This window comes from Cyclopterus lumpus, chromosome 12, assembly GCF_009769545.1.
Source record: "Cyclopterus lumpus isolate fCycLum1 chromosome 12, fCycLum1.pri, whole genome shotgun sequence".
NCBI lineage: Eukaryota > Metazoa > Chordata > Actinopteri > Perciformes > Cyclopteridae > Cyclopterus > Cyclopterus lumpus.
In genome coordinates, this window is record NC_046977.1 from 12,712,692 (window position 1) to 12,784,780 (window position 72,089).

At 41.8% G+C, this 72,089-nt stretch overlaps 1 protein-coding gene across 1 annotated transcript; it reads right to left on the bottom strand.

The window, feature by feature from the left end:
- Positions 1–4,487: 4,487 nt before the first annotated feature.
- On the bottom strand, positions 4,488–56,090 carry LOC117740566 (matrix metalloproteinase-17-like). Its single transcript, XM_034547041.1, has 10 exons — positions 55,956–56,090; positions 35,736–35,868; positions 35,516–35,651; positions 25,131–25,417; positions 15,873–16,049; positions 14,786–14,888; positions 13,067–13,149; positions 12,221–12,373; positions 11,453–11,710; positions 4,488–5,176 (listed from the first exon to the last, which is right to left on the bottom strand). Exons 1-10 carry the CDS (start codon positions 56,088–56,090, stop codon positions 4,851–4,853), a joined length of 1,791 nt encoding a protein of 596 aa, XP_034402932.1. The 3' UTR covers positions 4,488–4,850.
- Positions 56,091–72,089: the final 15,999 nt, after the last annotated feature.

Genomic DNA, 72,089 nt, shown 5'->3' on the forward strand with positions numbered 1-72,089 from the left:
TTAAACAGTGCTGAGCCACAGGTTGCGTCCCAGAATCCTACCTCATGCTCTCCAACCATCGCATGACAAGATATTTTGCAGCAGATTGCTCTGGCGGCGAGTATTTCAGCTTCACTGTGGTTCATCGCAGATTAATTGATTGATTGTCTCTGCCCGGCCTGTGCTATTGATAATGGGTGCAAAAGTCCTTCAGGGGTCATTTCCGGTTCAAGGAAAGGGATCCATGCCTGGCAAAGTATCTCATATATTTAAATACATCTACATATTTGGACCATGACTGAACCCCCTTGTGTCTGAGATAAGTCATTGATGCTGCAGAGGGTGAAATGGTGAGGTTCATAACTCATGAGTATTCCATGTGAACTTATGCGTGTGATCTTTAAAAGTAAAACAATATTTTACCATTCTCTACAACTTACTGTAGGTTTTCGTGTGCTCGTAAAGCAACTCCTCCCTGCAGCATCCTCCACAGCTCCAACACGGTTCCTTGTCAGGTCTTTAAAGGTCCGTGTTGTGTATTCGGCACCTGTGCCCACTTCAGGGGTCCTGCTCGGTGCTCTTTGATGTGTGCGTAAGGACAGGCAGAATGAAAAATGGACAACCACAACAACAGCTGCTCCTTTCCCCAATGACCAGCACCTCCTGGTCCATGGAGGGAGGATTGTCCTGCAAGCCGAAAGCCTACACACACACACACACACACACACACACACACACACACACCTGCACTTCTGTCATCGTGAGGACACAGATTCAGGTAATGCATTGCCAAGCCCCTTACTCTAACCATCACAACTGAATGCCTAACTCCAACCCATAACCCGTACGACTAATTCAACCCTGAACCTTGAACGCAGATCTGAATTCTCAAACAGGCCTTTGAAGAAGTGAGGACTCGCCAACTTGTGCTCACTCTCCAAAACATGTCCTCACTTTAAAAGGTGTAAAACCCCTATGGTCCGCACACACACACACAAAGAGAGAGAGAGAGAGAGATTAAATAATCATATGCATGTGGCTGTGTGGGGTGAGCCGAGCTACCAGCAGTACAAAGAGAGTAGAGAGTGGGAGTGTTGCTGATCGAGAGCATGGCTCAGAATTCAGAAATCCCTGCAGAGCACTAACCTCTCTTGTCTGAGGCAGTCTCTCTCTCTCTCTCCCTCTCTCTCTCTCTCTCTCTCTCTCTCTCGCTCTCTCCCTCTCTACAGAGTTGATTGATTTTACTACTTTACTACTCACTGGTAGTAGCATCTTCTCATTGGTCCGACAACTGGCACCTGTCTGAGCGGGGATCTTTGACTTTTGACTCTTACTCTCTGCCCGGCTTTTATTTTATCTATTTAAAAGCAGAATTCTGTTTATTACAGCTTGGGTCTTGATTTCATAAAAAGAAAAAGAAATCACATCAGTAACACATCATGCATGTTTGTTGAGATCTTGTGAACGCGACAGTGTCCCTTGATACAAATATAACAGGGCAAGAGACGTGGGATTTGGAAGAGAAAACAAATGTAAATACATAAATGTAGTAAACAGCCATCAGAGTTTACAGACCAACCTCCTGTTTCAATTTGTTTTTTCTGACTTGCCATATTTGTCCACGCACGAATGAATTTTGGATGCTGCAGGTTTTCACCTTCAAATGTGATGGTTTTGTTAATCTGGTTAAACAGCATTTTTTAATGTCATCATCTCCTCAGACCTTAATGTAGCTCAGTCAGAGCAGTTATTTTGGGGAGTATGTTGTTATCATAACTGATAGAAATGATGGTCCAAACTATTAAGAAAAGGCCCACGTCGTAATAAACAGAATTGTCCTTTAACAGACCGTATTAGCAACAACTGTGAGGAAACCGTTTCCTATCTCCTCCGTGGATTACGTACTTACGCTAAATTGCTTCTTTATCTTTGCTACTGTCTCTCTGGAGACAACGTTGTATTTCTATTTCTATCTGTTTGTCTTTTTCAGTGTTTGTACTCTGGCTGCCAGTTCCTCTGTTATCAGTGTGCCCGTGTCTGTATATTAATGTGGCACTTCCTGTACATTTGTTCATCCTCTCACGCGACACCACCCCACTCAACTCTTGAATATTTGAGTTACGCAGTGATTGATTGGTTCTGCCTGGCCCATCTGGAGACTCAGTGAGCAGCGAGAGGGCCGAGGGGGAACTGGAGAAGCAGCTCTGTGGATGATGACACTCTTTTTGAAGATTCAGTGAAACAGTAGTTTTGAAATGAAAAGTTTTTATTGACAATAACATACCATATTACTAAGTCAACCACATCCAATTGTTTCATTAATGGTGTCTTGCCAGACAGGAAGTACCACTAGAAAGTGGCCCATCCCTTCTACATTTGCCTGTGGGTGCAGGTGCTCTCCTGGTGGCTGCTGAGACACACCGGTTAATTAATACCACTCAAGTGTGTCAAGAGCACGGAAGGAAAACTGCTGCCGTTGGCAGGAATGATGGCTGAGTCACCCTTTAACCTTTTAAACTTCATTTTACCTGAAAACAGAATCGAGTTGTTGGGTCGAATGAACATCCACACAACAAAACTGCATGGACATGCACATACTGGATTTGTTCCTTTGCAAAACTGGAACTAAAAGGTGTCCATTCGTGGTGTTCATTGTGTGTTTGTGTGTTTGTGTGTGTGCGTCTTAGGGTACGGTTTCCGTTATATTTGTTAAACCTTTCTAAACAATATTTGTGTTACTTTTTAGATGGAGCAATCGACATGAAAGTCAAGAAGAGCCTAACAAGCAGCGGTGGCCGGGTGGCAGTATGAAACGCCCCCGGCTTCACCTTTAAGGCATACAAGCTGCCGGCTGTCTCTCGGAGAGGCAGAGGTTGTGCCTGCAGACGGAGAAGGCACTAACTACTCAGTGGAGACAAATACTGCAACCTCCTCTGCACGTTTTCAGGTTATAAACAACAACAGTAATACAATCTGTCTTTTTTTTCTTTTTTTTTACATTCAACATTCTCCTCGTTATGTTCTGCAATAGAATTGAACATCATTCGTAAATGAAATGTCAGATATTGCAGAAAAGTGTTTTTGCCGAAGATGCACATAGAATAGTTTGCACATTATTCAAGAGGCTGACGTCCTCTTAACTTCTATGATCTGTGAATTGGCAGTATCTGAGCGGCTGAATATTTTTGGGATGAGGTGACATTACTTCCCTGATTCTCTTTCCTTCAGAAACACCGAGGTACACTGTGTATCTCTCTCTCTGCCAGCGAATCTATTCATAAAGCCACTCAGAGTATGAATGTGCGGTGTGATTGACATGTTGTGTTTTGCATCCCAGATGAGCAGCAGTGGTCATTACGAGAGGAAACATGGCGAACATCAGAGAGATGGAGAGCAGCTCCCAGTTGGTGTCTGCAAGCTGCCGTGTTTCCTTCATCCGTCTTCAAGGCCGTCCTCCTTTTCAGTGACGCTAATTACGCACTCACACAGACACCACACCGAGAACTCAAAACGATCTGCCTTCGGAGAAATGCATGTGACCGGCCAATAAAGTCATTCAGATGTTTTTTAATCTTTTTTTTCTAAAAAAATATTTTACATTATAAAACACAGCTTAAAATATACAGTCCACTCGGTTATGCAGTAAGTGCAGAACCCTTCAACTCAAATATATCGGTCTGTAGGTAAATATATCTTTACAGCAAGAATAAATCCAGGGACCACGTTGTGACTTATTCAGAAGGAGCTCGGGGTGATAAATCGTCCAGAAAAAGTCTCTATAAACTATGGCCTGATCAAAGCAATGTTAAATAAACAGGAATATTATTTCATCTGAATTTGATACATAAGATACAACTAAACCAAGAGCGGGGAATGCTTCTGAACCAGAGGTGGAAATGATGAAACCATGGGAATACGTACACAAGCAGCAGCTCCTCACTTCAGAGTATACTTGAGCAAACCGAGTCCATCCACCTACACATCAGTCCCTCCTGGAGGCTCTCGCAGTAAACAGTTTGCAGATTGAATGTTCGTGGTGCACACAGCAAAGTAAATCAACATTACTTTCATAACTTCCAATTCAAGTCTCCCCGTTACTCTCTAACTTAGTTTTGGACTATCTCGGGTTGCAACTAGTTTTAAAAGGAGGAATTAAACGTAATGAGTTCTAACGCTGACTTTTTCCAAATCTAATTTTACAGTGTTGAACTGCACAAATAAACTCCTTTCACCTCCACTGTATTAAGGTGTCGGCAGAAACTATTACATAATAATCAAACCACCTACATGGGTGTATGGAAATAGGTTTTGAGGTAATTAAAAAAATTCAAGATCATATCATTCATACTATTTACAGGGCAAGTGCACAGCAGAATGAAATAATAGCTAACAATAGTTTGACAGTTTTTAAACTAGTTTTGAACTAATTTTGGGGAACCGAACCTTGTAATAAAGCATCTGCTGTAATACAAAAAAAATAGACAACGGTGTGTATGTGTGTGTGTTGGTACGCTGTTCACCTTTGCGCCTGCTTAAATTGAAGGATACCTTTATCTTACCTGTTTATGAGGCATTTCAGCTGTACATCTGCTGCACATGAAGACCAATAATTACACTGAGTGCATTTGGAATACATTTCTATAACTTTTTCCTTCCACATATGAGGCAGTCTAACCATTCAGGAAAACACTTTGTAAAGCATGTGTGGGTTGATGTCTATACGCATGACTACTTAAGCTGGCAGTGTCCACCAAACGACCTGTAAAATAAATAACAAAAGGATACCAAAGATATTGTAAGAAGATGCTTCCACTGAGCTGGCTACTGGCCCTTCACCAATCAGCTCAGGAACTTTGTCCCGTGCTTTGGCATCATAGCAGTTCTGAGCGGAGGGCCAGCGAGAGCGTCCAGAGAGGCGGCAGCAGCCACAGGGGAGACGGGGAGGGCCGCGCTCCCAAAGGCGAGGCGGTGTCAGAGGTGCAGGAGCACACCTCGTACCCGTTCTCCGCGTGGTCCGGCTGATGGCGCACGTTGACTCTCGTCTCCGTGCTTTTGGGTTCTGAGTCCGGAGAGTCCGACTGCATCTCGGTGCACAGCAGCCAGTCTTTAGCGATGAGGCGCGGGTATCCGGCCTCCGCCTCCATGTCGCTGGTCGGCACTCGCCAGTACTCCTTCCCCTTGAAGAAATAGGATGAGCCTTCAGAGAGAGAGAGAGAGAGAGAGAGAGAAAGAGAGATGGTTTGAGAACGGAATACAAGACTCTGTGCTTATTAGCAAGTATGAAAACTAAATCCTTGATATCAATACAAGTATTACTATCAATATGTTTATTAACATAAATTAACAATAAAGGGGACCAATAACCAAACTGTAGAAGTCTCAAAATTGGTGTTCACTCAAAAATGTCAATAGTCAAAGTACTACTACACATTTATAGCCTTGGTGACATCATGGCCGTGTTACAGGGACGTCCTGTGGGCTCATCCAATGAGGCACCAGTGTTTGGTTTGACCCAAATCTCACACAGAGGTGAGACTTTGACGCAAAACATCAAAGGCCTTAAGATCATGAATCAGTGATCCAGAATGCACAACAGTATGCTCAACACCTTCACACTGTTGTTAACATGGTACACCTGCTCAAGACAGAGTGGGATTTCAAACAGGATGGGATTACAAACGATGAAAAAAGAAAAACGTTACATCACCCAACAAAGAGACATGCTATTCATACTCACATAAAATAAGATAAATAAAATAGAGCTCTTAGGGTATTGACACAAGACTAGTGTTCAAAACTAAAACCAACAACCTGACAAGCAGTTGCCGTGCTTGCTGTGCAGATGGTACTGTAGGCCCTATTATCCCCATATGACAACAATGGCTAAGCTGCCACACATCATTGCGACCACTCACCATGTGTTGTCACAAGCTCTTTTTATTTGGTTGCAGTTAGGTATTGTGGAACGGTGGCTATCCAACGAGGGAGTGAACCAAATTGAATTAAGGTGGCAGATGCATCCTGTAAATACTCGGATGCTTTAAGCAAGAACTTTGCTGGTGAGATAGCTGCAAGCTATCCATGCCAGGAGAAACTGGATAATGGAACACCAGCAAGAGCACGCATAAACAATCCTTAAATTAGTAGTGAGAAGGTGTATTTTGTTCAGCTGTTTAGTAGAATTGGTTATCGGAAGAATTAGAATGGATTCCGCCTGTTTATTGCTTTATGATACTTTTAATGTGCATTTTTACAAATGTCCAATTTAAAGACAGAATCATTGAAACTGGTCCGACGTACAGACATAAAAGGGTTAGTGTCATTTTGTCTTTGTTGCAGCGCAGAAAACAGCAACCCTGGGTGGACATTCTTGACACCATAATTGCACCGTGCAAGTTGATCGTTATTGACACGCCCCCTTACTGTGCTCGTCCTTCCACTTAAAATAATTATACCAAAATACCAAATGGACATTGGCAGAACAAAAGACAAAAAACAACAACTAAACACTGTGTGCTTCCTTTGAAAATACTATAGGAGAAGCCTCCAAAATGTGTTATGAAAAACAGGTTTTGAAAATAGATGGCAATTGTTTTCTCCACACATTCCTTGTGCTATGGGCACCATGTCAAATATAATATCTGATTTAAGTATAAAAATATGACTGTATGGATTATTTGTACGTTTGCATATATGGGCTCAAAATAATGAATGAATTTGGTTCACCAACTCAAATTCAGTTACCTGAACTACAAACAATTTGTTATCAAGAATGCCATCACCTCCAACAGCTGTTGACAAAGACAAACAAGAGGAGAGAAGTAAACAGGTGGTAGTATCACGGCTTATCCAATTTCTCAACTGGTGATTAAAATGAATATGAGGTCAGGGATAAACAAACGAAGGAGCTTGAGCAACGTGAACAATGTTCCCTAGTCGTTGATGACCTTGGGAGCTCACCTTTCACAGTGGAGTACATGTTCTTTAGATTAAAATGCTTGTCTAATAACATCTATTTAAAAGGGGAATCTGTAATATCACTCAGCCATGACCCTTTCATTCACTGTGGTGGAGCAAGTAAGAGAATGAGATGAAAGAAAATAGTCATAAAAGACAGCAAAAGATTAAAGCATTCAGTTTACTTCTGATTGTTTCCTGCACCCCGAGTGGAATATTTACCAAATTCTATTTTCAAGCATTATGTTAGAGCATAACCTTCGTTTTAAGAATAATGAATAATGCACATTTGATCATGCAGCAATATTTACATAGAAGATGGAGATCCATGCTTTGCTCTTGATGCCAAACAAGGTGGCAGAAAGAATCTCTGATCTTCCAAATAAAGACTAAAGATGTTTTCTTCTGGATAATTCTGCCTCTGAGGATGTACTCTGACCTTCATGTTGAAGAATACCCAGGAGCTGAACCCTGACAAACACTAATGGGTATGACTAAAACAAAAAATACATAAAATGTACAAGGTAAGGTAAACAAGAGGTGTGCTGGCTTCCTGTAAAGAGTGTTCAAGTAGGTGAAGGCTCAAAGAACCCAGTAGAGTCCATTTGCTGTGCAGAGATATATTTAACTTGGGCCAACAGCCTGTTGGAATAAAAATAAGGTATGCTCTACATTGCACAAACACGCTCATCATACCTCTAACCTTCTGAGGATCATTTCTCTCAGTCCCACCTTAACCATAAAACAAGTTACAAAATATCTCTGAGGCCCTTTGCAATGAGGATTTATCATAGCCTCACTTTCCAAAAATGTCCTAATCCACCAAGTCTAGAGCTGAACTTTATCCTCCTTAAGACATGAGCACAAGAATAATCGCACTCACAAAGTCACTCTCCTGATCCATCTATCACTATTATTGGAAGTCCAATCCCGTAGGGCTGACTGAACACATCTGAAAGCTCACCCACCACTGGATGATAACACCTGAATCAGCTTCAGAATACAGTTTTACTTCAGAGGAAAATCAATGGCTGAACAAACAGGGGGCTCTTCCTTTTACTTTTTTGATCATTGTACAAAAAGGACAGCTCTATTCATTCAATACTGACACATTAATTAAAAGAATAAGGCAGGTGTTGCTGTATATCTTTCTTGTCAAGAAATCGCATGAAAAGATCACGCACCAAACTCATTCACAGAAGATTCAAATCACTAATTTGGATCACAAATACAAAGGTTCACTTCTAACAAAGGACGAGTAGCTTTCCTAAACAGCGGGACACTGTAGTTTCTCAACAGGAGTAAATAAGTGCATTTATTGGGCATTTCATCTGTGCATTAATACACAACACCTATTATTTGGTAGCATTTGTGGTATTTACTCAAAGTAAACGACAGGGCCCAAGATAATGAAGGAACCGGTGTCATCCATTGTTGTATTTCTGATAGTTTTTTGGACAACAATGGACACTAACGCTGTGTAGCAAAGTTATTTATTCCTTGAATTTGCCATTCTCACTATAATATATTTGTATATAATAATTTTAAATATTATCATTTAAATATTATGTTATTTAATATCTTGTTTAAAAGAAATACTGATAATATTGTATTTTTAGTTTCCAACTGGGAATAGTGTGGTGTGTGCAACAAGTAGCATTTGACCACAAAGGTGCCCACGATTAAAATGTTTGATTTCAAAATCATTACAGGAAAAACATCCTGACATAATGGGAACAGAGGTTGTAACTTTGACTTTACTAATGACACGCTACTAAAATTATGGATGCTGACTGATATATTTGAACTTCCTCTACATATTAAAGATAATATTCCTGCTCTCACCATGACTAAATGGCAACACTATTCCTGGTTCCCATACTGGTGCCAGCAGCTGTGGTCGTTATGCCCATTACTATTTTCGTAACGAGGTGTCACCTATCTCCTCTCTCCTTCTTGCTGCCACATCACACTTTTCTTCCCTGTCTTTGCTCTCTATGCATCCTGAGCTGGTGAAACCAACAGACAGCAGTCTTTGATGTGGCTCCAGTTTCCGTGCCCCATGGACTGTCTACGTGCGTGTGTGCGTGTAAGTTTCCAAGTTTACCCTTTCCAGGCTCTGTGGTGATAATGGCCGGGGGTGGAGCGTCAGGGGGTGAAGAGTCGGGACTGTGCGATTGGCACATTAAAGAGCTTGGAGTGAGACCGAAGACAGAACACAGACCACTAAACACCTGACAGCGAAGCAGCTTCCTTGTACTAACATACCGCAGGGGGGGATTAGGGACATCCCCAGCTCACGCACAGAGTGGCCTCAAAGGACTCGGCGGCTGCTTATTGGGGGTATTTTGTTTAATAAAAAAATGCCCTTGAAACATTCAGAGCCTAATACACACACAAGCCGAACAGAAAAACAAAAATGTGTCCGAAAGGTTTCTCGCAAATAGTGTACATGTGATCAGATGACTGTGGCGTTATAACCTTGACCCTCAGCTGCGACAGTGGAGCTGAGCAGTGTGATTACACTGGGCAGGCTCCAAGGGTTGAACATGTTCCACTCTGTGAATGTGAAGCTCAGTGTCGGCTAAAACCGAACCATGTGTGCTCAGTCAAAATAACACACAATACCAATGAGGGATAGAATTTGATTTAAACTAATAAATACATAACATTTAAATTCAAACCACTTTCAAGATGCAGTAGGAATATTCTTTATTCAAATGAGTACAAGGTTTTGTATTCCACACAAACATCAATATAATGCAATGTAAAGACAATGACACCATTGCTATGCCAAGCCAGGGGCGTAGCAATGGTGCATGCGGCTTTGAGCTAAATGCCAACATGCTAACATGCTCACAATAATACGAGCAAGCTAATCTTTAGAAGGTAGAATTATAACCATCTTTGTTCAACAGTTAGCATGCTAACATGAGCTAATTAGAATTACATTTATGAGTTTAGCAAGGAATCAAAGTATCACCAAAGTAAAGTATTACAATTCTTGAATGTGTGTATCACACAAAATCACACATTTCAACCTCGTAGGGGTGCGAGAGGAAGTTTAGAAATCACCAAGTCAGTAGGATTCACCCTCAGGAGACCAAGAACGTTCTTTCACACTATTAGCAAGGCTGAAAAGACACATTCAAGTGATTGCAACTATTTCAGAGTTTTACTGCTCCTGGAAAGTTGTCTCCGAATTGCAATCAGATTGTAAAACTTCATCCAAGACTTCAGGCTGCATGTTTGCTAACTTACGTAATTGTTCAAGCCTCGTCTCATATATCTCTTGTAATTCATTCGTCTTTGAGGATTTCACCAAAGAAGGATATTGCACAGTCTTGCCTTTGGCACCAGCAGATACCAGAGCTACCAGTGGTCTGACGCTCTGGTGGAGTGTTACAACTCTACTTCTCTCTGAGAAATGTAATCAGTTATTGCTGGAAGAAACAGACAGTGATGATTCATCATGTATACGTTAAATGTAATCAATCAGTATACCTTTATAATCTTAATAAAGACAGAAGAGGTCAACATTTGTCACTGGTTGCATTTTACACACCTTTTCACTGTGTGATAGATCACTTTTGGGGATATGGTTTTGATAGTTTATTTGTGGAATATTGAAGTAGCAACACAGCTTTATAGTCACACGTACATTTATTTGAAGTTCTTCAGGAAAACTTCTATTTGTTATTCGTTATTGAAACAGAAAGACAAATAAAGACTAGATCTACTTTTGTGGTATTTTACGATGTTATGATTAAGTATCATAGCTATCTGTCTGGATGGCATTTGATTGTAAAGCACTTTCTGACTTTTGCTCCAGAAAGGTGTCATATGAATCTATTTTTTGTTTACTCGCTTTACTTTCAGCACAGGAGAGAGCACCGTAGGCGGCACTTCTTATGTCGTAGTAAAAGAGGTTGAGATATTGACCACACTTTAGTTTATGTGACATCCAACCACGCCTAAAGGAGAGCCACTGTTATCCGCTGTTGTAATGGGGTGGTTCAGACACTGTTAGACAATCTGATAAGCACCTCACTTGTTGCCTTAAGCCCCAAAGGCAAATCTTCCCTCAATTCACACCTTTCGTTTCTTAAACTTTGGTTTGTGGCAAAAAATGAGATTATGGATCTTGTGCACAAAGGGTCAAATTACATTTCTTTGGAGCGTGACTTGACTTTTACTTTAAATATACTTTTTACTCAATGTGACAAGTTGAAGTGCACAAAGGACCTAAAAATCAACGACTGTCTTTCTTCAATTCCTGTGCACGACCCGTTATGGGAAAGCAGAACCTGAGGTACTAAATCTTCAAAATGACGGGAATTACCTGGACATTCCCTAAAAGGAATAAAGGAATGTTCTTGGCAAACTAAAAACAGTGCAGATAGAAAATGTAATTTAAAAAAAACAAGCATAAATGGATGATGATAAAATGTCATCTGTGTGTATTTTGTTCAGTCTTTGAAACTGACGTAAGAAGAAAGTCTTTAAGGTCACTCACCATCAGACCACCTCATGGCGTCATCCAGCTGTGTTGGCAGCCCCTTCCAGAGCGTGCTGTCTTTGGGGTAGCCCAGGTCCATACGCCTCAGGTGGTCATCGTAGCGCCAGTAGTGGCTGTCCTTGAAGAAGTAGGTTTTGTCGTTGTGTAACCACACAAAGGCTGCATCCACTCCTTCCAAGGGCAGGCCAAAGTCACTGATTGGACGAGGGTAGCCCTCCTCCACGTTATTGTCTTTAAATACCCAGTACTTTAGACCTGAAGAGGGGGGGACACAGAAAATCACTTGAGATGATACATTTGAAAAGATGAGAGACCTGAACGATATCTTAAGTACACTGAATAAAGAAAGATTCACACGTACGTTTTGCTACGACGCCAAGGGAAAGAGTTCTCTGCCAGGAAGGCTGTCATATCAAAAGTGAAACATGCCCTTGTTTCTGCTCCCACTTTTATTGAATTATTTTTATACAGAAAATGTACATCTCTTCTTTCTCTCTCTCACATGGTTAGATAACAAGTCATAATTTCATTCAACGTTTCTGTGACAAAGGTGTCTCTTTTAATCAGGACTCATTATAGTGCGGTTGAATCACTTTTTAAAAAGTCTGCAAAGTAAGAATTCAGTACTTTTGACTTTGACAAAGAGAAGGAAGAAGACAATTACATCCTTTGCTTACAGATGCTCATTGACACTATTGAACCAGACCAACTTGAAGTACAATTCGATACTTATTCCAAGATCTGCTCTTGTTTTTGGTTCTGTACCTTTGAAGAAGACTATCTTGTGATCCCCAGGCCGCTCATAAACAGCATCCACACTGTCCAGATTGGTTGGGAGGCCCCTCCAGAAGCGGTGGATCTGAGCCGGACGCAGAGACACCAGGTCCTTCTCTCTTGTTAGTCGCCAAAAGTACTTCCCTGTGGGAAACAAAACAGTTAATATTTGTTTTTTGTTATTTGACTGAAGAAATTAATTAGTTTATTATCAGTCTTAATCACTATGGATTAGTTCTTTCCTTTCCTCTGAAGTTTGTATATTGCAGTTTACCCATGTAGTGACATTTCAGAACAGCTCCAACATTTTCTTTCAAAAAACACAATACTGTGCTTCAGACAATAACCAAAATATATTATATAGCATTTGCAGAACTGCACGCAAAATCTACGCCTTGATCAATTCAGACGTCTGAAAAAATAACATTCAAAAGGCAAAATGATTGTAACGACTAATCCAAAAAAACGTGTAATGTCATCTCTTGAAAAAATCTAATCAAAAAGGTTAAAACAGTTTGAAAACTGTCAGTTAAAGTGCGGCACACTTTGCTAACGATTCTTCTGCTGAAGGTATGCGAGTCGGTTTCTTGTTTCCGTTGGCCGTGAGAGGCTTGGGGTCATTCCTCCAGAGGGCAAGCATGAAAGACTGATGCCATTTTTGGACTGCAGTCTCTCAGCGGGGCTCAGTCGGCTGTCTGCTTCTACCCCACTCTCTCATCCTCTTCTATTCTCTCCTTTTTAAGTTTGCTTTTATTTCAGCTCAATTAGCTAATTTAGTATTTTTCCCAAGCAGCTCTGTAGCTTTGCGTCTGTCTTTCTCCCTTTGTGACTCGGTACCTTTGAAAAAGAAGGCCTCCCCTCGTATCTGGGCCACTGCATCAAAGTGACTGGTGCATCTGTCTGGGGCATCTCGAGCCAGCCTGAGAGAGATGTGAAGAAAGTAGAAATGAAGAATGCGAAAGGGGAGCGAGGGGGGAACCACTTTTGTAAAGCCCGGACACATTCAATCATTGAACACCACAGTCAATAACGTGTATGTGCTCTGATGAATGTGTATATATTTTGTAAGATCTTTTTATGCATCGACACTTTATTCACTTTGCATCAGGGTGCCTACCCATGAGCCAGTGAAACTAGGCTAAACAAGAGAGGAGATGGCTGACACGTTGAGATCACGCACTGCAGTGATACTACGTTTTTTAAGTGATTTAAAGCACTGACGTGACTGGCCTTCCAATGATGAAGCCAGTAGCACCACAGGGCGGGGTGTGGGAGCCCGCCAGGCCTTATATTGCCAACAAAGGTCTCTATTCAAAGCTCTATTAATGCGACACCACTGCCTCGTGGTCAGCATTGGAGCCCTTGTCAGGCCTATTCCATCTTTTTTACGCCTCATGACCTGATGGAGTCAGTAGAACATGATTAATGAAAGCAGTGGCAGTCTGAAAGTGGGAAGTTTAAATATTGATCCACTGCCTGTTTAGCTTAGCATTTTTTTCTTTTGCTGTTTACTGCATGTTTTTTTAAACTAATGTGAATTGCACCGGCCTTCTGAATTAAGACATTTTTTGTGTTTTGGCTTCCTCTCGGGGGCTACTTTAAGGTTAGTGCTTGCTGGTTCGGGTGTGTGAGTGAAAATACATAAATGGACAAAATTAAGCCAAATTATCCTTGATAATCTGAAAAACGACATGCTGATAGCGGTCCAACTTGCTTTAGGGAATTACTTAATTAGACGGGCAGGCTCCCAAGCTCACTCTCGGCCTCTTTCCTAATTTGCTTTGTTGGCACCTCCTGACTTCCTATGAAGCACCAACAATCTCTCTGTTACAATAAAGGTTGAGTATTCCTGCATGGATTCATTACAATATTTCTTAGTGGAAGTGGAGAAAGAGCATGCACATTAGAAAACGATCAGACTATAATTACGCCGATGTACAAGGAACTCTATAATGACGAGCAATACAGTTACACTGCAATAAATACCACCTGCATTTGGCCTATTAGGAGCATAATATTCATATGGAAGTAGCTGTACTTCTATTATTGCCCTAATCTTAATAGACACTTTTATGGCCATATAAACATGCCTAAGGAATTGATATCACATTGAAACAGAATAACGTAGTGAAAAGAAAAAAAGAAATGCAAATGAAGAATTTTATGAGCATTTCCAACTTTGGCAACTGAGGCCAGAAGACATATCGAAGAGCAGCACTTCTAGTTTTTAACGAGATGTGTCACTTTTGGTGCCAAAATTGTACTGCGCCATCCCGGTTGTTATCCTCTCTGCTGCACTCTGGCCACTGCAGCACAGGCCGTGTCATGTTGCATGGGATCAACAGAATGAGTGAAGGCTGGAAAGCATAAAACAACACTGTAACTATTGTGAAGCAAGAGCACTGCATTTGAACTCGGCACAGCAGTAAGATCCTATGAGATAAGATGCCCACGGACTATTGAAGAGGCCGGATTGGATCTTTTAGTGCAGTAAAGTACCAAGTTGTTTTGTGCTGCATGTGAAATATTCCAAGACACTGTACATCTTCTACTCACAGGAGGGTGGATCTGTTTTCAGGAAGGTCCAGCAGGACAGGAGGTTCAGCCGTCTGGGAGGGGTTGCCTGGTCGGTTTGTATGGGACACCGAGTCTCTGACACCTAGGAAGGTGTCAAATGTCAGCTCCAAATGAATATAAAGCAACATTCTTGTGATTCTTGGTTATTTTATCTACCCCTGTTTGTTTGCAATGCTACCTATGCTCATATGTTGTACCATATTATAACAGTGCACACAATGTGTGTAATGTCCCCCTCTTTTGTGTTTGCTTTATTTATTTATTCACTGCACTTCATGTTCACCCTTCTCTTTCCTCACACTGCCATTTGCTTTATATCCCAGAGCGATTGGTGTCTCATGCCATCATGAGGTACAATTAAACCATCCATGTTTACATTAAATCAATAACCTTCCTCAACAGAGCTCATCAATTGCTGCTTCCTGCATGAGGAGGCCTCTGTCTCTTTAGTCTGCGGAGCTGTCACCAGCAAATGGCTGTTTCCAGCACTACTCCGGGAAAAGTACATAATTACAGCAGAGGCTCTTAAGATATGGTTAGTGCAGAAGAGGAAGATTCTTTGAAAACAATGGTGTATGTGTCCACACTGTTCTTGTTTCACACACTTATGCACTTATGAGACATCTAGAGGAGGCAGAAACATCTTTCAAGACTCAAATGAACAGCTAATTCAGACAGTATGTGGTGTAACAGAGATATCATGTTCATAATAATTTTTCCATTGTTGTTTACATCGTTGTTTCCAACGTATTTCCAAATACTTTGGAAATACTTTTAAAGGCTGACTGTAAAATGAATTGAACATGGACTTCCCACAAATGTCATACATGTCATTTATCATTTGTCATTTGCAGTTATACGGTGTCCTTCTGTTATATGGCCATTTTGTTATATTTTCAACAGCATCTTCCTGAGTCCCAAGAAATTACTTTTTTTCCTGTGTGTGCACTGTTTTTTTAGTGAAAGGCAGAATTGTTAATAGAAATGCAACAAATGTAATCGCCCCCGTTTTATCTCTTTCACACATAACACACATATAGTAAGTTGTCTACATGATCCTGCGTACCGTAGAGCTGCCAGACGCGGACCTTGTCTTCATAGGGTAGGTCGTATTTCAGAGGGTCTCCTACAGGACCCTGGTAGTACGGTCTCATGATGGACTCTATGGCTGAGGTGTGGACCAGGCCGATGGCGTGACCAAACTCATGGACCGCAACCGCAAACAGATCCATCCCATGAGATTCTGACGGAGACAGAGAGAGAGAGAGAGAGAGAGATCATTACATAAAAGAATAAATCATAGTCACAGTTGTTTAATCTGACTTTTCTTTTAAAATACTAAATACTTACAGGGTCAAAATGGGTGGTAAATGCTCAATCTGACTTCCTAACAATTCTCCATGGAACAGTATATAGGCCTATCAATCTGTACCTGTGTGAGGGGATGAACAGAAACTACTATTGTAACTGGTTACCGTTGGGTTATTACTAATTTAGAGACATAAGATGGTTACTTGTTAAGTGTTTTCTTCATGTGATAACCATGAGAATCTTATGGCGTTCAGCTATGTGTACAGGACTGGTTCATACACATTGCTGTGGAACGTCTTTTTTCCTGTGACCAATATGATGGTTCAAATGGTCAAACATATTGAATACATTGTTCATAAATCTTTGAGTTTGATGTTTGAACAGGGCATGAAAGATTTTTGGGAGATGGCTTTGGAAACTCACCAATGTGACCAATTTACTGTGTGTCCTAAATTGAACGAATCAAAGCACTGTTCAGGTATTTTATACGTTTTCAGCTCATCTGCTTATGATGCAAATTAAGAGGCATGACAGACAGCTCAGGAGGCTTTAAGTGCTGTAAGGCATGTGGTGTAGTGAGATAACTATGGTAAAACTGCCCGAGTTCCTCGGCTGGCAATCAAAAAGGGTGGAGAGACACCTGAAGAGGCTTCGGGCTATTAAAGCATCCTTCCCTCTATGTTCTGCAAGAAACAGAAAAGAAAAAGCCTCCCAAACTCTTTGTCTGACTTTGTCAAGCAAGACAAAACCTGGGCTTGGAGATTTAGATTTGCAAAAATATGGAGAGCTAGCGTGTCAAGCCAAGCTAGCTTAGAGTTCCTTGGTGGCTAAGCTGAGGTCTGCATTCAGTTAACCTAAGGTTGGCCTCAGCAGGGGACGTGCACTCATGCCTACAGTACCCCGTTGGGGTATTCAGGAGGCAAATGCCAAGTCTAATCTACAGGAGCACATGGTGCAGAGAGAAAAGGTGGACAAAAGAAAGGAGAGAGAGAGAGAGAGAGAGAGAGAGAGAGAGAGACAGAATAGGGGCTCAGAACAGAGTATGTACCATGTCATCATATTCACAGTCCATGGGAGGCTGACAGAATGAACGTAATGCCTGTGGACAAAGTAGGAGCAGGGAGAATTGGATGGATGAACCAGATTCATTTAGGGAGGCAGAGAGAGATAGAAAGACAGAGAGTACTTTTGTGTAACTCCACAGACTATTTAATTCTTTTATATTAGGGGTTCAATCTTTGTTCCGCTGGATTAACCAGTGAGCCATTACGGAGGTTTTTTATCAATCTTAGTGCTCTCATTGCATGATGCTGATGATGGGAATTAATTTACTAGACTTCTAAACTCTTTCTGTCTTCCATTCCTACAGTCCTCAAAAAACTAGGATCTCAGGATACAGTGGCTTTGATCGTAGAGGGCCTTAACGACGGCAACCTCAAAAAACAAAAATAACATCACACAGCCTTCAGTGGATTCCCTGAAGGTTGCCTGCAGGGCCAGCATGTTTGTGGAAGACTGGCTCAGTCAACATGAGTCTGAAGAAACTTTGATAGTCATCATGTTTGAACCCCCGATCCCTTGGCTTGCGCCAGCTATTTGCAAAATCCCTCCATTAATTCTTAGTAACTAAGTTGGTTTCAAACAAGTGATTCATCTAAAATCACGTTGCACCATTACAACTTCATAAATGTCTACTTAGGACGTTAGTAATATATACATCGTCTCGGAAACATCTGTAGCCCCGTCCAATCAAAAGCCATTGGAAACAAGAAGCCATTGTAGCGACACAAGCTGTGGGATAACTTCAAAGAATTACAGTTTTGGTGCGCACACAACATATTAAACTTAACTGAAATATTCAATGATACTATCCGGGTCATATATTAGCAAGCTAACGTTAGCTTTGCCAGTTGGTTCTGTTAGCTGAACAACACGTAGCATTTACAAGGTCTTCATATGTAGTAACACCTAATCTCTCCTTTAGAACTAAATTGTGTGGTGCAACACATTATATATTAGTGATGTGTAAATTGAACAACAACTCTGGGACAATACATAATCTAAAGGCTTCAACTTCCTAGAAAGTACAATCTTTCTTTAGGACTACTATTCACCAGGAAGGCTTATCATATGGGTTGATGGTTCCTGAGGACATACAGCTGGTCAATGATAGTGGTGTGGCCCACAGCCAAACATTCAGTCCACCACTACGCAAAACATTTCTCTCACGGGATGAGACCAGACCACACAAACAATTGAGTAACCAGAGATCATTGCCAACAACGTCCTCATTGCCCAAACCCTCCCTTCCAGGAAGCAACTCAGGTTAATGTGAGCCAAAACAGCCTCTTCCCCGTAGCAGTGCTCCTCATCGATACATCTGATATGCCACAAAATGGTAAACAGAAAAGACAGCCATCATTGTGGCAAAACAACATTGTCCTTTATCAATGAGTTTGCAAATATTTAGTTGCGTTTCACGCTCACGCTATACAATACATTTTTAACTTGATTTGTGCAAGGGATCTTCAATTGTTTTTAAATAAATATTGTTTTCGTGGGAGTTTTCCTCTTATTTCGTCCAATCAATATTTTTCCAACTGCATTACAATGTATTTAGAATTATTTCTAGAGGAGTATTCGTTCAAGTTGTATTTCTGTTTATTGTTATCATAACTATGCAAAATGGGTATTTGAGACTAGTCAAGGCTTTCAGTGGCAAAATGGTTTGCAGCAAATATATCTCGCCACTCAGTCCTCAGTCCAATTCCTTAATAAGTATACAAGATAGTTGTAAAAACTGCATTGTGAAAACTAAATAATGAGCCTGGAGCAACCTTGTGTAACACAGAATTAATCAGTTTGTGTTGTGGTTGCCTCGCTCTTCTTCAGCTTTATCAAAATTGAGTTGACGGTGATATACTGAGCTACATTTCAACATGTATGGGGATTCTTTCCCCCTCTGTTACTAGTTTCAATATCTTCCTTCCAGGTTCTCAAACATTGATGGTAAATGAAGGGAAAGCTTTTTACATGTTGATGATATTTCACAACAGAATGATGGTTTAAGCAGCGCCTCCGGGGCTCCGGTCCAAGTAAGGATCATTTGTTGTGCCATGAATACAGAGCAGTCAAGTGCTCCATTTACTGCGATGTGGTATAATGTAAAGACTCTCCGGCCACCACTGTGCTCAACTTTAACAAGGACGAGAACGATCTAGCTCATGTTGCTTGTATTTATTTATCTTAATTGTAAAGATGCATATTGGTTTTGCAATTAAAATGTTCTCATTTTTTTCCTTTCTTTTTTTCCCATGATAATTTATAATTAGTGCACCGGAAACTCGGAGAGACAATGGTTAGAAATGACCTCTTACCTATCTGAAATAATAGTAATGGCATACACAATTCAGCAAGTGTTTAAGCACACATTTTCCACAGGCCACAATAGTATAATCCCTTCCTGATATCTCCTGCATGCTCAGTTAGCCCTAGCAGAGCTCTATGTTTACATGTTTATCCACTGGAGGTACATGAACACAGCTCAGTCTTATTGTGTAAACTCACCAATACTGCAAGTCCACTGGCACTGCTTACATTTAACAACGGTGACAACAAGCAACCTAATAGCTGTGTTGCCTCGATGACTCAGGAGACCAAAACACTCAAGCTTGAAAAAAGATATACTGTATTATGTACCTTTAATAAATAATGGCAGAACTAGATCGATCAGTTCATGTTACTTCTTTTTGGAGGAAAGATAAACCAGAAATAAGTAAATACTTAAGTCCATACAGTTTAGTGGATAAAGGCTCCAGTAACTCTGCCCTCCTCTCGTACGTACCTACTTTAACTTTGTGGTTTGTTTATGGTCTCTGGATTCTGATCCTGTTATAGTTTTCTATTGTGTATTGCACTACAACACTTTGTTATCAACTGCTCTGTGATGTGATGTGATATAAAAGGTATTATCTGATAGGAAGTTTAAAGGAATGATAATATAGTAGCATTACACTGTCCAATCTGCCTACTATGGTCTTATTTTTGGGTCATTATTTTTTGCAGAATACATGAGCTACATACAAGGATGCATAATCACACTATAGCACACAAAGAAAAATGTCTCGAAAAATGTACCTGCTTAAAGACACTTAAATTGGGGTAATCAGTTTGCAGAAGCAGATTGCTGGTAGTCTGCTAATTAATAGAAGCTATCTGCTGCGGATCAAAGCAAAAACAACACATCCCGACCTCCACTTATTTGTCTCACCGAGACTCCGCCCTCTCACAAATCCTAATGGGGGGCGGAGCCATCAATCACACTTCAGGGGTGAACTGGTCCGCTAAATGTGGTGCTTAATATTCCACCATTCAGCATCATCACACACATTAGGAGATGGCCTTGGCAGACTTAAATGTAGGGTCCCGCAGAGAACAATGCACCAGGAGATGGGGGTAGGGAATTAGCAAAGGCAATTACTCCGCTACGGATTTGTCTGATAAGGTTCATTTTTCTAAAGACGATTACATAGCTCTGCAATCTGCTGCAGCACCGACATTCACGTTTTACCCACTGGGCTGACCTAACAAGTTTACATCTACTCAAGGGATTAGCGTGCTTTTGAAAAAGTTGCTAAGAACAACAATTTACGAATCTGATAGCTTTGTGGGAGCAGAGCTGAGCCAGACCAGACGAAACGTCTTCCGCCTTAAAGGCCTCTAGAGCCACACGTAGAAGCAGTGATACAGTTGATGATGCTGGGGGAGCATGTTGTGAGATAGCAGCAAGGTGAGGCTGGCAGAGTGTGACTTGAAGAAATTAAGAGTTGTTTAATTAACTTTTTTTCCCCCTACGCCTCAGTGCGTCAGTCTGGCAGCCTCACAGAGAGAGAGAGAAGGCAATCTCAAGGGTTTAGCAAAGCACCCTAATCCAGAGGTGAGCCGAACACACGGAAGAACCACAGAAGACGAGAGAAGGTCTGCGGCTCTCTTTTGGGGGGCTGATTAAAAGACGTTTGAGGGGATTCATCACGTTGGAAAAAATAAGCATCCATAAACATAGCAATGTCCAACCAGGTATGACGGTTCCCACATCGAAGGCCACTTTACTCAACAAACACAATGGGCAGCATCATCCTTCAGTCTCCCTCTATGAATTATGGTTGGCAAAATCAACATGACGTTTAAAAATGAGCACATGAAAAGCACCATGATTGAGGCAGAGAAATAAATCACCAGACGAGGGCCCACCTTTGACCGCTCCCTCCCTCACTGCCCTGTTCCATTAACCAAACCTACATCTGTGCAGCTGTTCCTCCAACCACACACACGTCTGCACTGCAGCATCATCTGCTTGTCCGGCCACGCTGCGGCCCGGTGGGAGGTCTAATTGGAGCAGATTGAGCTGCTGTCCTGCAACATATGGTTCACAGCCAAAACAAAGGAGGGAGACCCAAGCAGGTCCTGGCCCCATCAAAGACTCACCAGCTGGGATGGATGGATGGACACACACACACACACAAACACAAACACACCCCCCCTCCACACACACACACACACACTTCCGTTGGGGCCCTTTCTTACGGACAATAAAAAAACTGAATAAAAAGCATGTTAAATTGGAATTTGGTTACTATATTAAAACACATTGTTAAACCAATTTCCGAGTCCAAATCTTTGCGATAAAGATTTGAAATTCACACAATGTTTGTCGTTGTTACTAATTGAAAAAAGTCATTCCATGAACATGTAGCTTGTCTGATCCCAAGTGCCCTTGTTAAATACACAATTCCTTTTGGCTTAGCTGTGTTAGAGGGAAGTGACTAAGTGATATTAAACGGAGACTAAGAAACCAGGCATGCATTCATTTCAACACTTTGAATTCAGTTAGGAAAAACATAATGTTATTTTAAATTCATCCTTCAGATCCATGGTATTCAACAAGCGATTGAACCTCTGGTCTCACACAATATCCGCTCATTGTTTGCAACAGAGTTGAACTTCCTGCTTATTGTGCGTGACAAGCGACTAACTGTGTGCGAGTGAAGTGGTGATCAGAGCTCTTGATGCAACAAAGCATCACATTGGACCAAAAAACACAACTTACAACTAACTAATTAACACATATTTTATCAACATCAAAATACTGCAATTACAAGACTGTTCCAAAGGTCCACAGATTTTTTCCCAGAATGCAGCCATAAAGTATTGGTGCATGAACTTGTTACTGAGCTCTGTTTCTCCCAGTGCGTTGCACAGGATAATGTACACATTACACAAAGTCATCCAGTGAGTGTATAGGCATATTGCCATTGCATCCGTGTGGAAAGAAATCTCTCATACTGTAAGTACAGCTGCTTCAGGAGCTTGCTCGTTACTACTTGCTTACAGAAGGCGCTTCGGGTTCAGCCTCGGAAGAGGTATTCATGTCAGGTTTTGTCATGTATTCATCTCTCATCCAGGAATTACTCTCTTTGGGATGTGCGAGGGTGCGGTGAGAAAAAAGATGTGTATTTAGAAATAGATATAAGCTGCCAAGTTGCCCAATTCTACTTTTCTACTGGAAGGATGAAACGGCTTCACTTGGAAACAGAGGAGGAGTAACGGTGGCGAACGCATCACAAACTTTTGTCAGCCTTTCATTTCTTGGCTGCCGGGACTTTCCAGCAGATGATGATATATATAGCATGGCGGTAACAATGACTCTTCCCCTGCTTAGGCACTGTTTGCTATTCTATGGAAACAAAGGCAAAATACCACCATCAACTACCCGCAAACTGTGTGTACCGAGTGCAGCACTGTCGTATGTCTTTGAGGAGAGACTGTGCATCATGTTCCCCATTACTCACTGAACCCCACGGTGCCTCCTTTTAACTGCAGCTGGTCCCCTATAAGTGACAGGTGATGATAAAACATCTTCTGTGGGGCTTCCCAGTGACATAATTAATCACCTAAAATTCTAACAACCCTTTTGCTCATTTGTTTAGTGTATCAGCCGATGTGTGTCACTTTAAAATTACATAAACCGTATGCCGATATCTATTATAGCTTGGTGCTGATGTGCGTCACTTTAAAATTACATAAACCGTATGCCGATATCTATTATAGCTTGGTGCTAAATTACCTCAGTCAGAATTGCACCCTCAGGACACTCGTCTATCACATATGCTGCATGGCATTTCTTTTTTTGTGTCCTGGTATTGATGGTAAGTTAGAGTGCCGTGGCTTCTGCTCACAGCACAATCTCTTTTTGAGATAACACAAAGAAAACGTATTGGTACGTGTTCCTGCTTACACACTTGTGTTTCGTCTATAATCTTCTTGACAGTGTCCTAACAGTATTTTTAAAGGCCTTTGTCGCATTCGAATTGAAAGGAGTTGGTAAAGTACCAGAGCGTCTTCCAACGACAACTTCACTTCGACTTCATTCTTGGACTTGTGAAACTCGTGAGGGACTTTTCTTTTTCCTAAATGTTTTCTCACATCATCTCGACCTCTCTTCCCGTCATGTTTGTCTCTCTCCTCTGCTGTCCATCCATCTTTCAAAAAGAAGGGATGGATGAAGGTACTGAGCAGAGGAGAGAGGAAGGACATTTCAAATCCAGTCATCCAGATGAAATGGGAGACTAAAGAAAGCAAGTCGGAGAAAAGTAGAGTTAATGATTCATGTTGTCATTCGTGTGACCGCACTGAGACAGCCTCTGCCTGACGATGCATTCAGCGCGACTACATCACTCCATGCGCTCATTTCATCCGGATGAGTGGACTTATAGTGCTCCCCTGCCCTTCCAACTCCCTCCCTTCTTTAAAAAAGAAAAGAAAAGAAAAAAAGAGCAAAGGACACTGAGGAGAAATGATGAAGATGCTGAGTGACAAGACTGCCAAAGTTTTGAGAATGAGACAATTAGGTCACATTGTGGGGAAAACGGTCCTGCTGTGCCACCAATAATTTAATTTAAACCAGTGAACACGCACGCACACACACACACGCACACACACACACACACACACACACACACACACACACACACACACACACGCACACACACACACACATTTCTGCAGAGGTGCAAAAAGGACGCGAGTGAATGAGACACAGTGTTGATGCTTGGACTGTGAGTGAGTGAACGTATGAGGTAACCTTCTCAAGCCAAAAGACCAAAGCACTGTGTTGTGTTTTCCAGAGCTGTCAAGGAATAATGAATATTTCTAATATAAGCTCATCTATCTTTGATTGGCAGAGCTGATTGAATTCCATTTAGAGCCGCTGTCATTCTGTCCTCATTTCAAACTCGCACATCTCCCTCAGCGGGTAATCATGCTCTTTCAAAACTGTTTGATGAAAGTAATTTGGTCCGATCATTCAGGATAATGCCGCATAAAGCAATCTATTAGCCCACACAGCTCCAAGCAAAAATACTGCATGGATATGTTTCACGGGAATGGGCCAAACACAGCCTGTGTGTCGATGAGTAAAAACAGACTTAATAATAACACAATACAACAGATACCAATTATCCTGGCTCTGGTTAATAAGCTACCTTGGCAATGAATTAAAGCTTCAGTTCAGTGCAGTTGCCACGGGGTACGCAGAAAGTTCAACTGAAATGATTTGGGTTGAGGAGGGAAACAAACAGACAAATTGGATTTCAAACTGGTATTAATTTTTTTTATTGTGAACGAAAACTAGCCGGCGAGCGAGCAAATTAGTTGAAATGTTGCTATAAGTAATGGATACATGTTTGAATCAGCTTAAATGGTTTTAAATACGACATTCAGAGCAGTGATCAGTGGTATCCGTTATGGATGCAGAACAGAGCGCCGGCTATTATCTAAGCAGCGGGACAATAATGTACACACACACACACACACACACACACACACCTATAACTTTGCATACAAATAGTTGTTTACTGCGGTATTTAATCTCTGAATATCATATTGAGAAGCTTCAAAGCTGTAATGGATGGAACAGTTGAAAATATGTTTTACACAAGATTGCAGCATTCCTCACCTGGAGATCTGAAGGTCCAGGCCTCGTCATCATCAAAGTGTGTATCCCCAGCTGTGAATCTCTCTCCGGGGAAAAAAGCGTGCGCCACCGTTCCCCCTGGCCCGTCAAAGGGATATCCATCGTTGTGGTCGGCCTTAGTGAAGTCGATCTGAATGTCCGCGTCACTGCCGGCCACTTCATGGAAGTTCAGCGGTGCGATGTCACTCCAGACCTTCAGGGCGTAGTACATCAGGGCTCGGACCGTGTCCCTGCCCAGTGAGGCCGAATCCTTAGGGTAGGTCCTCACTCTGAGAGAAGAGAGGGGGGAGACAGATCATGTTACATAAGAGAAGAAAGAGATGGGGTGAGGAGGAGAAGGACAGAGTCCCCCTGCCCAAGGGGGGTTGAGATGACAAGAAAGGAGAGGAGAGAAGAGGTGGCTGATGAAGGGAGAGGATGGGAGACTTGACAGAAGAACAAAGTAAAAGTGGAGAAAAGAGGAGAGAGCTGGGCAAAGCGAGAGGAGAAAGGGGGATGACGGACAAGAAACAAGAGGGGAAGAAAAAGAAAAATGAAGGAGGAAAGGGTAAAGGAAGTAAAATCCATGGTAGGAGACAGGATAATAGGATGTCAAATGTAAGGGTGACACATCACAGATGAATGGGGAAGGGATACGAAAGGAAAATGTCTGGGAAAGATGGAGCTGAACACAGGAAAAAGAAAGGAAGCCGGTTGCAGCAGTCGATACTGGCAGAATGGAGAGAGAGCTCGGAATTGTAGAACAGCATAAAGGTCAACTGTGCAAAGTTTGCCACTGGGACAGACCTGCACAGAAACAAACAAATGATGTTTGCATATAGTGATTCCACAGATTTTAGTTTTTCATGGTTAAGTGCCCCTCACACATACTGATAATAAATAGGGAATACAATGCGTATCGCACGGCTAGATTTCCCTTTCCTTCCTTATTTAATTTCCTCCCTATTATCACACTTAGCATCTCTCAAGCTATTTTGACTTTGCGTCAGTGACAGTAGAAACAGGACAGGAACAAACAGAAAGTCCTCCAGAAGTTTATTTACCCCTTCTCCTTCTCCATCATTCCCTCTCTTTGCCTCTTCCTACTCCATCATTCCCTCTCTTTGCCTCTTCCTACTCCATCATTCCCTCTCTTTGCCTCCTCCTACTCCATCATTCCCTCTCTTTGCCTCCTCCTACTCCTCTGCCCTGAACTTCTTTCTCCCCACAAAAACCCTCTGTGTGAATACAAGAAGCGATTTGGCCACTGCAGGCTGCTGTTGGACATGTAATCAAGGCGCTTGGCCTTGAGAGAGTGCCGCCTCACATTGCTTAAAAATAAGCACCGTTTTTTTTTTTTTTTTTTTTAAATCAAAATCTAACGAGAGAGAGTCACAACGTTGAAACATTTGCATCACCGATTGTTGCGATACATAATAAAAAGCACCAATGGTACTTTAAGGTATAAATATGTTTAACATTTCGAAGGTGATCAGGGTTATCCGGGGTGCACGTTTGGACTTCTTGATTTGATCAACCATCTTGACCTCTATAAAAAAAGAAAAGAAAAAAAGTGGATATTGACTCTCATATTGATTGTCATAGACAGACCTGAGACATAGTTTAATACTACAAAGCAAGACGTCCCACACATATCGACTGAATTGCACAAGCATAAACAGAAGATATTCGTCTCTGATAGTGTGAAACAAAAAATGTACTGACAGGACTGACATAAAATGGTGAAAGGCAACCTCGGGAGAACATCAGTTCCTGCATGTAGCTGCACCAAAACAACAATGACCGTCTGTCAAAACACCCACATTTCTAGTTCATTTGCAAGAGGTAAGAAAATTTGAGTTTTGAGAGAATCCATTATTTTATTTATTTTAAACGTTTAACGTTTTAAACTTTTTTTTTCCTGATGACTGTTGAACCGTTCCTCTGATTCCAGCTTCTCTCCCACAGTTTTATTTTGCTCATTTACCAGCCTCGGATCTCTGGTCACGGTGTAGGTACAACAGCGGTTCATAATGATGCTTTCAATGACTCTTTCTGGGTTCTTCATCTTAACTGATTAATGCAGAACTCTTTGTTCTGGCATTCTCCAAAAAGAGATTAAACAAAAATGTATCCAATACAGTATGTGAAAAAAAACATTGGCATTCATGTCTAAATGCCATTTCAAGCTTTTCCCAGTTTGTGATTCAGACTCATTGCATTCGTTATTGACAATATAAAAACCCCAGTCTCCACCCTGACAGCTCATCACAGGCGTTTGAAAGTAAATGCTTACACTCCAAAAACCAGCCACTTACAAACTTACATTCAAGTTGAGGCTGAATGGCTGAGTGTACGTCAATGTGTGTCTGACAGAAACAGTGCAATGCCGTTCCAACAATCTTAAGATCATATTGTTCGTCTTTTTATGAATTCTACTTGGTGACACTCACTATTATATTTCAGATGAACACACTACTACCTGCCATAATATGAGGGAGAGTGAACAAAAGCGGGACTAAAAAGCAGACGCACAGACTCTCCTTTGGCAGAAATATGTCTGACATCTCCCCATCTTCCACAGTTCTAACTTTAGTCAGAATCAGAGTTTGTTCTTTACGAGTATGACGAGTTCCTTAAGTTTCAGTGTTTCTCCAGGCTAAAACACTCAGAGGGATCAGTGATCACACAGACACATTTCCATCTCTGACAAAGTATGTGATGTCTCCTTTTCCTTACCCGCGAAAAAATGTACCTCATTACAAAAGCTCTTTACTAGTGTTGTATGAGAGAGAGAGAGAGAGAGAGAGAGAGAGAGAGAGAGAGAGAGCGAGAATAGATGGGCGTACATGGGGGAGGGAATTCAAATCCGTAGTTTAAAAGAATTAAACTTTATGGAAGCTTTTTCCTCCATCGGCAGTTATGTCAACTTACAGTAGTAAATTATACACTATGGCAAATATATCACCATGCCTTCCATGATAAAGGGTATTTGTAAAACATGAATGAGAAATACCCTTTTCATGTCTGTACTATGTTATATGGGTTCATCCTGCCAAACAAGATATTCACATTCACTGAGACCTGACATTGGAAAATAATGCATTCTTCTTGTTAAACAAATTGCATCTAAACCAATGTCCATTACTGCCTTAGCTTTTATTGAGGTCCAATTGTATGGTCTTTTGTTAACAGGATATTATAATATACATTGTCAACTGTAAATCAAAACATGAATTCATGTTTACCATTTCACATTGCACATGGTGTTTGCTTTTAAGCCCTGAGAGCGAGGGAAGCCTGTATGAAGCCTGAGAGGTGAATCTCCGAGCTGGAAACAGCCAGAAAGCACTAGCTGCTACTTGTTGTTGAGAGTACTTAAATTAACTTAAATTAATAATAATGGTTGGGCAGTGAAAGGGCTCTATTTAAAAAAATATTCCAGTGAGTCATTGGAAGTATAACAGGGGTGCCATGGTCCCCATTGAAAACGTTACCCCGTGGGCAAACAAGAACATCAATAATGGAGGATTCGGCTAAACCAACACCGCTGTTTTAAAAAGATTTACTTTCTGCAATATCTGTGAATGGCAGCTGTGATTTGGTTGGGGTCGGAGAAAGATTGTGGTTATGGAAAAGTAAACTGTGGTGAGGTGTAAGTAGGGTTTGGCAACTAAAAAACGTTTGCTACGGTTAGGGGAAGATCTTGGTTTGGTTATGAAAAAGCTAACTTTAATTGCATATGTGCATAAATGCCCATCCACCATCCCAAATTGCAATTTGATGGGCTACTGGGCTAGGAAATTACAACCTTGCATTAATACGTCTATGAAACAAACAACCCTGCACAATTACCACGGCTGTAGGCGCTTTCCATACTCTACGATTGAGAAATGTTTATCAGCACGTTTTGTATTTACCATGAACTCAGCAGTACAGTTTGCTGACTGACATGTTTTCAATGTTTTTTTGATTCCAAACAACCTTATACACACACACGCACACACACACAATGAGCAACATTTACTGTGGTCAAAACATCATTTCAGGTAACAAAGACAGCAACAAAAGTTACAGCTTTTTGCTCGAAATGCAATTTCACTATAGTCGTGATGTTTCAGGTCCCTATTCCACTCACATGTCAATGCAGCGTGTGGGTTGTGGGGATGGGGCAAGATCCAGCTTCCTCCTCCACGGATTAGGAAAAAGTCATTTAACAGTCTTTGAAATTAGTTGGACAGACAGAAAGCTGATTAAGGTGCGGACTTCACTCTCTCGACCTATTGAGTTCTGCGGCACGATTTCCACCGTCATCTGACAATTGAGAAGGCTTACGTGTGGGAAAAATGTGCACGTGCTGTAGGAGCTTACGCTGACATGGAAAGACTCAAGACGTTTCAGGCACACACGTCCGCACGCACAATCTTCTGTATTTCACCTGTTCCACGTACATTTTACAGGCCTTGCCGCATGCACAGTGATGATTCAGATAAAGAGAGGCGGACGGGAAAGAAGAGAGGGATGGATGGAGGGAGAGGAGACTAAGACTCTTTTGCTGTCCCCCGCCTTCAGCCTCTCTGAAGGCTCTTACCTCCTGTGGCTCTGCTGCTCCTAGGAGACATGAGCTGACATCAAAAGTGATGCTAAAACGTACAGCCGCACACACACACACACACACACAGTGATATTCACCTCCTGTGCTGCGCTACCCTCCGTAGACATAAGCTGATTACTCTGGAAATTGAAAGCTCATATGCAGACGGTGATTCATATGCTCATATGCATTTGTAGATGCACACATGTAGTGACACAAACACACTCACAAACATGAAAATGTTTTGCTGACAGACACAGACTCATGCTGTGTGTGTCGTGCTGTCTATTATCAACAACTCCTCATACTTCTCTTACACACAAACACAGGCACACAGGCACACACGCACGCACGCACAGACACACACACACACACACACACACACACACACAATGTCATTCAGGCTGAAGATGAAAGACATTAAATTAAAAGGCTCTGCATGAGCCTTCCCTCTCCACAAATCTTTCTCTACCCCTTTCTCTGTCTATCCTGACTATCAAAGCCACCAACTCAGAGATGGCAATGTGAATTCTAGAGAAAAATATAATGGGCTCTTAATAAGATAACACTTAACAATAGTTATAGTTATTACTAAGGTTCAGCAAGCAATTTCAGTTAGGTGGCCTCAAATGGCAGCAGGGAGATATACGTTTAGGATTCCAACTGCCTATAAGTCAATAAACTCTTCTGTGTGGCAGAACTGCTTTGTGATACAGACACAATGGTAGATTGGTGATTGGCCAATAATAGAGGTAGCTCTCACATATGAGGGAAACTCAAGGGACTAGCTTCCCTGACTAAGACAATTTCAACATTGTTAATCAAGATAGTTCATTCAAAAAGAGTCCTCCAGTGTAGTGCATATCTCCGCTTGTTCAAATAGCATGTAAACAAGGATGCATTTTAGGAAATGTAGTAATTGCCACTACTGCAAAACATTTGAGGCAATAAATAACAGCAATTCCTGTGCCATTCTCCCACCTGCTGCTTTGCGTATAATTCCACTTTTCTATGAACTATTTCAAAATATGTGTGTACCAAAAGCTGTCCATGAGCGGAATCAACATATTGATGTTGAACATCTTAAGAGTCCATCTGTGTGAGAAGAATATTATGCCATGATGAAGTCGAGTTAACATATTTTCCAGAATAAATTAATTTGGCGGTGGATATAAAATCCACTGAACAGTTAAAATGTGCTTCATTGTTTCATTCAGTAAAATACAACAATGATGATATATAGATTAGCTCTGTATGGTTAATCCCATTATTATTTTTAGTTAGTACGAGTTTATGGAAGTATTTTTTTTTATACCACAACTCTGGACCACAATGAAATATCTCAAATGTCTTTGCACAGGTAGTCATGGTTCCCAGATTTCTGTTCAGTAAACATTTTAGTTTGTTCAATTCTTTATTTTATGACCAAATTCCTTTACCATTAGCCTAAACTGTACTAAGATGCTAAATATACTAAAAGTTAGCATTTTGTCATTATTAGCGTGTTAGCACGTTGATGTTAGCATTTAGCACAGTACAGCCTCACGCAGCTGCTAGCATGGCTTTGGAGTGTTGCAATCAGACCAGTAACTCAGGCATAGATTATTATCTTACTCCATATTAGCCACATAGCCCCTGTGGGGATATGATAGATGTCATAGATTAGCCCTTAGGGTACACTATTGTAGAACATCTCCCAATGCAGGCCAGAATGCAACATTATTCTAACTCATTCAACTCATTCAAATTACATGGTTGAATAATTAATAAGACATATTACAAGTATTTCATAGCTGCCGAAGGAACAAGGTATGTGGTATGCATGGCCATTACTGCTAGCATCTTTAAATTATTATAGTCCCAGAGCTACTTTTACGACTATACCATACCGGTGCTATTGGATACAGCTGTGGCATTTCTAAACACTCACTAACAACTGTGAGCTATGGCTATAATTAGTACATTGATGGACCCCTGCTGCTGAGTTATGACCATAGGTATACTAAATATTCTCATTAGCGACTGCCTTGGACTTTGATATGTCTTTACTGTTTTTAAATAATTCTCACTGGCTTCAGAGCACGAGGCACCACCATGCAGGCTTCACAAAACAATGGCTTTGAGCTTTAGGGCATGCTAAAACAATAATAATATAAATGCCACAAAATGTTAAAAGCATGATCCCCCTGTGAATTTACATCTATGATGGATTTTCATTGTAATTAAGTGTCTGTTCATGTTCCTACATCGCTCATTATCGTGCTCACTTCATTGACTTCATTGGCTTCATTAGAAAGATGACAAGTCTGAAGAGACTGATGAGAGTTGGGGATTTTTCAACCCAGCATTTAGTCAGTAAATCCCACCCACTGTATCGGACTAAATAGATGCAGAGTGAAAAGTTGCAATCTTCCTCTCCATGTTTGCTGCTTGTTTTATATTCTTTCCTCTTCGTTATCCTCGTCCCAATCTCTTCTCTGAGCTTGCTACCCACCTATCCGCTTGAGTTATCAGTTGGGCTGCTAATGACTGCCAGGCTGTCTGCTGTGATAATGGGCCAAACATAAGAGATAATGAGCCAACAGTGGACTCCTACACAACTGGGCTGTAACATACTTGGCTGAGTGCAGTGTGCAGTATGGGCGTGTGTGTAAGAGGAAGAGAAAAAGAGTTAAGCGGTTAAATTGGGGATTAAGGGCTCAGGCCTGGCACAAAGACTTGCAGACATCATCACAAAAATAATTTACTTATATTTCTATTGCAGAAAAACACATTTCTTGAATCCCAGTCCTTAAAATCAATGCATACTTAGCCTAACCCCTTATCTTTTCTTTTTCTCCCCCTATGAAATAACACTCACCACCTCCTACTCTGCACATTTTCAGAACACAATGATGTGATTGATGTGTGTGAACAAGCAGAGGAGAGTGTGAAGTGTCAGCCAGACAGACACTGTCAACTGTGCCGAGGTGAGCTAAATCAAGTATCGGGCAAGTCTTTGTTTCTAACTGTAAATTAATATAATAATCTAATTAAACAATACATAACGGTGCAGAAACCTTTGCGAGATACAGGACTAGATAACGTGTCACATTTTAAATGCTTAAGGAATTGAAAGCCTTGATTACTGTGAATACCCAAATAAAAGCCATAGTTCAATTCAAAGTATTTCAATAAATGAATATAACTATGCAGGAGTACAATACTTTGCATTGCTCTTTCTTGTAGAGCTTTATATTTATTTTTTAATCAGAGCATGGGGACGCAGGCATAATAACTTTGCTGTTGCACACTGGTAGCAACTACTACCACATTTCATCCATATCATTGTGGTATGAGCACAAGCTCAAAAGAACCATGCAGTGCTGAATGAGGAGGACTGATGAGTAACTTAACTAAGTAACTCTTGCAATGATGGCCATCTTAATGTGAATAACATAACTAACTGATGTTGCTGTTAACATGACAGTTACCATATGATGACTTAATGTTGACTTTCATTCAGTGACCAGACTCCCACTTATTATTACACTGTTATAAAACTACAATAAATTAAATCCTAATAGACTAATGTGGGATCTGTCAAAACCAATAGCAGAAAATGAACAAACTATTGCATTTTGTGTCAGCTTCTCAGACTTTGGGCACCACAGCAGTTGATCCGTCGTTATGCCTCATCCCCCTGCTGCTAATCTGTCAAGCTGCCAGTGCTTCCATGGAGCCCACACTGTCACTAACTGCCCTCCCTGAATGAATATCATTGAATCCTACAGATCACAGTGTAAAAGTGAAGCAGCACATCACCGACCAATCGAGACAGGAGACAATGAAATTAAGGAACAACAATGTTCCTATTCCGATTTATTTACTGTTAAATAAGCAAAATAACCCGTAGTATCTTGCGTTGTTTAGAAGTGCAAATGTAGTTCATGATACGTACAATTTTTTTGTACGTAGAAATGTAACTTTTTAAAAAACGTATATTTCCTCCCAACCTCTCGGGGTAACGGGTGTCACTATTACTCGTGGCCCAGGCACAACATTTAACTATGACTTTCTCAAAATCCACAAAACCAGCCATTTGTCAGAGCTGGCCGCTGTTATGACTCGGAAAGAGTCAACTGTGTTTTTAACTTTATCTGAACATCATGTTACCCTCCAAATGTATGCATATACCTTGCCTTCATAGCTGAACAATGAAATAATAGAAAATAATATATTGATGCAAAAATGATGTTGTACTTTTCTTTAATGTAGTGGATGAAAATACTAATATTTAATATCGCTGTCAGATTGCATCTGACTCATTAGATGTTTGGAGCATTATCTCAATTCTGTCAGTCCTGTTCAGCCATATAATCTAATAAAGCAAAGATAGTGTGAAATATTGGATGATAAAAATAATTTTCCAAACTGAGCAGTGAGAAAATCACTATGCCAGTGCTCCAATGTCAGCTGAAAAAGACAGAAGCTGAAAGCACGACCAGAGAATTACGGTGGCAGCCAATCTATACAGACTAGTAATCTTTTGTTGTTGAGCTTTACTAAAAATCTGTATCATATGGAAATCTCTCTGCATCTGAAGCTGCAGCATATAGTCCAGTAAAGTGTTCTACAAAGCTGAGTGCTGTGAATACAAAAGGTGCTTCACTGGACCCATGGACTGATGAAAAAATCGGTCATATTTCAAGGTGGAGTTAGCAGACGGGTTCACGGTTTATGATTGGCAGCGGCACAAAGAGGAGAAAGAAAGTTAAACCCCAGCAGGATGGAGGCAAATGCATACACACGTGTGTGCTTGTGCATGTACATTCTAGAAATGTGTGTAGGCTCTCCTGACGTCTGAAATTATGTGCATATCCATATTCTGCACCACAAATCAGCTTATAGCAGCTTATTGTTAAATCAGCGCTGATAGCTTGTGTGAATCCCCACAGACCGACCATGTTTCTGCTGTCTAACACTATAGGCTATGGTTTCTCAGGTGGTCATGAATCCATAATATTCTATCGTGGGAGACCCACCAATGTATGATTCCCTTTTTGGGAATGATACACTTGACTTTCTTCTTTCACCACCTGTGGGCTCGAAAGATAGCTCTCAAAAGTTTGTATGATGTTTTTTTTGTGGAAGATGGGAGCTGTTCGCAGCTTGGAGTCACAGCAGTTGAAATATATTCCAACAATGAAACAGAGTCACAGGTTCCAATCCACAGGAGCCTCTTCTGCAGCATTACCTACTTTCCTTCTGTTGATCGTCATGTTTAGTGCATTTCAAACAAGCCTCTTTTTTTCCAATAGATTACTTCTGGAGAGCTTTGATGATATATGCAGGCAATGACGTGAGAAAGTAGTAATGCATTTAGCTGGAGTGAGCAGAGGTCCAGTTCTGCAGGTGCTGAACACCAGAGAGTTGGATTATGTTGCAGGAGTGCTTTGGGAAGTTTCTATTTGTAATGTTTTAATACGTTTTTGGAGGTGACCGTAGGAATTCATTGTAATTAAGATAGACTTGAGAGATAGTTATATTTTCAGAGGAATATAATTGCAGTAGAACGGCACACATTTAGGATGGATCCAATTAAGGGATATACAAATTATTCATGAATTTTCTTTACTTCTGTTGGCAAGTAGACATCTTCAATCACTTAAAACGATATTATATCTTATAAGGTTAATAGTATCATATTTCTTTACTGAGAAGACAGCTCACTTTCCCATCTGTTGCTTACAGTATTGTAGCGGTATCAACATGGTGTCTATTAAACTTTATACATGTATGTAATTGTTCCTACCTCCAGGACAGGTGTCTCTTGTTCCATTTGTTCTGAGGAGTCAGGCTTCGTTTCCTGCGGCCGACTGTCACCTCGGCCTCAGAGACATCTGGTAAAGAACATCTGGGTGTTGTCATTAGGCCCAATGTGGCTTGGTCTAAGAGGAGAGGAGGCGAGAGTTGGTAGTGTTCTTAATTGGATTGAAGTATATCATTTATTCCTCTTACAAACGGCCACATACCCCAGACTCCGGTCTCCTTCAGCCCTCCGTACTTCTGCATGGCTTTGATGGCCTTGGTCAGGGCCTCCTTGGTCTGAAGCTGACCAGTCACTGGGTCAGGGGGCGGGAGGTAGCCAAACTTACTCAGCCAGTCCTGGAGGGGAAACAGTAGACACAGAGTTCAAGGGTCATCACGAGCATTTCAAGGACTCCAGGTATCCCAACGCCGCTGAGAGGGGTCCGACACCTGTTCATGTTTACTGTCTTTGAATACCGTGTGTCTCCAAGCACATACATGTGTGCTTGTATTTTGGGCTTTTGGAAAGAAGCAATTGTGAGTTGGCATTTTGAAAATGATTATTATTGGCACAAGAAATCATTTTGCATCTCCCAAGGTAAATTACAGTACCCAAAGTGTTATTTCACAGTCGGTTGACAGTAAATACAGGCAACAGAGCAAGAGTGATGCCATGCAATATGTTACAATTACATTTTAGACCACAAGGTCAAGAGGAAGCCCACATTGCTATTTGTTTCTTTAGACACCCTGTGTGCTTGCTCTCCAGCAAAAATAGAATCCATGTATGTACAAATGCAGGCGAATAAGGCAATACTTGTGCTGTATGTTGGCGGTGCAAAGTGGGGTCAAATAGGGACAATGCGACTTCGCCAGTCAGAGTTCACTAAAGTTGAACTCAGTACGATGAGAAGTTGCAAATTGAGCACATGTGTGAACGTGTCCCAATACTGCAACCCCATATCCATTGGAGACCAATGAAGTTGCTGCAACTTGAACGTTGCTCTTCCCCCTGTCTTGCCTTTTCTCCGCTAAGACCTTACTTTGTCTTGTTTCTCTCTTCCCTTCATCTGTCTCCACCCAGCCAAAGCCCCCTCCTGCCATCTCATGATCTGGCAGCCATTAAGGAGGTGACACAGAGCAATGGCGAGGCATCCTTTCCGTATCGACAGCCCCGGTGAAATCCCATTAACTGAATGATTTAGCTCCGGCATAGCTCTCTGTTGGCTGATATTTGCCTCTTTATCCTTGGCTGGTTTGATATGCTCTCTCCTCTTGGTTCTGGCTAATCGGCAAGCGGCAGAGTTTTGAATGCACTGAAGTCTCTCAGTTTTCTTTTGGGGGTGCCAGTAAAAAGTGCATTACAATAATCGAGGAGGCTTGAAGTAAAGGCATGAATCGGGTTTCCAGCATATTTTTGATTTATAAATTGTTGCACTTTAACTTTAATGTAAAACGTTCTCCCTGTATTGATTTTTTTTGAAAATGTTTAACACACAGTCTGAAAGACCAACCGACGTCTGAAGACATTTGATTTTGATATAGTCCATTATATCAAATGATGTACATATATGTCTGAGAGGACAAGGATTGAGACGTCGTCGTGACAGATCAAAAAATATGGCAAGAACTTTGAAAATGAGACCCACATTGTATTTATGATAATAAACCAGACATTTCCTTTAAATCAAAGCACATTTAACAAAGCATATGCCTGTGTGCATTGTGTGAATGTGCATACGTCCTTACAGACAAGAGGTTTATGTTCCTCTTCTCTGTAAGCAAGGTGTGCTGGTGATGGATTACATCTGCCCTGTCTACACAACCGCAATGCCCCGTTTTCACACTCATAAACTTACCACATCAAACTTTTTTGTGGAGCCAGCAAGTAATTTAGAGCCCGACATCGTAGCTCATCGAGAGGGAGCAGTAAAACCTGCCAACGAGTTCAGTAACATGCTGAACACTTCGAAATGATATCTGTCACCGTGTTTAGGTGAGACTGTGTGTACCTTCAAAAGGTCTGCACACAAGTCATCTAACGGAGAAAGAAAGATTCCTGGATAAGGAGAACAAACTTAAGCACACTTATAGTAAAATAGCAATAATTTTGTAAGCTCAAAGATACAATCCCGAAAAATAATGTTTCTTCTTTCCTCGGGTCTTCAGCCTCGGAAAGGATGATGTAGTTGGGAGAAAAACACAGAATCTGGTCTGTACAACAAATTAATTCTCTGCAAGTCTCTGATTAACAATAACAGCTCGGATGGCTGCCATTTCTTTTATCGCTCATTAAGATACACTAAGTACAAACACATACACATATAATACATACACACTCTGAATGCGCAAAAAACGGATGTGTATCACTGTACTGCATCCCAAATGAGAAGCATTCTTTTCAAGCCTTTGATGCTGCAGTGGTCACTTGTTTGACTCCAACATTGCAGCAATGTTTTGATTGCTGTGTTGTGTTTTGCATAAAATAAGAGTGTGGACTCGTACTTTCTTGTGCCAGAGTTGTAAAGCAGAAAAAAAAAAAAAAATCAGTTTTAATGGCAGTGTAAAGTTCAACTACTGCTTCAAGCAACATAGAGAAAAGTACGTGTTTCTCTCTTTATGCTAATATATACAGGAAGCGGAGAGTATGTGAAATAAAGATAGAGGAGACAAAAAAAAGTCTCCTGTCAAAAAGTGATTGAGACTTTAAGGTCATTCAAAGAAAAGAACTGGAGAGAAAGCGTTCTCTTTAAATTTGATGTCTTCTTTTCCTTGAGTCTCACTCATATGACATCAAGCTGCTCGGCTGGTTGTTGTTGTTGTTTCAGGAGCTCTGGAGAAAAGCAACACAATTCTAAACCAATCCGTTGATACAGGAAACCTTATTGCTGACGAAGATTAATACTCATTAAAGTGCAGAGAAGTTGAACCGCGTTTTCATCATGAACTTCAATTCTGTGCCTAATTAATTGTGTCAATAATGGAGCAACGTATGACATGAATAGCAACAATACAACTGCCTTATGACCTCGCTCTGCAAGTGAAGGAGAGGTGACTTCAGTGCTGGAATGTGTGCATATTCAAAGAGATCAAATGCAGTGATCTGAAATTAAATACATTAAAACACTATGGCTGAACATTAAAAAGTAATTTGGCATCCATCTCTAAAGAACGATAAATAGAGAAAGGCATTAATTGCAAACAATTTAAATTAAAAAGAGATGGATTGCAATCTAAATCAATGAATGTTGCAATAAAGTGTGGGTTTAATGAGCGCATAGACCCAACATTACATCCTCTCTCCGTTTACCAAATGGTCAGATACAGTGTTAATTTATTATCAAATCACCATCCATCATTTGTGAAACTTATCATTAAATCCATAGAAAAAAAGAAAGACAATAAACAAGCTAAATTGTCTCTTTTTTTTCTCTCTCTCCGTTTTCTTTCTCTGTTGAAGCCAGAGCCTTCTCAGCTGCAGACCAGCAACCCAGAAGCTGGTATTCAATGTCTTCAGCAGGGTACATTCTTGCTGACGTGGGGTCTTGACCCCATGTCCCAACTCAGGCCCAGGGGGTTCTTACCACTTAGCCTTCTTAGTGATAAAATGACCTACAAAGCTTTCATTGGTCTGGTGAAGCAATACCAAAGGAAACATGTCCATATATAATGAAGCAGGGCTGCTTAAAGGGAGTCAAATGCTGCTTTTTTACTGAGTTATATCACATGTTAAAGGTTTAAAGGTGGGTTTAAAATATATCTACTCAATAATGTAAATACATTTTTTTTAATGCTTTTTGTTATGTGAAAGCAACTCTCATTTGCAAGTAAAATTAAATGACCATTGAACCACAAACCCAAGTAGCCATGTGAAATTAAAATGCCACCTGCTCTACCTCAAAGACAAAAGTTTGGTGGTTAAAAAAAGAAGTTTGGCATTTTGGGTGATATGGTGAAAGAGAAAAAGGAGAATATACATATCAGTAAATATGAAGCTACCTCCAGCAACTTGGCAAATATAGAACAAAAACAGGGAACATTCACGAATGTATCATGTTAAGTCCCTGAAATTATATATTTTGTTATTAGCTTCTTACTATCAGCAGCTGGGTCCCACATGAACATCCATTTATATGAACAATTTTGATTACTTCAAAAATATCACACTGCTTGTTACTTCACTTGTCAATCCAATCTGATGAGGACATCAGATGTCTTTTTGAGTGTTAATAACTAATACATATTTGTTCAGATGTCATTCATATTTAATGCCACAGAAAAAAAAACTTCAAATCCATAGTCTCCCACATAGCCCCATCATCTATTATTCGTTCATCAACTCCTTCATAGCTATATGTCTGAGAAAAATACCATTAGTGCTGCAGAGTCCCGCCATTTCTCAACAAAACAACATACCGTTGTTTTCTTTCCTCTTTTCATTTGAATACCGGTAGCTGTGCTGCATTTCATCAATCTCAGCAGCCCTTTTCATCACTGTCAATCAGCTGACATTCATCACTGGCTGTATGCTTCGTGGGGGACGGGGCTGCACTGATGCACTTCACTGTGGTACAATTAGACAGCCTCCTAAATCAACCACGTCTGTTGATGTACCGCCAACTGCAACAGCAGTCAATTTTCCTCCGCATGTAAACCCGGCAGATTAAGCTCTCGGTCTCATGGCATCCTTTCTATCAAATGTGGTGATCAATGTGTGCTCCTGCTTTCCCCATGTTCCGCACACCTCGAGTCCCTCGGTTGGCTGATATGATGATGAATACCATTAAAACAAAAGAAACCTGTCAGCTGGCAGAGAGTTCTACTGTTCCTATTGAAGAAGCCATCTCCTCTGTGATAACTGCTTTAGCAATGTTGGAAATCAGCAAGTTTGCAACACAAGATCACTTTCTCTCCCAAATGCAACACTTTTGAGGCCACGTATGAGCATTGGAGAGCTCCGTCAGACTCACAATTTGCAATCAGCAATTACTTGGGAAGTGTGCTTTTGCTCCCATTTGGTACCAATGCTTGCAGGACCCTTGTGAGAAGGGCCCGAGGTCCTTCGGGATCCGATTGGATTTTGGGTTCACGGGATTATCGAATTAATGTGATAAAGTACTTTGATCTCAGCTATTTATTTTCCTGGATTAGCCTCCACAGTCCATTGAATTTCAAGGAAATATACAATATCACAAACTCAAATGACCTGGATGCCACTTTAAACATCAGGGAATCTTAAGAAAACCTTGCCACTCCAGACGGACCATCATTTTATAAACTTTTCAAAAGATGCCCAGTCGAGTTTGACCGTCCTCTAAACAAGCATAGTTTCTATTTATATTCAACGTCTCTCTCCAAAACTAATTGTGTGTATCCCTGTGGTCTTGAAATGGTCTGAATGTATTTTCTTTTAAATAACATACTTATCTTTCAAGTGTAAACCTGTATTATTTACATCCATGTGTATAGCAGTCTTCAGTTCTTCACTGCCCTTGTTAGCACATTGCTGTGTTTCTTGGTGCTTTACCAGCACCTGTAGATAAGTGGAACACTGTGAAACCATTGTCAGGAATGTGAATGGAGTAATCAACGCGTGTCTGCATGAAACCTCATGTGCATGCACAGAAACATAATAAACAGATCCATAAAACTGGTCAAAAACTCCACAACGTATATCTTTGATTACAATATGGTTTTAAGCCAATACAAGTACATGACCCTTGTCATAAAAGTTGAAAACATCTTTTTTTTTTAAGTAAACAAACTGCACGAGACGTTAACAGCAGATATAGATTATTTCTTATTTCAATTACAAGATGAGTATGCTTTCTGGTTATTCATTTCATAATCCATATAATAGTCCTATTTTTGTAAATGTGCTGTTTGAATGAAATACTAAAAAAGGCACATACTATTTTGAACTTTCTCTACCATGTCCCTTTATTAATAAAATTCATATTTACCAGCCAGGGACCGTTAGGAGTAAAGAGTGAGGAGTCAAATGGTGGAGATGATAAACATTTTATCGAATAAATAAATAAAAATGTCCGGCTATTAACTGACTATGTTTACAAGCATGCACACAAATAGTTTAGGAAAATAGTATAAGCAGAATTCTTGAATCATAGCAAGATGCACCATAAAACTGAATTCATTCATTAATACAATTCTACACACTGCTGTTGGAAAACAATTCATTTTAACTCACATTTAGGTTCCAAGAGAACACTTGAACATGATTTTGTTCCATTATTGTGCAGAACGAACCCTCCTGAGCTGTACGCACCGTATTCTGGGGCAATGGAACTCAACGGTTGGAGACGCTTGTGACTGGAAGGTTGCCAGTTGGAGTCCAGTTTGTTAATCACATTGAACTAAATGGTAATGTAAAGTGGCATTTAAAAACAAAACCACAATCCTCAATGCCCTCGATGGACTGGCGGCCTGTCCAGGGTGTCCCCTGCCTTCGCCCTATGTCAGCTGGGATAGGCTCCAGCGCCCCCGCGACCCTAATGAGGATAAGCGGTATTGAAAATGGATGGATGGAACCACAATCCTCAAATGAGATTTACGAAGACAATTTTCTGTGTTTTATTTCTCAAAAATATAAAAACGTTAACGTTAAGATGAAGAAAATGTTGTGTTGTTAAATTTGTGAGCTGGATGCAACACTTCTTGGATAATACACAAAACTATATTATATATACTTTGATATATACGATTATATTCATGTGACACACCAACTATCATCCAATGATTTAAGAAATGAACTTGAAATAATATATGGAGAGAAATCCTCCACCATATATACAGTATATATATATATATATATATATATATATATATATATATATATATATATATAATACTTCAGGACACAACTCTACAAACTAGCTTGCAAAAAAACAATTTAGCAAATTTGTGTGGAGATAGTTGATCCCATATTTTACTTCTTACCTTCTTCTACAACATGCAACTCATTAACATAATTATGCAATCATACATAATTGTGTACATTACACACATACATACTCAAATCTTTTATTTATATTAACACTAAAACAATAACTTGGAGCAGGACATTAACACATGCTGCACACATATTCTGCTTTTTACTTTTCTCACAAATACACACATAATTGAGGCGTTAAATTGGGGTTTTTATGGGGTTTGACATACTCCCAGTCTGTGCTGCAGTATCTGGATGTGAAGGATAATTTATCTCTGTAATCCTGAGCCTTGCTCTCTGTAAGCCTTTAATACAGTAACGTCTGGAGTAGAACATTCATAAAAAAGACTGAAAGAAGACAGCTATAAAGAAAAGCAGGGCCTACAAATAGTTGATGGTATTCATAATATAGTATGGTGCACTTATAATACGTATGTGTAAAGCTGGCTAGCGATGGGAGGAAGCCCTGTCCGACTAAGAAAATGACCCAGACTTTTCAGAATGAAATTATATTTGAAATGACTCGTTTCTCAATAGCAATTTGTGTCTGTGGCCACATCAAACTAAGTGAGTGAACTGCTTTTCTGCAACAAAGCTGATAGTGCCAGCCAAGGACAACATAGATTTGAGGTAGTTTCATGTGTGTGAGACATTGATTAATGTGGGCGCAGATTTGAAGCGTTGATGAAGTGCAGATACATCAGTGTGGCGTTTGAAACAGGACGGATGAGGCGGTGAGGCAGCGTGTGGGTGTTTGGGCTTGAGAAAGGACAAGGTGGCGTTTGGTGATTTGATCAAATGTTGCTTCTAGGTGTTTTATTAATAGACATTTTGAATTTCGCCGTAAAAAAAGACAATTGGTATTGGTAATAGTTTGTGTCATTAGAAAGGAAGAATAAAAGCTCTTCGGGGAAGTATCCAACATGTTCCTTTTCAACGGAAGCAACAGTTGACATGGCTGTGTTTGATTGATGAGCTGTGGTGCGGAACACTGGCAAAGGGAACAAGAGGAAACACAACATGTTGGGAGCAGTGGGATGGAAGATTATTGACCTTAAGTGATCATTTAATGAGGTTTACATCCCGTTTAGCTGAGCAGGTCATTAGCCAGCAAACGGATGTTAGCAGTGCATTTCCTTTTCTTTTTGCGCAGACAAATTCATGCAAATTAAAACAAAATATCGGGGGTGCCACAATGAAATTACAAATAGTATATATTACTTTAAAACAATCTGAGACTGAGAGAAAGCCCATTGTCCCACTCCTTGCAGAATGGTTTGCGGTGCACATTGTTTGTTTACCAACAGAAAGGAAGATGCTGAAGGAAAGAAGGTAGCCATTTTTTATGGCATTTCGTGTGCACAGAGATCTCTGATAACAAGATAGAATAATGACTCCTCCATTTTCATACACAAGATGCAGTTGTTTTTAGTGTACCATCACCCAGTTTGCACAATATCACACTACCAGACGACAAACTGCAGCATCAGTATCACACTATGCTCACCACTCTATCACAAGCTATTTCAGATCTGTGACCTCACATTCTTTTCTGGTCCTTTAATGCAATTTTGTCAGCTGGTACAACGCGTGCACACAGACACACACGCACACACACACGTTCTGTCACTATGGTATCACCACGGAAACATCTCTCAAAGGCGGAATCTGTTTTCTCCACCGTGGACATGGCCTCACACAGTACCTCCCTGTTTAGCCCTGATGAACAGCTGCTGGGCCCCTTCATCTTCAGCTTCAGGGACAGGAAATGAGTCACTGGGAGGCATTCAACCTTTCGACCTCACTAACTCTCAAAGGGTCGTAAACTAGCACCGACAATTATAGTTTTTACATTTTGCCTTACTTTGCCTTACAGATCAGGTCAGACCTGCGTATGAATTTGCAGTTAGAAAAGGGTGGATTTTATTTTATTCATTTTATTTTATGATCAATTATGTTTCTGTGTGTGTTTTTTGGCCCAAAAAGTGTGACCACAACATATTTTGCAGTCACGGAGAAAATATGTTGCCGGGTGCAAACCTGTCAAAAGCATATCTAGATATCTTTACTGCAGAAATGGAGTGGGAACTGAACCATCAGTCAAGCAGCCAAGAAATACTGTGGTCATGAAATGTCATGATGATGACCTCAGAAAGAGTCGAACAGCAAATATGGTGTGTAAGTTTTCTGCTTTTGTATATGACTGGCATGTATTTGTATCTATAGGTGTATTGGAGTAAGCATCTTTTCCTGATAAACAGCTTAGACAACACAAAGAGCTTATTCTTTACAGTTCTGTAGAAACAAAAAACACATCTTCAATCTAAGAGGAAATATACACACGGGTGTAAATGTCTCACATCAAGTAATCACTTGCTTCTCATGACTGAGAAAATGTCTTTCAACAGAATTGCATCAGAACATCCTTTGGCACAAAGATGCTATCATTATTCAAAGCAGTTGTAGCAGCTTCACATTTGATATCACCAGCTTATTCAGAGACGGGTGGTTTACTTGAAGTGTTACACTGGGATGATGTAGGATTTAGGGAATGAATGTGTGTTTGAATGAGAAACCGTTCCAATAGCGCATCCTGAGCGGCAACACAAAATGCAGGATTTAGTCTCATTTGTGCAAATAGATAAGATCAAGAAGGGAGAATATAGGGGCATAGAAAGAGAGGGGGATTGGGGGTGGATGGGCAAGCAGCCGGAATGACACACTTAAACCAACAGGTTGCCGGGCGGTAAAAGAGCGAACATTGATCCTCTCCGAGACAGCATCCCTTCACTCCGACGCCTTTCCCTCACCTCACCCCTCCGCTCACTGCTTTCTACGTGTTCATGAATGTGTGTGTTCAGGGTTTACAGCGTGCACTCCTTTTCTAATGTTTTGCACTGTAGACCCTGATTTATGTTTTCGTAAACTGTCATATCTGGACCAATTATTTTGAATAATTACAATCTAAAAGGGTTTCGGGACATCCACTGTTTGATCAAATTGGTGTTGAAGAGTAGAAATAATTGAATACCATTAGTGTGGGAACATGTGTGGGTTTGTTGTATTAAGAGAGAGGACATCACTTTCATAACATACAGTTTTACAGCAGTGAACCACAGACGTCTGTCGTTATTCAGGTCTTTAAAGAAGCTCAGGTTCAAAAGCTGCACTCGGATCAACAGGCAACACCACTGAATCTCAGCCAGTCGTGAGTAAAAGCTCCTTGACCAATTGAGTCAACGCAAAAAAGACTTGTAGAGAGAAGCCCAGCAGGAAAGGAATTACCGTAGTAAAGTAAAAAGTTATTAGTACTCAATGATCGGTTATGCCATTAACGAGCACAGAACAGAAGAAAACACAATCACGCACTCACAGAAATAATTTGCAGAAGACTGACAAACGTAGAACTCATAATATTGCTTTTATGAACCGAAAGTCTGGTTCATCTTATCGGCTTGATTTCCACAGACCGATATTTATCACGTTTACATTTGTACAATGAAGCGAGTCACATGATGTTGACCGAGTGAACGTTGAACATGACAGATGGTGTTTGAAATGTTCCTGCCTGGGACAGGATAAGTTGATCCAGCCTGTAGACTATTCACACTGGTTATCAAATAGATATGTTTGGCAGGCAGCAGCAGACTCATTCGTGCTTCTGTTGTTGATTTGTAAACTGCCTATTGCTTCAAGTATTTATTGAAGTTATATATCAGGATTTTAAGTAAATAACTGGCTAATGGAAAGTGATGACTTCATTCTGCTTCATAAAACCAAGTTTCAATTAAGAGTCAATTAATGACATTTGTGTGTTATAAATAGTAAACCGGCAATCAGACAAAACTTTATTTAATGTACTTTTTTTTCTATTGTTTTACTACACAGTTTTACATTTCTATTACCAGAAGCATATTTTGAGCCGTCCTCTGCACAAGCACACTAATTTAACTTCAACAAGCTGTGAAAATTGATCATCAGTGATAACTGTTGTTCTTGCAGCAGGAAACGCCACTTTGGATGCTTTTTGAGTCCTTCAATCCGTTCAGAAGCGGGGTATTATACAGTGAAAATAAAAACAATGAGCTTCATGTTACTGAATGGATCTACAGTACATCCACACCATCGCTTTCTTTTCATACCTCCAATTATCTGGCCCAGTTTTTATATTTAGCACCATTTATATAAGATTTCCTGTTGATGCATAATGGTCTTGGCAAATGGCATTGCCTCTGTGACAAAGAGCCTCTGTAAAAAGTGGGTGTCAGACAGAATAATATATATTACCAATTATATATATATATATATATATATATATAAAACAAATAATCAGCAACCCGTTGGAAGTTGTTTTCTTCCATTTGTTTTCAGTGATGTTAAAAGAGTGAAGGAGAGAACTGATTTCCCTTAGAGCTACAGTTTCTTTTTTTTTCGAGTTCTCTCCTGCAAAATATGTCCACATTAAGGCCTCAACATTATGCAAATACATTTTTAGCTTTTGATCTTTCGATTTTGTCATCTTAAAGATCGTTCCAACTTTTGGGTCCCAATCCAAACAGGAAATGAACGCTTTGGTCGACAAGGACACAAGAGGACGTGGGAAGTTGTACAGCTTGGTTTCCGACTGACGTGTTTCAAAAAGAGACTTTATTTTTAATTGGAAGAGTTATTTATTCATAAAGGTTATTTCAGTTATTAACTATTCTTCTCAGAATGCATGCAGTGGACTGGGGATGCAGGGAGCAGTCAGCACTGAGACCTTGCTGAGACAATCGATCTCATCACTTTCTCTCTCCTGCAGATACAATGAGCAATATAATGGGACACAACTCGTGAAAATGATACAGTACATTCTGATGGACGTGCTCATTCTGACACAGTTTCCATGCAGTTAGGAGTGAATGTCTTTTCCGAGACACATGGGAGGAAAATCTGCCCTAATTTGCATGTTTGCGAGTGTGAGAGCGTGGCATCAGGGATTACGATGCGACTGTAAGTGAATCATCTAATCCCTGCTTTAGGAACAGCTGACTGTGCAGAGAGCTGCAACTCAACGACTGTTCCTAGAGGCAGCGAGGAGGAAGGAGGAGAGACAGAAAAGTGACAAGAATAGGAAGACAGAATGACACGGTGAGAGAGAAAGAAAGTAAGAGGATGGTTGGAGAGGAAGAACAACTAAAAGAGTTCATTAAAAAAGTAAGACAGAAAATTAAGAAAAAAGTAATATAGAAAGAGCGAATCTGAACCGAGGATGGCGAAAAGAAATCAGGTTATTGGGAGAAACCGGGTTGAAGCAGGACACTGCAACAAGCTAGGGCCTTTCACGCACTTGAGGGTTCTATGAGAAAACCGTGCATGCTCAAATTGCCACACCAAGCCTCATTCATCAGTGTGTGTGTGTGTGTGTGTGTGTGTGTGTGTGTGTGTGTTTAGAAGCACTCCTGAAAACAGAATGGACCAAAACAGAAACCTCTACCTGTAATTACACACACAAAGCACACATTATTCTTGAACTGTATCACCATACTTGTTAGATTGATTGTCAAATAATAAAAAAAGCGGACCGTCATATTGTCATCCCTTCCGTTTCTGACAATGACAGCGTGTCTTTTTTGGGACCTCGGGAACCTCTGCTGAGCCTTGTTCAACATTTGCTTGATCTGTGCCAGCAGCAACTCACCTCTATTTTTTGAGAGGCCAGCTTTACGGCATCCCTGTGCACATGCACATCAGCTCTGTATTTATACACTCCTGTGGCAAAATAATACTCAGAAAGCATACAACCCTGCCAATACAAATATGTATTTATAGCTGACAGAATCCTGTCTCAGAATCCAATCTTGTATGTCCGGACATTAACTAACTCAACATAGAAGTAAGGATGGATGGATGAAGATTTATGGGACTCAATAAATGAGTTAGGGATGATATAACTAAAGAAAAAGAAAGGGACTTAAAAGAACTGTTAGCCAGAGATTAAAGATACAAACATCTGATGGAGCCAATTAGGACGCCCCTCTGTAACTGGAGCTTCATTTAACAGGTATGCATTTCAGGGTCCCTTTGAGGAAAAAAAACAAAACCTTCTTAGAAGTTCTTCATGTGGCAATGTGGCACGTTTGAGATGTGCGGGTTCAAAACTCTCTCTTTTTCACTGCGAGATCTTTGTGATATCTCAAACTACATACCAAAGAAAAGGACATTTATCATTACATCATTATTGTTCTGTCAAAAACTCATGTAAATGTGTTTAATCTCTGTGGCCTTTACGGATATGGAAAAGAAACGTCAATAAAATGCACTATGGAAACCACACATCATATAGTAGTATTTTATTATTATACCAATGTGTATATTGACTTTAACAATAATAGGAATAAGAATCTGCGGCTCAGAAACTGGTAGGGTATGCTATCCATCTTTGTAACTGTTTTCAAGATGGGATATTGACATGAGCATGTATTTATGGACTGTCCTTATATGCAGTTCTGAGAGCCAACACGGAAGCCATGAAATAGCCGCCATGTGTTACGACACCGACCCCTACACAGAAGACAATGTCCCTCTAGTGTTAGCTGAGGAATTCCGGCAACTGGCATGTCTGCAGTGAGTATGCACATGCAAAAATACCCACACATATTATGTACATGTGTGCGTTGGTCTCTATATGTATGCTACTCTATTTTTAAACTCTAAAAGAGCACGGCTCTATCCAGCAAAGTCCAGACTACAAGTCACACAATCACAAGTAGCACTTCAAATTCAGCAGAATGTTAGTGGCTCATTATATTCACTTGATCGCACGTCGAGTTTCAACGCAGGACTAAAAGGAAGTGGGCTTAATTGCCAGTGACAGTTGGATGGAGACATTTTATATCTGCCACCCACCCAATCTCTCTTGGCCTTCCCTCACCCCTGCTGTCGAATTCTCTTAATTTCACTTGGACCTTCAGAGAAATGAGACCATGAACACACAACGGTCTGGAGGTTGATGACAGGCAACCTTCTTTTTGTCATCATCTTATGGCTTGTTTGGAAGTTTCAAATGCTACAAACTATGAGATCACCCCGTGGGGCGGCGACGCAAAAAGAAAGTGACCGGCGCACAAAACCACATTGTTCAAATAATTCTGCCAATTTCTGCAAGCAATTTCAGAGGAACTTTGTAGTTGCTTTCGGCTTTCCGTGATCGTACTATTAAAGCGGCCTATTGGCAGCCTACAGATTATTGTAGGCTTCAGCATGTGAGGCAGCGCAACACCAGAAACCACTGTAATTACAAGTTCTGGTCGGCCCTTTGAATAGCAATGGCAACCAAAACCTTGATCTGGTCAAAGACAAGGAGGAGAGGCGGGGCTCCTCGGGTTAAAATAGAACTGTCCACATGGAGTTGATTTGAGGTTTTCTATAAGGGAAGCCCCAGACTGGGTCTGCTCGGGTAATGAAGTCAGTTCAAGCTTTTGGAAAAAGAATATCGCGTGCAACTCTGTTGTGGCATACAGAACTCACTTGCCCACAATATTAAATACACGACTTCCGTAAAAAAATCAAACAGAGGCTTACATCTGATCTCTGCGTCTGCGAATGGAAATATATAAATATCCATACTTTTCTTTTGCAAAGAAAAGCAAATATACTGATGATATGAAAATTAAAGCCCTTGAACCACAGCACATCATTGTACTGTTAAACAACGCAGCACAGCGGAAAGAGAATTCATTTATTTATTTATTTATACATCACATGAAATGCACTTACACAAATATCCCCAGAGCACCAGGGGCCTGTTTCACAAAGACATTTTAGACTGGTCTGTAGTGTGGGCTTCAAATGATCATAGCCCTTAGATAAGTCTGAACCTAGTGTCAGAATTATAAATCTTTTTTTAAAGAACAGAAGTATTCTCTCTCAATCATCCCTTATCCACCAGAAGCGTGTGGCGGTCTCTCTGCCTGTATTTTCATATTTTGCTGTTGCTGTGTGTCGGGATGTACAAGCACGCACCCGAGATGAAGCTACAATAGCGGAGGACAAAAAACACAAGCTCGTTCCAACACGATTGCAAAAATCTGGGGTTAGCTTTCCTTGTTCCACTGCCGTGTGTAATGCTGCAGGTGGTACACTGGTACCCTTCTGGTGTCGCTGACAACTTTAAATGTTATGTTTGCAAAGAGTAAGCTACAGTTCCTGATGGCTAAAACTCATTTAATCACATCCTCAGGCTCAGGTTTAATACAGACCTATGTTCCATTTGCCCACAGAAACTATCCTGAGCTTGACTGATGGGTTGGTTGAAGCACTGATCCCTGCCACATTAAAAAGCCTCAGCATGTCAGCGCCGCTACAGGTCTGCACTGGGTTGAGCTTCACGTACGATTAAACTGAGTTTCCCAGTAAAATGTTCTTGTACCACTTTAATTCTTCTACAACAGTACAAGACAGGGATTCATGATTTTAGTCATGGACAGGGCCTCAAACAAATGCATTGTCTATAAATGTACGACCTGCTCCTTACAAAGTGTAACTGGCAGGCTTTCTTGTCTATATTATCGACTTCAAGTCACAAATTTACCAAAAACATATTTTGTGTTGTCATTGACGAAAAATGTCTAGCAGAAGTGTTGCAGCTGCCGCGCATCAGTCCCACGCTGCCATGCTGCAGTGGCAGCCAATAAAGTGTCAAGGCCCTTATGATCTTTGTTGAAATGGCCTCTAAGGATATTATGAACTCTGACAATCTCCTCAGAAACGTGTAACTCCTTGGAGAACCGTTACACTTAGCAAAGCCACGATGACAAATTGGTTTGGAGCGGATTGAAGGACCGGTTGGTTTCCACAGTATCTCCCTCTTCCTGAGAAGCTGCGAATGTGCTAAATGCTGAACTGTCTCTTGTGCTCTCTGTCATTTATTACACTATACATTATATACTGCCGTGCAGTTATCCACCAATTTACATCCAAGGTGTCCTTGCCCTGGATTTAAGCCCCAAGATACGAACAAGAAGGTCACACAGCGTGATGGCAGTGGGACAGCGAATGACACTGTAATGATTTTAACTAGCGTTGGGTGCTCTGCTACTCATCTGCAGTCATGCCACAGCTGTTTGCAAAAAATATTTAAAATCATCCAGATATAACGTCAAGAAAGTGAACACTTTCCCCAAAACACTACGCTGACACATTCACACATTCAAAGCAGTCGCAATGATGTCTTCTCTTTCTTTTCTTTTTATACGTTTCCTGTCTTGACCCCGACTGGTTGATTACTTATTTCAGCACAGTCCTCCATCGCATTCGACTGTCACAGCATCTAGTTTTCTCTTTGAGCCCCATCCATCCCGGGCCTCTGGGTGTAATCAGATGAACCCATGATGTGCTGGAGGAAGAAAGACTCTCAACTGGATTGGAGGAAGAAAATTGAAGAAAAAGAGACTGAAAGACTGAGGGGACAAATATGATACTTGGGAAATGTGCGCCAAAGAGGGAGCTAACGAGGGCTGGTGGTATTGGTGCCGGGCAGGCTACTTGCATGTGAAGTCAATATTATGAGGCCTAGCAGGAAGGGAGAGTAAGTAGGACTCGTGGTTGAAGCTGGCGGAGGAGGGTGGCGTCGATCAGGTTTTTTTTTTCTCTCTCTCTCTTTCTTCTATACAGTGCAGACCAGATGGTGTTCTCATTGAAGAAAGTATGAAGCAACATGAGAATTAGAAGCAGACTGGCAGGGTGTGGTTGTCCCATCAGGTCACACACTTGTTTTATGTCTTACAAGACATAAAACATGACAGAAATAAACTGTTCCTCACTGAAAGATTAAATGCCCTGCAGACATCCTTCAAGGTCAGTTTCTACAGGATTATATAGTATGTTAGCTTCTTTTATCAGCAGCAGATCTGGTCACCTCACTCCTCAATCTCAAGACAGCTGCTAAAGGAATACTCCTCCGAGGAGCTCAGTCGTTCTGTGCTAGCGCAGAAAACAGCGAATCCGGAATTGCATTTCATGATGAGCGAAGTGCAGATTACGTTATAGCCGTTATGTACTGTAGCAGTTCCCTAAAATGCTGCAATTGCAAATCGGTGCACAGCAGTAATATGTTGGGCTAGATAACAGCAAAACTAGGACTTTGTGGTTTCAGCTAACAACAGTCACGGTGAACAGTAGTTACGAGGACAGAGAGATACATTGACTGAAAGCCAAGCGGTGCGGCCCGCTGCCCCTGACTGAATGGGGCTGGGGAGCAGCAGAGCTGGAGATCAGGTCACGGTTCTGTGAGTAGACGGTTGTTTTTGTGCTCCGAGTCCCAAATGTATAGCACTTACTATGAACACCACTGGGCTGAGCTGGGAGAACCCACTCAAACCTTCAACAACCAATTATCCTGCTCTCAACAGCTGACAGCGATTTCATCAAGGCAGGAGAAGTCATATTTAAAAGTCAATCAGGCTGTCACGGGGGAGGAGTGCATCTGTGGATGATTGCTCATCTGTCCATCTGGTTGTCCAACTCCCCTGGAACCCCTAAACCCCTTTTACACTGAACCAACAATCTGAGGAAATTCTGCGTCAGCCTTTTGTTAACAAGACCAGTTATCACAGTGAAGCGTATACGATCACATTCACTGTATAGAGCTCACACACGACACACTGTGACTATTGGTTGAGTGGGAACATCTAGCTCGCTGAGACCACAAGTCCATTAGTTAATAAGTCGATCGCTGAAAAATTCATCGGAAGCTATTTTAATAAGCGATCTTTCATTTGAATGCTATTTACTGCTTCTCCAGTGTGAGGATCTTCTGTTTTCAAACACTGTAAAAATAATATTTTTTAGCTTTTGGGTTGTTGAAGGTAAAAAAAAAAAAAAAACAGACATTTTGAGATGACACTTTGGTATTGGGAAACTGTTGTGGGCATTTTTGTTTTGTTATGTTCTGAGGTTTTATAGACAAAACAATAATTAAAGAAAAACGTGTTGCCACCACACTATTGAATTCCACTCTTCTTGACTGTAAAGATGACATGACATCTCTAAGGATTTTATACATCTATGTTAAAGAACCACTCCGAATTAAATCGAGTTTAGAACTTTGTTAACATGTCCAAATTGAGTCTTATATATAAAAGCGGAATAAGCAGCCAACGCCATGGTTGAGCATCTCCACCTTCGAACTGCAGTGTACCAGTGACCGTCTCTAAATTCGGCGTATCAGAGGACAAGCCAGGTGGAGTTAAATGTGAGTATTTTGCACGTTTCACTCACTTCTAAACGATGGCACAAAATACACTCCAACAGCTCGATGCGCACTGCTCAACCTGGCATGAGCAGCGGTGGTGGGCGGGGCCAGACTGAGAAGTTCTCAATGGGGAAGAAACAGCAGATGCTTCCAGCCTCTTTTGAGAGTTGTTTGTCATGTTTAATGTGGGGGAAAGCATGTTAAACATGTAGTAACATGTAGTAACAAAGTATTAACCATCAGACTCCATACTTTAAAATGTGTCTGATGGAGATTTTTAAAACTGGGCCAAATGTGGTTGAAAAGTTAAAGCTATTCAGAATAAACTCAATAGCATTTAAAAATCTGCCCTTTTTCAATCTTAAACCTAGAAAATAAATCATCTTAATTCAAACCTGCAGTAAACAATACTTGGGATGTCAACACCAAAGTTTCTTTTCGCCAAGAATATGTAAAAGGTTTGTTTGTGCTGCCAATCTCATTGACAATACGGATTCAACACTCAGCAGATTTAAGCGCCTTTTCATTGTTTTGGTTTGTAGTTTCATAAGAAGAAATAACTGTGGGCAACTGCTCTAAGCACACAAACTCGTACAAACCAGTCGTACAGCATGAAATTATGAAAGACAGAAGTAAACACATGGCTGACGAGCAGAGTGTAATACAAATCACAAATAGTTTGCTACAAAACCAGTAACAAAACAGCAGTGGATTTCCTTCTTACACTCGATGTGCAGTGGGAAAAAGAACTCCAGCGATGCACACACACGGCTCGGTTTCTGCTGGATAAATAAGAAGCCAAGTGTTTGCTCACACACTCAAACAAAGCTTGATAAGGGAATAGATGGTATCAAGGCAGCTTTAAGGATTGCCTGTTCAAACAGCATTCACATGCAACAACAAACATGCTGAATCTAAACCTAATCTTGTAAAAACACAAGTTTAAAGCAACTACTTGTATCAATGAGAGAAATGTAACACTATTGAGCAGTGATACCTCCCTACAGCTGTGGAGCTGTGTCTTTGATTGAACCATGGGAACCTTGTATTTGAACAAAAGTGCAATGATGCTGTTTCTAAAGACAAATACCATGCTGCACTGTGTCCTCTCCTCTTGCTGTCTTCTACAGCTGGTTTGTAGATGACACATTGCTCTTCTCTGTGCACTCAAGTCCTAAACATCACCATGTGAGGGACGATTCAAATCTGCAGCGAAGAGTATCTATACGATCAAGGTTGTCTCCTGGCAGCACACATACACAGGGAGCTAGAGGAGGTGGCCCAGCAATAGAAATACCTCAGCAATATTTTACTTATGGTTCATCATCAAGCTCCTGTCACCCCCCAAAAAAAGGACTCAATGCAGCTGAAGAGACAAGAGTGAGATACTGAAGAGCTAGAAGTTGTATGACCGACATGAACATGAATCCATCCAAATGAGAAATGCATGTTGATATTAGAGACATTCAAAAAGACAATTAATTAGGATGTTGTCTCAGTTACCAATTGGGAGATACTTGTTTTAGTGCTCTGCTCATTAAACTCCAACGCTGAAATATATTGCGAGTCGACCCTGTCGATGAAAGATATCACTTCAGAGCCGTAATTCTCTCAGACACAGTTCATTTGGGATGATTCTAATTTGTTATCACACAATTGATTGTTTTATTTAATTCGTTCAGCAGGATCTGCTGCCCCATGACTTCTCATTACAAACAACCCTATATTTTAATGCAGTAATTATATAGACTTGGCATCAGGTAACACGCATGTTGAAGGCATAACTGAGAAGAGGAAATAGCCCACGTCCGGGGGCTTGGTTTGTCACCGTGCTGGCACTGAGCCCCGTGTGTCACCAGCGCAGGATAAATACTGTCAGCATGCTGTGGAGGAGGTCGATATTCCGCCAAGGTAAATACATTTACATATATTTATTGCAAGCCATTATGGAGATCTGCTTTGGAGAGTCCTATTTTATGTTCCATCACATCCAAACCGCAACGCCAAGCGAGCTGTTGAAATTCAGATCAAGTATGGAGAGGACGTGCAGCGTTCGCCACCGACATCCCAAAAGTGGGGCAAACTGCCATCTCTGCGAGGGGGGGGGGTCTGGTAACACACCCCTCACTGTACGGTAGACTGAACCAGTGGTGGTATCAAGTGCAACAACTTTTCACCTCCCCATGTTCTAAATGTGTAGCCCTATAAGTATAGCAAAAGTTCCTACCCCCGTGTAGAAAATATAAATAAATAAAAACTTACCACCCCGGTGTCCAGCTGCTCGGTCGTCTGGGACGGAGCGGCTCCAGTCAGAGGTAAAAAACAAAAGATCTGCACCAACAGCAGCATCTCCGGTGAAATATTCCTCATCCACTTGTGAAGAAGCAGAGACATCATGGTGCTCTATGACAGGCGGGTCCCGCAGGGCTCAGACAGCGACCCCGACAGCCGCATCCACGGGGGTGAAGCCACACGCCGACGCTTGCGTAAAACGTGTCCGTCTCCCTCACTGTGGCGCGCAAAGCACACCCAACACATCCAAACCGGCGGCGGTGAGATCGGTCAGGATGTACAAGTGTGTTTGTTTCTCTTCCACAAAACGCCACTTGTAACTACTAGGTGGTCATTCTCAGATTTCAAAAAAAAAAAGAAAGGAAAAAAAGAAAGTGTGTTCTTGTCCTATATCAAGTCCATCGGAGGTTGATCTCCCTGCAGCGAGAAGCGCGAGCTCGCCTGCTGCCCGTGCAGTCTCGAGCTCTGGGAAAATGAAAGCAGCTGCGTGCGGTCTTGTCACGGAGCCGCTAGCGGCAGAGACGGCACGTTGACGCACACGCGGTGAGAGTGAATGGAGTGTTTGGCCCCCACGGATTCACGTAAGTGGGCGGAGCGGGGAGCTTAGCGCCTTCTCAGCCCACTTTGAACACTCCGGGATTCATGACGCGCCTCGTGCGCAAGTTGAGCGTCTCAAGGGTTGAGCCCAACAGACGCACTTTTCTGCCTGTGTCGCTGTATCATCGTTGTAGGACAAATGTCTCAGTGTCGAGTGGGTTGGACACGCCTTGGTGTGAGATCAGTTTGAGTTTGAGCTTGCATTTTTATTGTATCTTTATTGATACCCCCGAATCCCCAAATCGGTACTTTGTGAGCATGTATGAATAATGAAGGTATTAAGACCAGAGCTGTGTTTCGAAATTGCATACTTTTTCTTTTTACTTTAATATGATACGGCAGATGCCTTTACACAGTATGTACAGTTGCATGCATTATGCATGCATTATGCATTCAATTGGGACATACTACTACCTCGTTAAGGCACCTTGAATGCTGATCCTCTTGCTCACATATGTGCTGCGCAAAGGATCGTGGGTCACAATAGCTAGAAAGGAATGCTGGCTCGCAAACTGCATATTGCATTTGACATACTATGTGTTAAGATGTACTAAATCTTTGTTCTGGTACACTAAATAATATGGTAGGGTAATAAAATTCAAAGCAGTTTTTAGCCACGTAGCTGTAGGCCATTTGGCCCACCTCTGTGGTTCACACTATCGGATGGATTGCCATGGGATTTGACAAAGTCATCAGTGCATCCCTCAGGATGAATGTTAATAACTCTGGTGATCCTCTGACTTTTCATCTAGCGCCACCGTCATTTCAACATATACATGTGTCTATTGTTGTTTCAATACTTTGGTGTATGACCACATACCTTCAAAAATATGGCCTTTACTGTTGTTACTGTTTTGTACTAATCAGCAAATTAAGGCATGTTTAACATTCTGAACTGAGATGGTGAACATGGTAAACATTATGCCTGCTTAACTTTTGCATGGTAGCATCTAGCTCTCAGCTCTGCACTCCCCCCCCCCCCCCTCGTCATGGTTTATGTCTGAAAAGTAAAGCACATAACTGACACTGTAATAACAAAGAGCATTCAGTATAAAACAACAATCTAATAATATTCATATTTGTCCTGGTATAAGATATGATGTATACTGTATTGTCCCGCAGGGAAATTTGTCTTGGGCTCCAAGTTGCTGCATCACACAATATACTTGCCAGCATCACAATGCACATGCATGCATAAAACATAGATCATACACACACTCATGTGTAATTAAGCATGTTTATGCATGTCGTCAATAGTTAAGAATAATACAATAATAAAACCAAGTGTAATCAACACAGTTGCTGAATAATCAAGTCAAAATAAAATCATATAATATAATACTATGCGTTGCTATTTAATATTTTGATGGAGGATGGAATTAATAAATTTGTATACCGATTTAGTCTTCAGATTGGCACCATCTGCCTGAAGGCTACACCTGGTATTCTGGTCGAAGCTGCGACCGGGTTTTAAATGATAGCCATGATTGAGACAAGGCCTTGGCAAGGAATGTAGAAAGAAGGAGTAAGGAGCCGATTTCTTTAGTCTTGAAGCTCTGAATGGAGCCTCGAGTCAGCTGACTGATGTGGGGTTTCTCTTTCACTGCTATCAGAGAACAATCTCTACGTTTATCATGACAAAATAATACTGTTACTATTTTCTTCTGTCCAAAGTTAATCAATGCCATATGTATCATATTTTTCATCTTGTAAGGACATGTGGCCTAAAGATATCAATCTTTTTCTTTAGAAAGCAGGGACACACATTGTTACAACTACTGACACTGTCGTGATAATACAGACTTTGAGTTTAGATGTTGTCAGTGAGCATTCACAGAGTTAAATTACACCAAATTAAATATACATATATCAGCGGAAGCTAGGTCACTGAAGTATCGAAAATACATATGTTTCTGAAATGCAAAGATGTTTTATTTTGTACCCCTCATTAAACTTCTATTTTCCCCATATTTGAGAAAACATCAGAGGAAAGCACAACACTATTTGCTGAGCTGCAGAGATAATTATTGCATGAAACAGTGGTATCATCCCACTGCTTTCTTCCTCTGAGAAAAGACTAATGCACTTATTTATGTCTGTTGTGTTGCATAATATTACAATCCACCAGTTAATGAAGGAATACAGTGTGCTGACTAACAATCGCTAAGAGCTACATGCCCCTGTAGCCATTTAATGGACCGACCTCATAGTCGATGGGCCACTAATATGAAGAATCTGAATACAAATATGAACTGAGTGACTGTTGATTGTGTTCAATTCTTGCTCCTGTTCTTGGTAAGAAGACACATGCAAAGATACACACACTTCCAATTCTTATCCAGATCCATTACAGCAGTCATTCATCATCGATCCATAAGGGAAAGACATGAACAATGTGTTTTCTGCTCAGCAGCATTACATGTTGCTGTCTTAGTGCTGAATGCTTAACACGTCTCAAGTTTACCGCCTCCCAACCCAGTTAGACTTGTCGAATAGCCACAATACTATGATTATTGTAGCAGATGAATATTGTGTCTCATTTGTCTGCTGGCAAAAAGAAGCTTCAGTCATTCAGTTTTACATTAACGGAAGGTTAAATGTCAATTTACTCATCTCAGTCTGCTGTCCACGTCCCACCTGAAGTGCTTCAAAATCATCAGACTAATTTCGCAGAGAAAACGTTAGCACATTTTCTTTGGTCAGGTCATATAATTATTGGAAAACCCATTGCCCAGTGTGGACATGGACTGAATTGAGTTAGTTGGCTGCTATTATTACACATGCATTTGAATATTTATTGCAGCATTTTGTGCCAAGTTTGCTTTAGGCCTCTTGCACTGCTGAGGTTAAAGCTCAAACGATAGATGAATATTGTCAAATATTTGTATTCACCATTGCACCATGCAGTATCACTGAGGAGTGAAGTCATTTTTTTTTGTGAGTGATTTGAAAATTGGCATTTGTCTACATTTGCTTCCATATGCTCTCCATTTTATTAAAACATAACAGTCCACAGGGATTTTTGTTCTGCTACTTTAAGCATGTCCAGTCTGGTGCAGCAGTGACTGGTGAACGATAAAGTCCTTTTTCTGACACCTAACAATTCAGTTTGTGGTCTTTAACATATAATTTTAGTTCCCCTTGAGATACGCCACCATGCACAAACCTAAATAAATTATGTTTAGCCTGCCAGTGTGCATGAGCTGTGGTGTAAATCATGTTTCGAATAGCGTTATTTGGTTTGGAGGACTTGTCAATATCACTCGGACGGTAAAATAAATGATGGTAATGGATGAGTTGTAATAATCAATGTAACAAGGTGCATGTGCATGTATCGCTGCCCCCAGTGCATTTCCTTCCACACCCATATCTATCTCTTCTTCCTCATTCTCTCGGAGCCTGTCTCACCCAATCTTTCTGTCACAGACTCACAGACCTTGATGTACAGTTCTAGTAAGTTGTTGGGACTGCCCTACTATAAAATCCATAGTGGGAAGCACATGAGGCGTTTCCAGGACTTTATGCACACTTTCAGTGAGTGGGCCATGCTTGGGGAAGCGATCCATAATTAATGATTGTGTCTTTAAAAAATTGGGGACAGCAGAAGAAGACAGGAAGTGTAAAAAAAAACTAGTCGACACATTGCGAGACGCTTATTGGTTCTAGGGATGAAATGATGGGTTCGGACTGAGATATGTCAACAACAATTAGATGGATTGCCTCAAAATCTTGTACAGACATTCATGGCCCCCGGAGAATGAAGCAGACTGATCTTTTTAGTTTTTTTGTCTTGGGTTTTCTTGCACTCTGTGGACACAACTTTCATTTCATTTTCATTCATTTTTTTAAATTTCAGCCAGAGGACAGTGGTTCGGATTAATTAGACTCACAACTCATACGGCATGCCAGTGCTTCTCTTCTCTTTAGTCCTCAGCAGTAAAAACTTCAGGTTGAATCACCCAGGGGCGACTGATTGTGGCGACTGTACTTCCGGTACAGCCGCTTAACTGTCTCCTGCTCACAAGTACTTCTCTTGAAGTTACACTTGCAGCTGTGGAGGACTCCTTTTTAAGGGAGAGAGTATAGGCGTAATAGGAGTAATAGGCAACCTGTGGGACATTCTTACTGTCTCCTCCATTAGCGGGAAGCACAATCATAATGCATGATAGACGTCGCGCTCACACGGCTGTTGTGTCTTAGGATGTGTTCAGGTAAATTCAGGTAGACGGTTATTTGAAGGACATTTACCTGTGTGCTCATGAATCTCTGTCTCTCCTATAGCATTGATTTAGTCACAGTGATTTAAATTAATGTCTTTGGCTTTGACCATGTGTTTACTGTCACCTGTCACTTCTTATTTGGTCAGACATTGTCTAAGGAAGTTGATGATATGGGACACGAGAAAGCTCAGTATGATATTACTTTTAGCCGGGCTTAAACTACTGGAGTTTAAAAATCTTAACCTGCATGACATAAACAGGGAGAATCATATGCACTTCTCTCTAATTTCAAACATGCATACACAACAATATGTGAATGGGGAAGAGAGATGTAAACAAGATGAAGACATGTCATGGTGCAACAACTTGCTGTAGTGATTCTTTGCAGAAAGAAAAAAAAACAATGCAGACGGCTAAATGAGATACAAGGTCAACATGGGTGGTCTATTTGATATATATGTCAGTTTTCATATCAGTTTTGATACTGTTGGGGCGGCCTTTGGGAGGTTGAAATGCACTGTGGACCATTCAAAGCACTTTAGCATCAATCATCATACACCCATTTACACACTGATGGCATGCAAGGTGCCACTCGCAAAAGGACTCTATCGAACCATTCATACCAATTGATAAACCGCACAGCCTGCGGGAGCAATTTGGGGTTAAGGAGCCGGGGATCAAACCCCTGATCCTCTGATTGAAGGTCGACCCTCCTCTATCACTGAGCCACAGTCGCCCCTGAAGCTGCAAACCCCTCAGATCACAAGATAATCCTGGCTGACCGGGTTGAAGTCCCAGACTTGATTTCTCCTCTAATTGTCAGGGTAAATCTGGGACTAAAGCTAAGACTTTACCTTTGTATTTACTTCCATCTGTATGGAATCCCAGAGTGTTGAATATAAACTAGATATAAAAAGTTATTATGAAATAAATAATAATAATATGAATAAATTGTGTAAAATCTATAAATGAAGGGCATATTGAAGAGTTTGGGCTTCCATAAATCTCCAATCCTCCTGTTTGACCTCTGTTCCCTCTGCACTAGTTCAGTTTTCTACTCAGTGTGTGACAGTAGGGAATATATCGTGATTTAATTTATTAGTATTGTAATGTAAGATTTGATAATGGCAGTTGTGACTGTAATCACAAGTTGATTTGTGTAACGATCGTGAGTCTCGGGCAGGCACATAAGAGGGCAACACACGGGATCTTGGTCTTGACAGGTTTTTATTATTTCTAATTTAATGCCGGTCGGGTCCCGAACGCTCCGGTTCTCTGCTCCGCCAGCGTCTGCTCCCGCCTCCTCCGCCGTTCCTCAGCTACTCCTGTTCTTATCGGGAAGAGACACCAAAACCCCAATTGACCCCAGCTGAGCCTGATTACACCGCATCCCGGCACCGTTCCCTGAACCACAGCCCCGCTCCGTCCCCTCTGCAGCTGAGCCTGACCACGCCCCGCCGCCACAATTTGATAGCAAAGTCATAATTTATCAATCACAATGACATTTCACTCTAATCTAATTTTGACTTCTCAGTTGATAAAACATGTTCATAAGGCATGTTTTAATTCAGGATAGAGAGGACTTTGCACAGCGGCTGGATTCAACAGTGTTGTACCCCATTGGACAGTTCCTTTCTGCTCATTTGATGGATGATGAATAAAGCAAGGGCGCGGACAATTCATGTCACATGGTGCCCTCACTCTGGTTATGAGAAAGACAAAAACAAGTTTCTGGAGGTTTCACACATCAAACAAAACCCACGTCCTCTTCCATTCCACTAAGATGTGATCTAAACCTGTTAGTAACTGTTGTTGTCAGCAGTCATAAAAAGACATTAAAAGGCAGACACAACATACAACTGATGGCATAAACAAATGGGTGCTTCATGTTAAAGAACAACAGAGGTAGGACGCATGCTTGAGAAGTGCCACTTCAGTGTGTATAGTACTGTACTCCTCTTACCGCCCCTCTATCTATAATCACTGACTTCCCATCGGCCTCTACTCATTTCCACATTTTCATTTCAAGCTAAACTCATCAATTGTGCTTTAGGGGTAGGTTTAGGGTTACTGTGTGTTGGTCTCTGTGGGATCTCCACCTTGTATCCAAATGTGATGAGTTAGATTCACGAGTGACCTAAAATCATTCGGTAGCGCTACAAAACCGAAGTTCACAATAGCGAGCATGGCGTTCCCTCAATCATCCTCCCTTTAATTAATGGCCAAATTAATCCAATTAGGGCCCTGAAGTGGATTTATAGCCTTGTGATGAATTATTCATTACAGGTTACAAATGATGTAGAACAGAGGAGGTTGTACAACTATGATAGTCGTGTTTAATTTATAGCTCTCTCAGCTTGATCTTTTACAAGATGCCGCACTGCTCACCGTTTGCTGCCGAGAGGTTCTGCATGTGTGAAACGCACATTGATCTCAAGATGTGTTTGCGATTAGTGGCAATAGTATGATTAGACCTTAGATTAAATCTGTAACAGCCGAGCTGCAGCACAGCATAATGAAATCTGATATCCTGGCTGAGAGAGCAACATTATTGCTGTAAAATAGATGAATGTCCGGAGAATCTCCTCGATATTGGATAGTGAAATGAGAAAGGCCAAGAGGTCGTGGATGCAATAGATGTGCACCTTTCTTCTGTCCTTGATAATCAGACCAGAGAGTAATCCCAATGGCTCTTCCTTCCCAGAGGCTCCGTGAGAGTTGTGTCCTAGATTAGAAGTGCTTCTTTGAAACTGTGCCTGGGGCTCACATGCCCAGAGGTAATCTTTTTCTTCTCAGCTTCCGTTTCCTTCCAGCTACACACAGTGGCAGTAAACGCAGCATGAAAAAAAAAACCTGGTTGATGTCTTTCTACAAGTTCATATGTGTGCTTCCGTGGGTCAAGGCATGGCTGTGATCTGTTTAACTCTCAACAAAGTGCTACTCTGTATTACCTTTACTACATACGGACAGTCATAACGTCCATATATTGAAGTGTCCTTGAACGAAACCCTTAAGTTGCTCCCTGGGCGCAAACAACCCACTACTCCTAAAGTGCTTAGGATACATACTAATAAATACATAATAAAGTTTAAAGTTTGCATCTGAAGTTTACATCCAGCATTCTTTTCCTCTCTGTATATACAGTGTGTGTGGACGTATAGGGTGAGCTAATTGACTTATTTTCTCAAATGTTAAGTGTCAGCACAGGAAAGACTAGTTAATATTGTCTGCTCTCCCATAGTTCAATGGTGCTGTGACACAGACCCTAATAAAGAGCTAAACAATGGGGGATGCAGCCATGTGACAATGTTCCAGTCATCCTTTTCCTTGTTCCTTTCCATCTCCTCCCGACACATCACATGGTAATCTTTTTTTTTTTAAAGTCTCCTGTCAAAAGAGGGCATTCACCATTATTGTTGGTTCAGCATAATGAGAACAGCGTATAAAAAAAAAAAACGTATAAATGTGAAGCCAACAATGTCAGGATCTGTAGTGTTGTTTCGTGTTTCCTGTCTTATTTTGAAGGGGTCTGGTGCCGAGACCCTATGGGGGTTGTAGTTCCCCTTCTGGAGACTACGAGGGCCCCCATAGGCCAAGCGGGTCCCTTCGAAGGGGTTTGGTGCCGAGACCCTATGGGGGTTGTAGTTCCCCTTCTGGAGGCTACGAGGGCCCCCATAGGCCAAGCGGGTCCCTTCGAAGGGGTTGTAGGCTGGGTCCATTCTGGGTCGGTTCGTTCTGTTATGTGCAGCTTGGAACACAGGACCCAAACGCCGTCAACGATGGAAAGGTCGGTTCGTCTTGTCTAGATCGTGGAAGATCTTGTGTGCATGTTTTGTATCCTGTTTTTTTTGGAATCCTGTTTTGGAATCCTGTTTAGCAATAAAGGTTGCTTTTCCATCGTTGACGGCGTTTGGGTCCTGTGTTCCAAGCTGCACATAACAGAACGAACCGACCCAGAATGGACCCAGCCTACAACCCCTTCGAAGGGACCCGCTTGGCCTATGGGGGCCCTCGTAGCCTCCAGAAGGGGAACTACAACCCCCATAGGGTCTCGGCACCAAACCCCTTCGAAGGGACCCGCTTGGCCTATGGGGGCCCTCGTAGTCTCCAGAAGGGGAACTACAACCCCCATAGGGTCTCGGCACCAGACCCCTTCAACGGGACCCGTTTGGCTTATGGGGGGCCTCGTAGCCCCAGGGGCAGAGGTCACCCAGGCCCAGCCCCGGAGTGGGGGGTGCAAACCTCCGGACCGCGTCGGTGGAGGGTTCCGGCTGCCGCCTCTGTGCCGCAGACTACTCCGGTTCCCGCAGTCGCCTCCGTGCTGCAGCCCTCGCCTGTTCCTGTTGCCGCCTCCGTGTTCCGGCCAACCCCAACTTCCTGGGACCTATTGGACTTCCGGCCGGCCCTTGCTTCCTTTGCCTTGTCCCAGGACGCTTTCCGGGACATGATGGAGTCCCTCCAGGCGTTAGACAGGGTCCTGCTTCGGCCGCAGTCCCCGCCGGTTCCTGACGATGCTGTCCCGTCGTCGCCCCGGCCGACTCCAGCTCCCCGTGTCCCGTCGGCGCCTCAGCCGATCCCAGCTCCTCGTGTCCTGTCGGCGCCCCGGCCGACTCCAGCTCCCCGTGTCCTGTCGGCGCCCCGGCCGACTCCAGCTCCCCGTGTCCTGTCGGCGCCCCGGCCGACCCCCGCTCCTCGTGTCCTGTCGCCGCCCCGGCCGACCCCCGCTCCTCGTGTCCTGTCGGCGCCCCGGCCGATCCCAGCTCCTCGTGTCCCGTCGGCGCCCCGGCCGACCCCAGCTCCCTGTGTCCTGTCGGCGCCCCGGCCGACTCCAGCTCCCCGTGTCCTGTCGGCGCCTCGGCCGATCCCAGCTCCTCGTGTCCTGTCGGCGCCCCGGCCGACTCCAGCTCCTCGTGTCCTGTCGGCGCCCCGGCCGACCCCAGCCCCCTGTGTTCCGTCGGCGCCCCGGCCGACCCCAGCTCCTCGTGTCCCGTCGGCGCCTCGGCCGATCCCAGCTCCTCGTGTCCCGTCGGCGCCCCGGCCGACCCCGGCTCCTGCTGTCCCGTCGTCGCCCCGGCCGACTCCAGCTCCCCGTGTCCCGTCGGTGCCCCGGCCGATCCCAGCTCCTCGTGTCCTGTCGGCGCCCCGGCCGACTCCAGCTCCCCGTGTCCTGTCGGCGCCCCGGCCGATCCCAGCTCCTCGTGTCCCGTCGGCGCCCCGGCCGACCCCAGCTCCTCTTGTCCCGTCGGCGCCCCGGCCGACCCCAGCTCCTCGTGTCCCGTCGGCGCCCCGGCCGACCCCAGCTCCTCGTGTCCCGTCGGCGCCTCGGCCGACCCCAGCTCCTCGTGTCCCGTCGGCGCCTCGGCCGATCCCAGCTCCTCGTGTCCCGTCGGCGCCCCGGCCGACCCCGGCTCCTTGTGTCCCGTCGCCGCCCCGGCCGTCCCCGGCTCCCCTTGTCCTGTCGCCGCCCCGGCAGACCCCGATTCCCCGGGTCACGTCGCCGCCCCGGCAGACCCCAGTTCCCCGGGTCACATCGCCGCCCCGGCCGACTCAGGCTCCCTGTGTTCGGTCGCCACCCTGGCCGCTTCCTTTGACACGACCTACGGCTCCAGAGCCCGGTTCCCCTGAGCCCGGTTTTCCGGAGTCCGTCTGTCCGTCTGGTGACCGTCCTTCTGCCCGTCCCCCGGAGCAGGTCTATGTGCCTGGTGGCCATCCTCCTGTCCGTCCCCCAGAGCCCTTCCGTCCGCCTGGTGGTCGCCCTTCTGTCCGTCCCCCGGAGCAGGTCAGTCCTCCTGGTGGCCGTCCTCCTGCCCGTCCTCCGGAGCAGGTCAGTCCTCCTGGTGGTCGTCCTCCGGCCCGTCCCCCGGACTTCTTCTGCCTTGCTTTTGGTCCCGCCTCCGGCTCCCCTCCACCCACCCTGGGGGACTGTGTTGGGTCGTCTGGAATCCGCCCCTTGAGGGGGGGGTTATGTCAGGATCTGTAGTGTTGTTTCGTGTTTCCTGTCTTATTTTGAAGTCCTTGTCTCTCGTGTCCTCTGTTTCTCTTCACTTCCTGTCCCTGTGATTGTCTGCCCTGTTCCTGATTGTTTCCTCCTGTGTCCAATCACCTGCACCAGCCCTCTGTATTTAAGTCCTGTTCATGTCATTCCCCTTTGTCGGTTCGTCTTGTCTAGATCGTGGAAGATCTTGTGTGCATGTTTTGTATCCTGGTTTTTTGGAATCCTGTTTTGGAATCCTGTTTAGCAATAAAAGTTGCTTTTCCATCGTTGACGGCGTTTGGGTCCTGTGTTTCAAGCTGCACATAACAAACAAATGTGGAGAGCACAGAGATGAACTGCTGATTATACACCAGGCTCCCTTCAGTAATCAATAAAGACGGGTTGTGTTGCCGATGTTATTTTCAAAATGTTATTTTCAATTGACTTTTGTATTATTCATTTTCTGTTTTATTTTGTCATTAATATGCAAAATACACACATGATTAATTCACAGATTTGACCAATGAAACCTGAAGATGATGAGCCCAGATATAAGTTATGGAAGGCAGTCATCAAGAGAACCAGGAAAAGGATTTTGCAGCCTCAAAGACTGCAACAGTTTCCATCTTTTGAATTTTTAGTGATATAGAACCTAAATCCATCAAAGAACAATGGAGCATTAAAAGTATGAGGGATATGGCATCATTACATTTAAAAACATGCACACGCTTTTGTTTTTGCATGATAAAGAATACACCCTCTATTTGTAAATAACTATTACTAAATGGAGATTTTTAAATAACAATTGTTAATTGGGTAGCTACACCAAAGTGTTTCTTATTACAGACATAATTAGGCCACAAAGGCATGTCAAGGAGCACAATTAGAAGAATTGATAGAACCAATGCAGAAAAAATGCAGATAGTTTGGTCATCCAACTATCACACCACAGCTTCCTGTGAGCCCTTTGAAACACTCAGAGCTCGGGGTGTGCATTGCCGTATTGAGAGACCGGAGATTCTGCCAAGTAATGAATGACATAATCTCTCACAATACTGTGTTTCCTTCCTGGAAGAATTCATCAATCTTTCCCCTAAACAATGTCAGGTTTGAGGTTTGCTTTGATAACATTAGCAGCTTTTGCTGGCACAAACGTAAAGTATCCTCAACCTCGCTTTGCTAAACTAAACCCTTTCAGAAAGATAATTATGCTGGAATAATATTAGTTGCTACTGGACGGGAAGTTTGCCAAGTCTCTCTCTCTCTGTCTCTCTCAGTTTTTGTACATTAGTGTATTTGTCTATTGTGCCTGTACATCAAATCAATTGCAAATCACTTATGCAAAAAGCATATTCAAAAGAGCAGACCCATCCTATCGTTCAGCGCTGAGAAACAAACAATATTTTCAGCGTCGCAGATTTACCTTCATGTGAACAAGAACTACAATAATAATAATGCAGACAAATTAAACTAACCAAGGCCCTAATAATCTACATAACACCATCCTTCCATTTGGAAGATTAGTCTTTGTGACTCGGGATTTCATTCTTGCATTAATCCTCCTTGAGTAATTAAAGATAAACTTGGATACAAAGACCTCAGTTCTCAGAACAACTTTCAGCTATTTTTATTTGGGATCTACAACCAAACACAATAATAGACTTAGTCCCCAAAACTTGCTGTCAGTAAGCCTCTCTCTGATGATACAGAGTTCACTCATAACTTTTGCTCAGACATTTTTGGTCTCCTTGTAGAACAATAATGAATGAATAAGCAGATTAAAAGAGCTTATGAGCAGAGTTCTTACAGTATACAGTGGTAAAGCAAAATAAAGCCCTAATACACATTAGCATGATGTCGGCTGCATTACAAAGGTAATGTATTCATTTGTGTTGTAACTCTGTAATGCTGTTCATCTGTACACATGACATCTATTGTTTCTGTCCATCTGGGGAGAGGGATCCTCCTGAGTTTTTCCTGATCCGATGTGAAGTCCTGGGTCAGGGATGTCGTATGTGTACCGATTGTAAAGCCCTCGGAGGCAAATTTGTAATTTGTGATTTTGGGCTATTCAAAATAAACTGAATTACATTACATTACATTACATGTCATTTAGCTGACGCTTTTATCCAAAGCGACTTACAATAAGTGCATTAAACCATGAGTCCAAACTCAGAACAACAAGAATCAAGCAAGTACAATTTCTTCAATAACGTTAAACTACAAAGTGCTATCAGTAAGAGCCATTGAATTGAATGTATTGTGAATATAGCTCCACGAAATAGGTGCACCTGCTAATTGGGCAGCTTTGTCAGTTATCATTTGTTCAGTTGGTAATTTGTATAACGTTTGTTACATACATACATATACAATCTCCTGTCGGAGAAAACAAATGGTAATATCAGTGACGGCTGGTGGAATTTTTTTTTGGTAGGGCCATCCAATCAATTTCAGCAAACATCCCAGAATGATTCAATGTATCAAACACGCATTTCTACTTTGTAGTTAAATATTTAACATTTATTTCAACACTGACATAATAAGGACACTTTATTCATACAATTCGGTATATTAATATACATCATATAATAATATTCAGTATAATATGATATTTGAATAGCATCTAATGTACATACAATATACATATCATGAATATATTATAACATATAAATATCGTATTATATAAATCACACATATATATATATATATATATATATATATATATATATATATATCCATCCATCCATCCATTTTCAATACCGCTTATCCTCATTAGGGTCACGGGGGCGCTGGAGCCTATCCCAGCTGACATAGGGCGAAGGCAGGGGACACCCTGGACAGGCCGCCAGTCCATCGAGGGCATATACATATATATATATATATATATATATATATATATATATATATATATATATATATATATATGAACCTTGTTAGGGTTAAAGTGAGCCTGTTTTTATCCTCCTCATTGTGTTTCTTCACCTTAATCCCGTGTCCGTCGTCCAGCTAGTAGCGACGTTCACTTTGCTCACTATGGCTGCTTGATGAGTTATCATGTGTGTTCTCATGTTTTCTTAATTCTTCCATCAAGTGCTTCATGTCCCTTACTGCCGTAACTGTCCATGCTGGATCTGTCCCCGTTGATTTTACCGTGTCGGATCTTCTGGAAGAGAAGTGCTTCCGCTGGCCGTCATGTCGTAAAAACAAAAGGCGCCTGACGAGGTCGCGCAGCTTTGGGCCCAAAGCTGAATCTATTTTAGGACACTGATTGGCTAAATTGTATATCACTCATTTATATCTTTAATCAGTAATAGGCTAAACTGCTTCTTAGACCCGTCTCTTCTGGGCAAAAACGATTCGGCCCCAGCGCAGCTGAGACGCGCGGAGTGCATATATTTTGCACAGATATCCTATTTTACAAATATTACTGGGTATATTCCATATCTTCAAAACACAAATATTGACAATTTGTATAATTTATAAATATACTTAATATAATTAATATTATTTATTTTATTTTATTAATTTCTTTTGTGGCTCAAGGTGGGTGGGGCCAGGCCTTGTGGCCCTCTATTGGCCAGCCGCCACTAAGTAATATGTACATTTACAAAAAGCTGGAAATAACCATATCATGTTTTATTTTGGGTTAATAACCCCAAACAAGGCATGTTGTATCGTTGTGTGGTCCAGGGATACCTGTGAGACATTCGGTTCCTCCTGCTTTAGTCTCACAGCCAAGGGTTTACATGGAGGACAGAGACATTTCAGCTGTGTATTTGTGTAGACATTTCAGGCTACGTTGTCAACCCTGGGATTTTGTCTATGAAGTGCTCCAAGTGGAGTGGAGAATGCTGCATCTGATGTCCAAAACCAGTAGTTCTTCGTGGTTTCAGCAATGCAGGCTGAACACAAACAAATTGTCTATTGACCACCTCCGTCTGCATCCTGCATCCTGCATCCTGCATCCTTGACTCATGTTGCAAGACCTCTGCTGTCAGGTCCAGTAGGTCCCGGTTCTCCTCTGAAGCTCCCACTCTACCTGCTGTCTGTGACCAGAAACATGTACCCCAGAGGATAAAAGGGCCTCTTGGGGGTCCTTCCCAGACAAGCAAATCTTATGATTATTGGTAAAGAAATGGTTGTCAGCTGGTGTTTGGGGAAGCAGCGCAATGTTTTCTAACCAAGAGCAACTAAAACAATAAAAGTACAAGTATTTTAAGCATATAATGCTGAAACCCTAATCCATCTGGATCAGTTCCGACAGCCTGTTCACATTAAAGAATTGCCAGAAACCAGTTGCAAGCAGGGTTTTTTCTCCCCAGTGTTCTTCTGTACCAAGACATACCTAGATTAGCATCCTCCTCCAGTATTTCACCAGGCGCTATAAAAAGAGCATCTTGCTATTTCCCGAATGTCAGTGGAGACGACAGATGACCTTTTGGCTTGAGGACACCCATTTTTAATGTTATTAGCCCATTCAGATGTTATCACCACCATTCTAATGCTTCAGAAGAGGCACATTGCACCTGTGTGAAACTATCGCAATTTTAAACATGGAGTTAATGTTGTGTATTGAAACAAAGCTAATTGTTTGAGATTAAGCATCAACACCACTTAATAAATTCAGGAAAAGTAAAAAAAATAATGGTATGGGTTAAAAGGAGTATGATTGTAATGTTATATTACATTACATGCCATTTAGCTGATGCTTTTATCCAAAGCAACTTACAATCATGTTACATTCACAGAGCTACACAGCTACAGGGATTCAGGGTTAAGTGTCTTGCTCAAGGAAACATCGACTAGGGCGGAGATTGAACCGCCAGTCCCCTGGTTGAAAGACGGACCTGCTAACCACTGACCCACAATGTTACCTCTCTTCCTTCTGCGCTCCCATTATAACCACCATGGCCGATACCTGGCTTTGCCCTCTTGTATTCATAACCTTGATCAACCATGTGAATAGATGATAACGGCCTTCTGAACCCACTAATAGGTGGAGCAGGCCAACATCTCAGTATGCAACCCAGAAAATAACAGTTTCATAATCCATGATGTAGAATATTATGGATTAGTGGCATAAGGATGTGCTGACCCTGAACCTACATGACTTCACGACTACCAATGAAATGCAGCTAGTGACTCATTCTAAGGCATTATATGAAGATCATTTCAGCCGGCACATGGCTATGCAGATAACGGGGTTTCAGAGATGATAAAAGGCCCAAGAGATTGTGTAAGAAGAATTCGTCCCCGAACACATTGATAATCCAAATCTAACTGCATGTGTTGAGCAATAATAATTAAATATTG

Coding starts and splice junctions, on each gene's coding strand:
- LOC117740566 (XM_034547041.1), bottom strand. CDS start 56,090: ATGATGTCTCTGCTTCTTCACAAGTGGATGAGGAATATTTCACCGGAG. Junction 35,869..55,955: donor AGCAGCTGGACACCGGGGTG/GTAAGTTTTTAT, acceptor TTTCCCCTCCAG/GACTGGCTGAGTAAGTTTGG. Junction 5,177..11,452: donor CGCCATGAGGTGGTCTGATG/GTGAGTGACCTT, acceptor CTCTCTCTGAAG/GCTCATCCTATTTCTTCAAG.